A 60,948-nucleotide genomic window follows, 5' to 3' on the forward strand; every position below is an offset into this window, starting at 1 on the left:
GATGTACTCAATGTTTTGCAGACGTCACCTTTCAAAAAGAGGAAAAGTCTATCTCAGTGTGCATATTTTCCTTTTAAAGACTTTATCACTTACCCACAAATGCCCGTGAGGGCCAATCACATTTATTAAGCTAAAAAAAAGTCATTGCTAATGTTAGTTTAAGGCCTGTTAACAGCAGAAGGGTTGAGTTTGTGAAGCTTGGCAGCTTCTGTCCCTTTTACTGAAATCTATCAGATTGGATGGATCACAGAGATCTGTTAAAAGCCAGTCCGCATGAAAATAGTCATGAGCCGTGCAGTAGAATTAAATGGCACAGCCTGGAATAACCATCTGCTCACTTTACAGATTAAGGAGCCCTAGCACCATTACTTGAATGGCATTGCTTTCAAATGTCCTGTCAAAACAACTCGCATACTACAAAATGCCTCTGAGCAAACCACAACAATCATCAGCCAGATTCTTGGATTTATGAGGGCTCCATCTCATTCCCCTGGCACATGATGTCACGGCTATTCTTTTTCCTGTTTTTAAATCTACGTCTCCTAGCTTGTTTGGTGGATACGCCTCTACAAATTGCTAATGTGGTGTCTTACTTTCATCAACAAGCTCTCCTTGAGCATATTTTAAAATAATATATTGTAACAGTTTATAATCTTACAAGAGCTAAGAGCCAAACATTGTATCCCTGATATATATTCAGCAATCCTAAAATTGAAATGAAAAACAGTCAGAGGAGGCTGCACATTTGCATGGAGGAGTGGCAGGAAAATGCTGCTGAATGTTTTCCTCTCCAACCATTTTAATGACCCAAACCCAAAGCTGCTTTTTCAAAGCTGGAGGGCGCATTTTTGAGTGCAGATATGACCAGAGAGGAAAGGGATAAGTAGCTCCTTAAGTTCCTCACTTTATGTGCAGCCCTCCAAGAGATGATTTTATATATATATCTATATATATATATAGATATATATAGATAGATATATAGATATATAGATATATATACACACACACACACACACACTGGGAGACTGTTACATACAATAGTGAATTAGGGCTTAAACAAGATCGGACCAGAGCTCTTTATTTTAAAAAAAATGAGTTCTGAAAATTTTCTACCAATCATTACATTGGGATTTTCAAATACTGTACTACCAAAGATGTTTGAAAATGGTTTTCTGTCTTAATATATTGAAACATGGAATAGGTCTGTTTTTGCTTTTTAATCACACATTCAGGAATGCAAATTGATGAGAGGGGAACATACCAGATAAATGCATGGCTGCTACGTTTAGTAAGGGTGGCAGCTACGGAAGAAAGCAATTGCAAGGAACCCACATCTGCTCAATGTGGGCTTTTGGTGTAGCCTTATGAAAACAGAAAACATACCTCTTTCTTTGGTTGCCTGTGTTTTAATTTGAAGAGCTGTGCTTGACTACATTGTCTTACCTGATCACAGAGTGGCAGAAACTGCTTTGTCAGTGGATCTCTGCTTTTGTGGGGTATCTGTCCGCTACTGCCACTTTTCAGTTCAGGTGTTATTTTACCCGGAAAAATACCCAAGAAACTTGCCTCCACATTGCAAGCAATTTAAGCTCTGGCTATAAATACGTTCAGCGATTTACAGCTGAATCATTGCCATATTGCAGTGAGTCCCCAAGCTCATGCGCACACCTATCAGGGATGCTGGCCGACCAGAAATATGGCGACTGATAATGAAATGGCAGCAACCCACATAGTGCTTGGCTGGTGGTGCAGAGATCATTTGTTAGGGAGAGTGGTTGAAGTACACTGTAGCCTTGAGGTCAGAATATGGCCTGAAAGCATACATGACAAAACTCAGAAGGATATACACATGAGATGGATGCAATGAGAACCCACTGGATGGCAATTGCGGGTGGCGCTGTGGGTTAAACCACAGAGCCTAGGACTTGCTGATTAGAAGGTTGATGGTCCGAATCCCCGCTACAGGGTGAGCTCCCGTTGCTTGGTCCCAGCTCCTGCCCACCTAGCAGTTCGAAAGCACGTCAAAGTGCAAGTAGGTGAATAGGTACCGCTCCGGCGGGAAGGTAAACGGCGTTTCCGTGCGCTGCTCTGGTTCACCAGAAGGGGCTTAGTCATGCTGACCCGGAAGCTGTATGCCGGCTCCCTCAGCCAATAAAGCGAGATGAGCGGCGCAACCCGAGTTGGCCACGACTGGACCTAATGGTCAGGGGTCCCTTTACCTTTACCTTCCACATGAAACACACATGATAAGATAGACACGTGTGCATTTATCACATTGTATGCTGTATATGAAACTACATGGAATTGATATTCGGGATGGGGGGAAATCATGTAAAGTGGCCCTAACTGGGACTATCTTTAGAGATGTATGGTAGGAACATCTGTACTTCAAGTTCTACCTTCTCATCCAATAGCTATGCAAACAGACTTCAACAGGGAATTATGCAAAATAAAAAGTGTACCTATAAATCACCCAGATTCGATCATAATAGCCAGATTATCACACAGAAGAACTGTTCAATTCACCTTAAGGTTTGCAAAACAGACATAACTGATCAGATGATCAGTTTGCCTGAGCAACAAGCAGCTGTAGGCACAAGAAAAGAAGCAGCCATTGAAACATGCCGCTAAGAGTAATGATACTTAACAATGCCTTGGGCTTCTGGAAACAAGAACCTGATGTTGCTTTTTCTCAACTTTCTCCAGCTCCCCATATTAAATGAATGCAGAAGACAGATCAGAATAATGTAATTTGTAACTAATTTAATCATAAAAAATAAATCACTGCTGTGGGTGATTTTTCATTGATAGTTTTAATCCGAATCATAATTCCATAATAGGATTATTTTCCATTTATATAACTCCTTTGCATGTAGCACTCATCTTTCCAGTCCTTGATAAGCTTTAATAAATCCTCACAGCAACCCTGCATTATCCTTATTATATACCAATGAGGAAACTGACAGAATAGATTTGCAAAAGGCCACCAAGGAGGTCAGACCAGCACAGGGAAACGGCAGCAAAGACAAGACAATGCTATTAATAGCAGGCACTGTCGGCTGGCTTTACACCTCAGCAAGTGTAAAGATCAGAAATAAGCCGGGCTCTCATCTTCAAAGTGGTCATAGGAAGAAGAAAAAACCATTTGGGGCAATATTTAAAGCAGCACAGAAACTCTCGAAAGTGGCAAGGAATTTTGTTGTGTTTTTGATAGAGGAAACACAAAAGGAGAACTTAACTGCATATTCTGTTCCTGGCATGGATAATCATGTTGAAGCCCTTTGTTCTGCAACATTCTCACTTGACCTTCTGAACATTCCGGCAAGCATCTTGGCTTGCCATGTGGAACAATCCCTTCTCTCCTACCACACGTAATGCTCTGGGGGTTCTCCTGGACCCCACCTGCCAGTCAACTACAAGAGCAATTGGGGGGGGGGCAATTCCACTGCACAAGCAGAGGGTCTTGCTCAGGGCTACTGTTGATGGGACTCATCTGTTGAATCCTTCCCCACATGCATTCAGAAGTCCTGTTGAATCCAGTTTGCTTGATTCCCAGTTATACAGGGTTAGGGTTGCACTTTTGTGATTATTTGAATTGTTTTGTAGTTATAGGTATTTCAGGAAGCAAAGCATGAGCTAGTAGTATATGGACTGGATCCAAACTACCAGAAATGATGTAATGTGTATGAGAAGTGGAGAAACTACTACAAGAAAAATGATTGACCTCAGGTGATTCCCCATCTTTTCAATATAGGACACATAAAATGCACCAAAATTCCTTGTCAACTATTGTTTTTTTGATTACCAAATGTAGTGAATACCAAATGAATTGCTTACACTTTCAAGGCTTACTGATCAAAAAGGAAGTAAAGGGTTTTTTTAACCAAGATTTCCTTTATAAAGGTCTGCATTTTTACACAACTGCATTTGCTTGCTTTTAGACCAGTTACTATCATGCAAATTTGGTAATAAATATCAATATACAATAAACCTTATTTTATACTGGAGGGATGGGTGGGACAAACTCTTTGAAAAAGGACAGAGAGAATGGCAATCCAAAATGTCAATCATCTGCGATACTGCACAGATTTACAGACAAAGTTAAATTAAACTTTACCACTAGAAAATGCCCAAAAGACTCAGTGGCAGCTCATTTACAAATATACTATTTATAATGATACATTGATACAGAATGACTTGTAAAAAAGCAAGGCAATCTTTTATAGACATAACAATCAACATTACAATAATTCAGAAAGTACAATTTTTGTAGACCGTTTTACACGCTTTCATTTTCAATCACAAATTAGTGTGGTCTTGTATTTAACAGGCAGAATCCTGCACTGTCCTGCTTAAGACCTAAACATTGAAATAATAAACAGAATCTTCAGATCTTTGTAGAATAAAAAAAGCCATCAGATTTTTTTGCAGATATTATCATTAGTAATTGCCCTACATGTGCCTTTTAAAGTTGGTGTGTTGTGCAAATTACTGCCAAGTGTATACCTAATTAAAAGCAAGTTCTGACATGCTGATTAAATATACAATGGAAGTGCAATATTGACTATACAAATGCTCTGCTGCATTCAGGTTCTTGAATAATCAGGAAGGCATTATTCCTTTGATATGTGAAGAATACAAAACCATCCCAATGCCCCCGTTCCAAAAATTGTCCAGGTCAAAGATGCTACTTTAAATTTCGCCTGCCATTTTGACAATAAGTAGCTACAGTTTTCTCTTCTTAGTACTACTATACAAAAACATTTCAATGAGCTAAAATCCCTCCTAAGCTTAAATATTTGCCAAGATAAATTGTGTAAATGAAGTCTGAAACATCAAAAAGCAAACACTGCAAAATTTTAGCAGGAAACACATTAGAAAGCCCCCACCAGGGAAGTTGGGTAAAGATCTTTAAAGCCAAATTATGCAGCCAAATTAATTTACTGCCATTAATGTAACATGAATATTATACTAAGATATATACACTGGTTTCCCAAAGAGTCAATGCCAATTTATTCCTCCTTTGCAATTCAGTGTTGCAACTAAATCCTAAGAAGTAGAGGTTAGATTTTTGTAACTTTCCTAACTGTGGCAGAGCTGTACAAAGTGTACTTTGCAGCCTATCTGAGGGGTTCCTTCAGCAGTGCAGAGGGTGGTTTGTGCTTATGTGCTAAAGCAGCTTTAGCACATGATAACTGCCTCATGTGCTAAAGCAGCACATGAGGCAGTTCCGTCCTGCTTGCCATTAAAATTCTGTTCTAACACAGAGGCACAGGGTTACTCCAACGAAGCACAGCAAGGGCTACACTGACATCCATATGCATCACATCAAAGTCATACAGGTTTTATCCCTTTGCTATACAGCTGCCAGAGAACAACACAAGAGCAGCAGCACTGATGGTGGCACCCGCACTGGAGCCAAGGTGATGACCTCGATGGACATGGCATCTTTTCTTGCACTGGGAAACCCATGTATGTGATTCTATGGGGAACAGTCTAATAAGAATTCTCCAAATATATCTGCTGTTGTTTCCATGATGAACTTGGGAGGATATGCACTGACACCCATCAAAACTGCTTGAGAGACCTGAGAGGATTGTCACTAATTCTGAAGCTTCGCGTAAAAAGGTAGAACTGACTTAGTAGAGATACTAAATGTGTAGTGTTACAAGAGCAAGGGGCACACTTACTAGACATCCCAAAAAGAACTATCTAGAAATATGTATCTTCTCAGTATCACAAATCCTAGAATTTTCCCCAAGTTTCTGATTGGCACAGATTCAGTTTTTAAATTCCAGTTAATACATCCTTGCTAGATTTAGGTGGACATTTCCTAATTGGTTAGAGTACCATCATTTTGCCAAGGAAAGTAAAGATATTCTGGTACACAATAACTTTCTATCATGAGAAATCAAATTCTAAATTTCAGAAGACAATCAACTGCATTATGAAAATATTTTCTGATTTCTTTTTAGCCCAGAATTTATTGCTACCTCTGTCTAAATTTATTCCTTTTGCATCCTGTGCTGATTGTGGAACATAAACTTGGATTTGGGAGTCCTGTAGATTCTGTGCTTAACAGACTATACTTTGACTCCTCTTTACATGTGATACTGAAGTATAATTGATTCACCTTTTTTAAAAAAAGTTCATTTTTTAAATGTTTTAATGAATGAATATAACCAGTTTCCAACATGCAAGTGATCTTTCAGAGAGAGAGAAAAACAGTCACATAATCCTTGGCAAGATGAACAATTGTATTAATATATTTACAGACAAAACTACCAGTTCCATAAATGCAGTTCAACTTCATCTACCCACAACTCCACAAAGTGGCAGAAGAACCCAACCTACTAGAAGCATCCTATCCTACATCAATTCTGAAAAATCTTCCAAAGATACGATTCTCATTTTGCCTGGAATAATTTTCAATACATGGCTAAACTCTTGCTTTAAAAGTAACAGGTATAGACAATTGATTATAGAAAAGATTATCTCCCCCTAAAAGTGCATATGGGCAGCATATAAAGACACAGACTGAGTTACTGGGACAAGTTTACAGCTTCAGCATAAAGTGGACTTTCACCTTTAAACCACCACTTTGTATTTTAACACCTTAATGCTCAGATGGATAGGCTTTCACACAGCTGAAACTATACAATTTTATAAATCTAAACTGACATAGCATTAGATTATTATTTTTCAGAAGACTGTAGTAGATATTCCTTTGTATATCCAGTGACATCTAGACTAGTTTTTGCTACCAGCTTAAGCCCGTTAAAGGTTTTATGTATCTTACCTGCCTTTCTTTCAAAACAATTCTCCCTCGCTAGTGAGAAAACCAATCAATAAAAGCTATAATTCATATCAAAGAAAACAGAGCAAGGCAGTAAGTTATGATGGGCTCAAGCCAAAGGAACTCAGGCACATCCAAATCCCACTACAGCCTCTGACACTTGCAGAGCACTCTTAAGCATCTTTACTCAGAAGTAATTCTTAATTATACTGCCAGGAGTGTGCATCTAACTTATTTACATGGGACAGGCATATGTGATAATCTCTGGATTGTACTGATTAAATGGCTCTTAGTGCCAGAAATAAAAGTTCCAAAACCTTCAATAGATGAACAAGATTCCTCTGGCTTCTGTGGTCCGTACAACTGGTTCAAAAGACACAGCACTCTCTAAATTCCACAATCTCAGAAGCAAACCCAATGTAGTGAACTGACATTGAAAGCAACTGCCCAGAATGCAAGATGGGTGCACAAAAAAACTAGAAATGGCACTGCAAGTGTTAGTGGCAAGTCTCTGTTTCACTGCAGCGTTATTAGCCCTTCATACAGCCACGAAAATGACAGTAAAACTGCATGTGAACCACTTTACTGTTCTTTTTTACAGAGCAAGTTTTAAGTACAAATGAAACTTTTAAAACAGACCGGTCTTTAATACTGAGATTGATAGGATGAAGCTGAGAGAATAAACCATGGTACTGAACTGATTACTTTGAAGCAAGTGTCCCACTTCTGCAGGGAAAAGTGCATTTAGTTCAGCAGCAAAACAGCACAGCATGAAGATATTGTGCTTGGATGCAGATGCTCCGTAACAATGGAAAGATGTACAAGGCAAGGCAAGATATAAAGCCAGAGTAACACTGTCAACCAATCATAAATCTTACATATACTGCAGTGCTTTAAAAGACACATTCATTAATTGTACAAAGACCGGGGGAGCGCTTACACTTGCCTGGTGTAATATATATTCATTCCTCGTCAATGCACTACTACACCTTAACAGAATGTTGCAGGTTTTCAAATATATCTGTCAATTTATGTATCAGAATATGGTGCTTGTGCTAGATGAGGCCAACCGTAAAATAAGTGGATCAAATAAGATATGCTTACGAACGATAAACTGAAAAAGGCCTAAATTCAAGCTTTTGTTGAACTGCATCTTTTCCTACTTACACTTTTGTTTTAATATAAAATCAGACAATAAGAAGCCCTCAGCAGAAGCATATAAATTTTAGATATGAGTATAACAGAGCAAATCCAACAACAATAATAAAAAATAAAAATAATCCAGTGATTTACTCTGACTGTAAACAAATACATCACCATTTGTTTCAAATCTTAAAATAAGTTAAAGAATCTCCCCAACTAGAGGACAAATCACCCGAAAGGATTTTTGACACAGAGAATTTGCACAGAGGGGAATGATAAAAAAAAAAAGTTTGTGTAATCAAGTTGCTTGTTTTTCCCATAGGAAGAGGGCTCCATCTAAAAATGTTTTGTCCCTTAAATTGTTCAGCAATTAGTTGGCCATTGTTTTCAGTGAACTGGTATCTCCAATTACCCAGACATCCATCAAATTCGGCAAAGAAAACTTAGACAAGCACTTTACAAAGAAAAAAAATCTAAATGGCTATGCTTCCTCTATTAGCAGAAACACATAAACATGGTCTTGAATTTGCCTGTTTTATATTATTTATGCTTTATATATAATATAATATACAGCCTATATATTATATTATATATTCACACATACGCAATACCAATAATGCTCTTTGCATTTTGTACAGTGTATGGAACAATCCAACTTTTATCAAACCCTGGCACCGTGTGGCCTAGATAATATTATGTACACAATGATACCCTCAATGCAATTTATATTTTGTACATCATTAGAGCAGATATCCATCAGACCATGGCACGATATGGTCCCTGCATTTTGAGAAACTGGATGATAAAGGAAGGTCCACCTGCAACAATTTGAGCTGGAAGGGTATTGAGTGGGCAGTTCTCAATGCTCATTATAGACAATTTACTGCAGAGGGCCAGTTCAAAAGGAAGGCTGTTCAGATGAGGGTTGTCATTTAGATACAGTTCTTCCAGATTCTCCAGTGTACCTACAAAAGCAAGAATTGCCAATAATTAGCACTTAAAAACACCCTTGGCTGAAACTAATTTAGATCCAACTGGTGTCCTTGCACTTATGGAAAGGGCTTTCCGGCTAAAGGAGAGGACGGGAGCCTGCTGTTGTTAATTCCCTCTCCCCATGGCAGTACCCCATATCACCTTCTATGCTGTTCTGAAGGATTAGACAACTGATTGGAGCAGATTTCTGGAGGGAGGGTGCAGGAGAGAGGATCACTCAATGAAAACTCCCTCCCTTCCTCTTGCATTACGAGACACATCTGCTAGATCAAAAGCCTTCCCGTGAGCGTGAGGGTGCCAACAGAACTCCACACACCACCCAGAAAGAAGCTCTCATTAAGATATTCTCAACACATAAATAGTTTGTTCTTCTGTCAGTTATCACAGTACGGCAACCCGTTTTTCCACAGGATCCAAACAGATGCCTTAAATTGAAGATGCATTTCTCATCTACTGCCATTTTCTATTGTTTGCATGCCAAACGAAAAGCAGTATGAAATTGAGAGATTGCAACTTCCCCTCATCAACTGAAGCCCATTGTAGATAATAAAATTGTCTTATTTCTTCCTTTACTGTCTTCCCAGCTACAAAATCTTGAACTCCTAACTCCTACCTTCAAGAGACTTCATTATGCTAAAGGTCTTCTGATGAGAGATATGCTAGAAGAGACTCCCCAAACTGGCAAAGTTTCTACCTAGTGCTTTCCAAATGTTACAAGAAATATAGTTCTGCCCACATTTTAAGAGAGTGCATAGCATCCCTGGGACAATCCTGTGAGCAGGACACAACTGGAATGTAGCAAATACTGCAGATAATCAACACCAGTAGACTACATCTCCAGCATTTTACTGGTAGCTAAAACAAAACCACATCATTCTATGTATGGGTAAAACAAATATCATACCAATTTCCTCAGGAAGTTGTGTAAGAAAATTCTCTCCCAGTCCAAGATGTGTCAGATTGATGAGGTGGCCAATTCCTCTAGGAAGGGTGCTCAACTGATTATTTGTTAAGATCAACCTCTGGGAAGAAATATGCATATGTAAGCATCAAATTAATGTCATCTTCAATCACCCAGAACAAAGATGGGTAACACTATCCAATCATTAGAATCAGAGCCTTCCCCTCCCCGGCAACCATAGGGATGTAAGAAAAGCCTGCTGGATCAGGCCAATGGCCCACCTTGTCCCACATCCTGTCCTCACAGTGGCCAACCAAATGCCTGTAAGAAACTTGCATACAGGACCCAAGCAGAAGGACACTCTCCCCACCAGTTCCCACTGTGGTTTCCAGCAACTGGTATTCAGAAGCATTACTGTCTCCAACCATGGAGACAGAGCATAGCCATAGTAGCTAGCAGCCATTGATAGCCTTATCCCCATCCAAGTTTGTGGTCATCAATGCCTCCTGTGGGAATGAGTTCCATAGTTTAACTATGTGTTGTGTGGAGAAGTAGAAGCCTAGCATGGAATTTGTCTTGTTCACAATGGCTGCACACCAGGCCAACGTCTTGATCGAGCTATCTACTAGGACCTCAAGGTCTCATAACACATCAGTTACCCCATGCAACATGTCATGACCCAGAATTTAGGTTTTAGCACTCTGCAATGTTATCTACCATACATAGAAACCGGGAGATGTCTATAAAATATCTCCACACAATGACTTCTACAGTTACTTCCAGATTATCCACCCTCCTTACATGGCAATGCCACATACTGGTGAAACATGTGTACAAAGAGACAGTCCGTAATACCAAATCAGGCGAAAAGACCCATTGATAGAGGTTCCGTTTTTATGTGGTACAGATAGGTACCTGAAGTTCCCGAAGGTACGCGATTTCATTGGGCAAGGATTCCAGCTTGTTTTCCTCTAGATCCAATTCTCTTAACTTTCGCAGGTTCCCAATGCCATGGGGAAGGTTTCTTAGAAGGTTGTTCGACAAGACAAGAACCTGAAGAAAGGCGTATGTTGAACTTTGAATAAACCAGCAGGTTATCGGCGAAGTAAACATTCAGTAAACTAAGGGTTCTTCAATTAAAAAGCTGGAGATGGCTTAATTTCGCCTACAAATGCCATATTTCAGGGGTGAGGAAGTGTCCCTTGGCCTATGCCAAACTCCTCACTAGTTCTGCTTAGCATCCTCCCTGAGTGCTTCTGCCTGGTGGGAATGTGTCCTTCAACTGTGATAATGCCTCTAAGATGGATAGAAAGGAGTGTGTAGAAATATCAGAGTTTTGCAGATTGGATCAAACGTCGCCTACTGTAGAATTAACTTTTGTCTCTGGTCCACTCATCGCTAGCATGTGGCTCTGAAAAGGTTGCGCACAAGGGAACATGGCCACTCAAGCTGAAAAAGGTCCCCTACCTCTGCCACACTGACTCCAGCAAATGAAAATCATGAAACAGCTCTCTCTCATCGACAGCTATACTTTCACATTTTTTCCAGCCAATGTTTATTTTAATTAGGACAGTTTAGCAGGTTTTGCAAAAAAAAAAAAAAACCAACCCAACAACACACATATAAAGTAGTTTAATCTTCAGTTCTAAAATTAGTTAGAGGAAAGACTGAATAATTTTAGCAACCATTTAGGAAAAAGAAACAGTACTGAGAATAAAAGCAACCTTTCCCAGGAAATGTTTACAAAATTTCTGTGTAGCTTTTTGTGAGTTCCGAACAAACCTGTATATTATTATATATTATTGTTGTTGTTGTTGTTGTTGTTGTTGTTGTTGTTGTTGTTAGATTTCTATACCACCCTTCATCACACAAGCTCAGGGCACTTCACAAGATCTCAGTGTATTCCACTCACCTCTAGGGAAACAAGTCCAGACACATCCTCAGGAATCTTGTTGAGTTGATTTGTAGCTAAGTTCAGTTCTACCATGCTGGTCCATGTCCCAAAGTCCAAGGGAAGCGACGTCAGCTGATTGTCCTGTAATTTCATATGAAGAAGGTTTAGGAATGTGGTTGAAAAAGTAAAAGACAACTACTTGAAAAGGACATTAATTGGGCACATGAGGAATAAAATCACTTTGATTCTGACTTTAATAAAAGATACCACTGATCTGCTGCTTTAAAACTTTTAAAGCAGGGGCAGTCAACATGTTCCCCTACAAATATTGTGGACTGTAGATATGTCTTCCAATAGCCATGAATTATGGGAGTTGCAGTCCAAAAACATCTGAAAAAGCACCACATTGGCCACATCTGTTTTAAAGCTTTTTAGTTTTGTACAACTGCTCATTAATATTTTTAACAGGTATCTTTACATTACAGATCTCTTTTAACCTACCTTGTCCAATTGTATTTTACTATTTTTAATATAAGCCACTGACTGTTTTCACAGAAAAGTAGGATAGAAATATTAAACTGTCAACATGACAAGGACAAATTCATTACATCACAGGACCTGTGTGCAAAATCAATGCAGCTGTACACATCTAACGACTGTACACATCTATATAAAATTATAAGAAAGGGGATCCGAGATGCAAAGTGCTACTAATTGTATGGATTTACCTTAACCTTCATTTTGCTGAAAACCAGCTAGAGTACAGCCCAAGGAACAGCTTCACACTGTGTATTTACAGAACATACGCAGCCATAGTTTAAGGGGGTAATCAGGTGTGGAACGACTGCTCCATTTACCTAATGCTTGCTGCTACATATCTGGTGTGTAAACACAGCATGAAATCATCCCCAACTAAACAAGGAGATAATATAGAATTTGAATAAGCAATTTGTTTTTAAAGGTAGCCAGGGAAGATGGGGCTACATGGTGCACAGTCCTTCCTTCTCAATTGCTGGACAGAGAGGTTTTGCAAATAGCACATGCTGGCAAAACCCAGTCACCCACAACCAATGTCTCATCTCCCACTGATAAAAGATGTGTGCAATTTACTCCAGCTACTCTCATGGATTTCCTTCCAGATAGTTTCCATTACACCACAGCTGACACCTGACGCAATTCCCCAACACTGGCTGGTAGAAGGATCAATACAGAGTAAGTGCTTGTTCACTGCTTCACATGGTGGCCACATAGAAATTTCATAGAGAGAAATGTGATGCTACTCTCCTAATAATAATAATAATAATAATAATAATAATAATTTATTATTTATACTCTGCACATCTGGCTGAGTTTCCCCAGCCACTCTGGGCGGCTCCCAATCAAGTGTTAAAAACAATACAGTGTTAAATATTAAAAACTTCCCTGAACAGGGCTGCCTTCAAATGTCTTCTGAATGTCAGGTAGTTGTTTATATCTTTGACATCTGATGGGAGAGCGTTCCACAGGGCGGGCGCCACTACCGAGAAGGCCTTCTGTCTGCTTCCCTGTAACCTCACTTCTCGCAATGAGGGAACCACCAGAAGGCCCTCAGCGCTGGATCTCAGTGTCCGGGCTGAACGATGGGGGTGGAGACGCTCCTTCAGGTATACAGGACCGAGGCCGTTTAGGGCTTTAAAGGTCATCACCAACACTTTGAATTGTGCTCAGAAACGTACTGGGAGCCAATGCAGATCCATAACAATGTCCTACCAATATCTTAAATAAAAAATCTTTTGAAGGGTATATACTGTCTTTCTCCAGAATGTGAACACATCCGTTTGCACAAAGTTTGGGTTTTTTACTTAAAAATAAACACACTGATTCCATATACAGCAAGGCTGTTCTCTCAAATATCAAGTTAGAATAATATTGCAACTAAGGAAATCATAGCACTATTGGGAAACCCTAATAAGAAACCAATAACTTATAAAGAAAATAGGATTTCTTTAAAGCATTATAGCTAGGAAGTCATACAAAAGAATAGTCAATATTTATGCAAGGTCTACATTTTCATTAATGTTTAAAGCACTGCTACACTGTGCTTATTATTTGAATTCAAATCAGAACAGTATATTATTTGAAGTATGTATTGTCCTTGCCCAGATGATACACTATTTAAAAAAGCAGGTTGTGGCTAGTATTTGTGTTAACTGGAAGTACAACTTAGATATATATATAAGAGCCAGTTCTCTGCAAATGAAAGACTCACCACCTGCATTACAAGCAGCAGCATTTAATAAAGTTGGCAATACTCAGATCCTCTGTTTTAGACCATTATTAAATGAAAGAAATTATGTGTTGCAACGGAGTTCAGCTAGACTTCAAAGAAACTGACAATAAAATATTTGCTTTTGGCAATTTAATATTCAATTCAAGTATAACCAAAAATGTTTCCTACAATGTGAGCAGTCTACTTATATGGATCTAGGCTTGAAACACCTTAACATCTTGTTCCAAATACCAAAAACCACATTTATAGTATGCAATGATCTGAGTCAACCTATTTCACCACCTCAGCAACAACTTTGAGCAACAATGGAAGCAAGCTCCTCCATTTTTCAGACTGCCAACATTTGAAACAAATTTTTAATTACAAGTAATTTATGGATACTTGTTTGTATCCAGTGGTGCCATTCTGCTTGTGCAACAGGCTCCTGTTTGTACTAAAGAACTTGTCCCTCCTCTCCAGCTCCCCAGGCACTCTCAGAATTCACTCCGGAGGATTGGAAGACAGTCTAGAACAGATTCCAGGGGGCAGGGAGAGGAGATGAGGGGCAAGTGTTGTGTGAGTCAAACTTCACCTGTGCAGCCTTGGGGACAACCCAGTATGTGGCAAGGGCCCATTTCTCTGTTTACCTCCCCGTGCAATTTTTTCACAAGAAAAAGGAGCAAAGACGTAAACATGCTGCCCGCTTGGGCTCGGTCAATTTTAAACTGCTTAACAGTTCTCTGTCTTTTGCAAAAGCTACAAAAGCAGTAGGGGGAAAGGAAGGCTTCTGCCAGCTTCTAAAGAACAGATATTCAAATCTGCATTTTATGCTATTCTCATCAGATACATGAAAAAAGAAGCATCAAATCAACAAAGGTTTTTTTCCAGTTAATATCTAACGAACTCATCCACTACTGCCATGCATACCTGGCTATCTTGCACCTCTTTATTTAACTGCACTTAATGTTTGGCAACAATGGCAAGCCTGGAAGCAAAACAGTTCCTGATAGTCAGCGATGTCTCACCTTCATGTTCAGCTTACTCAACACTTTTGCTCTGGAGAAAATTCCAAAAGGGATTTTATTGATGCGGTTATGCTCCATATTGAGAGCGTAGATGGTAGAGAACTGTGAGGGGCCACCCACTGGATATGACTGGAAACAGTTCCTTGCCAGAGTGAGGCTGGTCAGATTCACAAGACTGGATAAGAGACCCTGGGGAAGCAAAATAGAAGCACACAGGTCTAAATACAAACTTGCATGAACTCTGAACACCAACATACTTGAATTTTTCTTTTCTCTTGCATGCCACCTACGGTAATCTCCATCTTAGTGTGACAACATATGGGTTTCTGTTATTTTTGCAAAAATGTTAACTTCATACTTTTAAAAAAAACAAATACCAGTAGTCTGAACTAAAGCACATGGAAATGTTCACAAGAGCTTCCATGTATACTTCAATACCAGGGAACAGTTTCATGTGCACAGTGGGAGTGTGCATGCAGAACTGTCACCAAACCTGATGGGAAGAGGAAGTATCTACTTGCACAGAACTTGTACATACAGTGCTGTAATTGCTGATTCACATGTGTTTAAAAAAGATAAGCATGTCATTTAAAAAACCCCACTCATTACACCGGTAAATTATTTCCCCAAAGTAATGGCTGAAAATAAACTCTGGGCAACATGAAAAGCTTAGAATTAATTCCAAGTAGTGAGGTAATGTCTACATAGCTCAGCCAATTATAGTACTTTCACACTTTGTAACAAGCTCAGCCTATGGAAAGGGAGAGCCATGTAATTCATGGCTGAGGTTGTGCCAGAGATTTAACTTATAGTCACCTTACCATTTATTGTTGCATCCCCATGTAACAGGCATTATATAACACAGCATTGCTTATCTCATTTTTGTGGAAACCAGTGCTTCCATAAGACCTGTGCTATGGTTTCATTTGATAGGCACAATCAATTCTCCATCCAAATAGCTGTTGCTGCATCCATTGCTGTCTAAAACTAGAGTACTTTTAAGTGGGGTTGCAACTTTTAGTCAAGTAATCTGTTAGACTAATAGATGAAAAACTTTCAGTCAACTAAGAAAGAACCCTTTCCCCAATTGAATTGGCAAGATTTAAGCAAACTGCTTGTACTTTTAATGTAAGAACTTACCACAACTGTGGCAGCAGGCACCATCTTGGAAGTTCTAAGATGGTGTCCACTGTAACATGCGCATACATGAAATAGAAGCATGCATGTTTCTTAGGAATTATTGCTTTATTTAAATGTAAATTTATGCCGAAGCAATAGACTAAACTATCTTTAACTGGGTGACAGCCTTACTTTAAAGATAACAGCTTGGATCCTAAAAAAGGAATTTCACAGGAAGAATGCTTCCTATATCTTCACACCCTGCAGCCATTTGTGCCCAAGGATACCCTGAACAATGTGGAAGGGGGAACAGAGGACAGCTGAGGCACACAGGAATTGCTCCAAATTGAGCTGGATTTAAGGGGAGTTAGCTTAAGCAAGTTCATGAAAACCAAGTTTCCCATCCTCTCCACACACACCCTCCAGGCCACAGTATTCAGGAACCTGCCTGCGTCACCCAAAGAGGACTTTTGGGGGACATCAGCTGTTGCAGGGAGAATGAGGCAACTGTGAATTTTTGTTCCATTAACTTAAGTTCCAGGACACTGTACGCTCAGATAAGGTACGTACTTTTAGGATTAACAAGTCTGGGGCTTTAAACTGCACCCTCAATATTTTTTAAGTTTACGCTTCTGACAAATAACTGTAAGTAATGATTGAAACAAACACAAAACAGATTCAAGCAGATTATATCATTCACCAGGCAAGCTGTTATATATGAAAAAGAAAAGCACCTGAAGACAGGATTGGTTTCCTTTATTTACTAAAATGGTGTCATTTTCCTACTTTGTAATTCAGAAATTACAAAGTAGTAGTATCGAAAAGTAATGTTCCACCAATGAAAGGAAATTACTGGTCATTGACCATAATAAAGAGATTGATTGATGGAAAATATCCATTAATAGATTGGGGAAGGGAGACCATTTTTTGGAAATGCGACACAAGCTCAGCCCGCTGGGCCCAATTTTATGCAGGATGGAAACCCAACGAAACAAAATAGGGAGGCATGGGTGGCTACAAAGGGGTGGGGAGGAAATTGCAGAACATTGCCTCTTCCCCTCTTCCACTAAGGGATGCCTTCCATCAACAGAGTAACACCATGGGATATCACTAAAAGTTTCCTCTTCTGGTTTCTTATGCCAAACTTTCTTTCTGATGCAATTAATATTGCATCATGATGCCTGTAATGATGGAATACTGGTAAACTTGCACCACATTAATCATTTTAAAAATGAGAGCAAGATGCTCTCAAGTACTAGTTATAGGAATTTCCATCAGTGAACTCTCAAAATATCCAGCAGTAACCACCCTCCAGCAGAACATATTTTTACTGGTGCAACAGGACTTCCCCTTCTTCTTCTTTCTCCTGCAGCCCCAAGCCCACCCTCCCAAAATCTGTTCCAGAGTGCTGGGGTACCTCCAGAGCAGACTTGAGGAGAGCACAGCGAGTGAGCAAAAGTCTGCATGTTGCCCTAAACTCATAAGGTATTTCATATTAATCATATTTAAGAGAGTTCTTCATGCCAAAGATTGCAATGGAGCTTTGGCACCACCGACTTTTCAAAGAATATTGATATCTGCAAAAGCTTGATGCTGAAGGCTGTCATAATAAACTCAGCCACATAGATATTACATTTTTTAGCCATTTTCAAACACACTGATTATTATTTTTTTAGGGATCAGAGAAGAGGCTGGCTAATGAATGTACTGCTTTGAAAAGAAACAAAGTACTTACTATTTATGAATACTGTTGGACAGCTGCCTCTCCCAAACTAGTCTTTTAAGATCTAATGTTTATTAGGCATTGCATCATCATGAGCTTGGTATATTTTGCAATTCTGCAGTTTTCTTTACAAATGTTTTCTTTCTTCTGCTGCCAAAGAGACTTGCTTTAATGGATTACCCCACTACACTAACATGCAAGTGGCTCTTTTCAGCAACAATTACAATTTATACACAGACTAGCACTTCTGAATAAAGCATTTTTATTTGTTAAAAGAGTTTTTGGATTGGGAGCCAAACTTATCTTATAATAAAGCAATCTGTTTTGCTGTCAGTCTCCTTTGTATATTTAATTACACTTGAGTAACTTTCATAATGCGCTTGGGAGGGGCAATTCAGCTTTGTTCTTAAAAGCTTCCAGGCAACTTTCTCACAGCAGCAACTTCTTCAAGCAATATCCATTCATTCCCATTCAATTAGTGCTAATGCTAATAGTTTACATCCAATTAGGCAAATTTCAGCAGCCTTCCATTTCCAGAGCATTTGTCTTCAATAAAACTAATGCTGGTTCCAGTGCTTTAGAGCAACATTTAAACAACATTAAGCTGCAATCATACAAAAACTGTAGAATGCCTCACCTCTGGTAAAGCAGAAATCATGTTGTTCTCCAAATTCAGTTCATCAAGTTTACTGCACTGTGCTAGAGACCTGGGTATTGCTGAGAGCCGGTTATACCTCAGCCCGAGGCTTTTCAGACTGGACAGGTTTCCTAAAAACAAAAGAGGGTTAAGAGAGATTTGCTTTAGAAGCTGGGAGAAGGGGACTCCCACTGGTTGCATTTTCTTGGAAAAGAACCAATTCCTAGAGTTTTTATTTTTCAGTAAACACATTCTTTCCACAATAATATCTCTGCATATTTTGAGCAGCAGCATATTTTCAAAGGATTTCCCAAGTATAGATGCAAACACTGATGAAGGATTCAGAATTTCAGCTATGTCCCATTTTGGTGTAATCAATTTACACTACTCAGCTTTGCTTTCATCTCTAGCTGCCCAGCAATTCTCTCAAAGCATACATCTAAGTTTTTCTGTTTGTTTCTTTTTAAACATTACTGGCCACTCATCACTCTAGTACTTTAGACCACTTTACACATTTCAGATTACAAGGGTAAGCATTTCTGCAAGAACAGAGGAAGGGGAAATTAGCAGACGTCAAAAGCAATACAATTAAGGACATAAAAACCTTGCATGTGAGCTGCATGTGCCAGCGGATAATTAATGAAAAACCTGCTGCCATCTCCTAATGCTTTCTGAACTTAACCCATGAGACTATATTGCAAATTGATACATCTTTCTTGGTGCACTGAGCATAAGATCAATATTGCCAGTGCAAGCTATCCATTTCGTCAACAGAAAGCCCCAACACTCGTCAGTCTATAAAACTTCATGAGATGCAAAATTACAGTTAAATGTTTTTTGCTACAAGGTGCTCTTATTAGGTGTGGGAGATAAATTTCTTAGGATTGGCAGTTTAAACAGAATTCACAGGTGAATAATAAAAACTTTGTTACTGCAGAAATATATTTATAGTCATGATTATAAAAAAAATTAATACTGGCTTTTTATGACACCTTTGTCCATATCCATTTTTATTACCAAGCTTAGCTATTTCTCAGACCAATAAGAAGAATGATTGCCACAGAAGCTTAAAGTGTAAATTTGCATGCCACCATCACACTCTGCAGCACCTTTGGGCAGAATGACACCCCTCCCTTTTCCTGGAAACATAAGCTTCACACTCATAAAACATACTAATCACGATTCTAGGGAAGTTTGCAAACAGACATAAGCGAGGTCTGGCTACCTATTTTGCCAATGGAAAACTAGATCACACAAAGCAATCTAATCTTATGTGCTCTGTACTCTGCTATGCATAAAGGAAGACACAGACAATTTTTGGTCTATCAAGTATCACAGTCTTGTAAATAAACTCACAAAAGTTAGTAAAAAGGTAAAGGGACCCCTGACCATTAGGTCCAGTTGTGACTGACTCTGTGGTTGCAGCGCTCATCTCGCTTTATTGGCTGAGGGAGCCAGCATACAGCTTCCGGGTCATGGGGCCAGCATGACTAAGCCGCTTCTGGCAAACCAGAGCAGCGCATGGAAATGCTGTTTACCTTCCCACCGGAGCGGTACCTATTTATCTACTTGTACTTTGACGTACTTTCAAACTGCTGGGTTGGCAGGAGCTGGGACCAAGCAACGGGAGCTCACCCCGCCGCGGGGATTCAAACCGCCAACCTTCTGATCGGCAAGTCCTAGGCTCTGTGGTTTAACCCACAGCGCCACCCGCGTCCCTACAAAAGTTAGTAGCTTTCACATTTTTTGACTAGCTTGCTAAGAGGCTAGTAGCCTAGGTTTACATGCTGCCTGCAGAGGGAAGGAAATCCTTCCCTATTCCAGCCCTGAAATGTAGGATACTAGCGTCTTAGCATGTGAGCTAAAACAACTGCCTTCTGCCAAACAGGCTGGTGGTGAAAAAACAGGACCGATAGACAGATTTCCCTTTTTCTGTAGCCACAATGGAAACAAAGTAGAGAGACATGAGGACGAATGGAGACGCTCTGGCCTTGCTAGCTAGGGGTGATGGGAGTTGTAGTTCAACAACATCTGGGGACCCACAGGTTGATAAAGGCTGGCTTATGGGAACCAGAACCCAAACACAAAGGACCTGAAAGCTTCATACAAATTGATGCTTAGCCACCTAGCACAGCATGAGTAATACAGAAATAGACGAGGTACCAAATTACAGTGATGCTTGTAACCTTTGCCCATAACAACTTTTTGCTCATAGGCATTTAGAAGATGCTTGTACTGAACTTGCCTGGATTTGTTTCCAAAGTACAGGACTTTACATCTGCACTTTCCTTGTTACACAAAGCTTCCCACAGAATTAGCGGCTCAACACTCCTTCTTTTTCTAAGTAAGCTGTTCATAACTTAAATTTTGATTTAATAAAGACCAGAATGATGAAGATTATCACTGCTTGCACCATCAACGAGGTCTAACAAACACACAATGGCAAGATTAAAAAGTTGGACCTACAACTTTAACTCCATTCACCTAAATGACTATTTTAATAGGCAGTTTGGGGGTGACACTTGACCTTTCAAAAATAATGCTGATAGTCAAAGCATTTAGAGAAGTCCTATGAGGATATTAAGTAGCCCAGAACGCAAGAAGAGGCCAGGGTAGAGAGCACAACAGATACATTAAGTCTGTAGCAAAATCTATTTTCCTGTAACCTCAGTGGATCTCAGTAGGAAGAGTAAGCAATTGTTTTCTCAAGCCTCTTTAATATTTGCAAACTGCCAAGATAGCTCCTCTTAGGAATCCCTGCTAGCAATGGATCAAAATGGTGAAGGTTACAGAAAAAGGCCTATGAAAAGCTTTTGAAAATTATTCAAGTTAAAGCATATGTATCCGAATACAGTGGGCCAGATTTCATATTGCAGGGCTTGCGATCCACCTACCATTGAAGTCCTTAACTCTCTGTTCACCCTAGTGAACAGCAGTGATAAGTTCGTATGAGAACTACTTGACTCTCATCTTCATCAAGCAGTCATCCACAATAAGTGCAATAGGGATGATGGAGTCTCGAGCAATAGCAAGGTACCAGGCTATCCTGAAGAGTGTAAGGCTTTTTTGCAAGGAGCAAGTCTACACACAGTACAAGCTATTTAATTATAGGAAACTTTTCCTAGAAGCGTTTCTCTTTTTTAAAAAGATGGGCTACAACCTTTAATTTACGTACCTTTTTGATTAGTTGGAGATATATATAAGAAACCAGGAAGATAATGTTTTCTAAACTTTGCTTTCACACAGGTTATTTACAAGAACTACAGAGGCAGGACTTGGGCAAGTGTCTCTTTTAATGCAGAAGGACTTGCAGCAATAGGCAACCACCTCTCCAGTAAAGATAAGGATTGATGGTTAATTTAAATGAAACAAATTTAGAACAGTATCTGGGTTGGTAATGACTTCGGGGAGAGATCAATTTGGGATTATCTGGATAGGGTATGGGGAACTAAGTAGGGCTTATCAGGATGTAATTTGAGGTTATTAATTATGGAGGGAATGATTTTAAGCAGAATCTGGGAGTGAAATTAACTGAAGGAAAATAAATTGATGAGGAACTGATCTGGGGTAATTTGGGTGAGATATTAATTCAGCAAATAAATTTATATTAAGGGAAATATGGGTGGTAATTGTGATGGTTTTTAAAAGCATGTATACTATTTGGTTAGTTTGTTAGTCACTTTGTAAAGGTTATTTGCTTGGGAATGCAGAACATAAATACTTAGATTTAAAAAATAAAAATATGAGCTAACAAATAAACTGAAGCTCTCCAAACAACTTGTTCACATCCTTAAGACACAGGGATCCTCTAAAGGGAACCACCACCAAAAATGCCCCTTTACAAACAGTAATTCTATATAAGAGCTCAGCTTCTGTCAGCTTGATTTCCACTATGATGATACATTGGGCAAGACCTGAGTCACATGAAAAGAAGTACAGTAGGTTACATCTCCTCCCAAACCTCAGAACAAACTCTGAGAGCTGCCCCAACATAGTGGATGCTCAGGTTGCGAACGTGATCCGTGCGGGGTACACGTTCGCAACCTGCAGCATTCACAACCCATGTCTGCGTGGGTTGCAATTTGGCACTTCTGTGCACGTGCAAAGCATGATTTAGTGCTTCTGCGCATGTGCGACCGCCAAAACCTGGAAGTAACCCGTTCTGGTACTTCCGGGTTTCGGTGATCCGTAACCCGAAAAAACACAACCTGAAGCGGCTGTAACCCGAGGTATGACTGTACACAGGAATCAAAAATAAAGCAGGCTCCATGTAAAGTAGTAATTTGGGAATATCAAGAGCTGCCACATGTTCAGATCTAATTTGAATTTAAAAATAAACAACACCTTTAAAAAAATGAAGAAGTGCTTATTTGAGATTAAGGGCCAAACAATAAACAACATTGGTCACATATTTAAACAAGGGTACTTAGCCAGGCTCCTTTTATTTTGGATTAGAAAACAACCCAATCTGGAACATGCACCTGGGTCCAGTTCCGGGGCCACAACACTTTTGTCCTGAAAATCACACACTTCTGGCTGATTTGACCCCAAAGTGTTGTTTGCTGCAAACAACAACTGGGGTGGGAGACAGCACCCAGATAAGGAGTGACATTCTGCAGAAACCAGTGTGGATCTAAGCCAGGCACATGCTGCAGATGAGGATGCTTTTTCTCCAAAATAAAAAAGAGGCCATGTTAAGCACACTTGTTTAAATATATGACTTGTGTCACTTGTAGTTTGGCCCTAAGATTTGGCTTACAATATACAAAGCTTTGGAAGGCCACTACCAAGGAAGGAAAATCGCTAGTGTTTTTGGTTTTAAATCATTCACTGGTTTTGTGGCATTTATGCATTTGAATTGATTTTTATGTTATTTGCATGTGCCTTTTCTATATTAGTGCCTCATTAATTGTTTTAATAAATGATAACTATGTGATGCTTCATCTCTGAATTTATATTTATTTAGCATTCACCAGCCTCTCCAGGGTTGCAGCAAGTTAGGCCTGGAAAGGTGATAAAATATTTTTCCTGCAGATAGCTGGGCAGGAACATAGAAGCTCTCTTACATGGAACTGAGTGTCACTCCATGTATGGAAGTTTCTTGTGAACTGTGCCTCTGAAGAACAATGAAGAAGAAGAAAAAGAGGGAGGACAGAAATTTAAATCTAAAGACAAAAACCTGTTTCAATAATTAGAAACCTATATTATCTATAGCAAACCATTCCCAAAAGAAGGTACAAAGGGGGAGAAAAAACACAGTCGGTTGAGTTCAGAGATTGGTGTGTAGTTCTTGAAATAACTAAGAGGTGAGTGACTGCTACAATCTGCTTGAAGATGATTACATTTAATCTCTAATTGAAATGAAACAAAAATTCTGCTGAAGACTGAAGTTAAAGACAGACAGACAGACTTTAGGACCACCAGCCCATCTACTCTGTTGTGTTTGTTAATTTCAAGATTTAAGCACTGACTTTCAGGCAAATGTTTCATGCTGCTAACAATTAAATTTTCAAGCATCCAATGCACACCTATGGTCCACTGGAGCCAAGTGCTAGATGTTGCAAGGAAAACTGTTGTCAGTTTTCACACACACACACACACACACACACACACACACACACCCTTTATGATCTTTACAGAAGTCTCTGGGAAGGCATGTTGAACCTTAATGATGGGACATCAATAATACCTGGAATGATGCCTGAACACACATATGATGGTGTCAATATCTAAGTTACGATAATCATCTGAAATGGCAAAACCTATTAGCAATTTCACTATTCAAAATCCTTGTGTGGGCTGCGATCTAAATCTGACAGGCAGAATCTTGCCTGCAAAAGCTAATGCCAAACAAAAGTTCTGTAAAGTTACAAGGGAGTAAGTCGATCACTCCCTTCCTCAACTGATCTGTTTGGATCAGCTGAGTTGGAGGAAGGGAAGCTGTGTGCTTGTACCATGTCCAAACACACATGTGTCTGTGTGTATGTGTTTGTGTATACATGGTGTGTGTTCATGCTTGCAAGAGCCTACATGGATGAGCGTGGAGTGGTCACACCCACCGCTGGCATGTAGCCTCTGGAGAGCTGGTCAAGGGTGAATGTGGCTCTTGAGACAAAACCATGTCAACCACCCCTTACTCTACAAAGTAGATGGAGCAGGGGATGCAAAACCATGTATGTGGGGGAGGTATGTAACAACCTGGGTTGAGCTCATACACACACACACACACACACATATATATATATATATATATATATATATATATATATTCATGTATATTCAGCTGAAGAAGACATCAGCCTCCTGCAGGTTATCCCCTACCTATTTAAAACTCAGATTAAGCAGTCCAAAGCCTTGGCAGAAAAACCAATGTCAAAGATCTCAATATAATTAGAGCTGATGCAAGGCTTCTGGATATGGTCTCTGGAGTTGCTAGGCTTAAGTCTCTTTTCATCAAAATTAGTGCTTGAGGGAGCTCTGAGAAACGGTTAAAAACAGTCCTTCTAGGGCTATGGAAAACCTGGAGATGGATCAGGATTCTAGGACATGGGTTTCTCCCATAAGGCCAAAATACTGTTCATGGGTAATTTTTTGACACCCATTAAGCTTTGGGATTTGTTATTCGTGTTGTCTACATACAAGTTTGAGCAATGAGAAAATGTCCTTTGGGGAAATATAAATTTCCACTCACAGGAAATAATTTGTACTAAATCAATAAATTGCACAAATTAACTAAATAACTGTAATTCACTACACAGGCAAACATGTGGTAACATGGAGTTATTAAAGCAGTTTAGAAAGAATATTCATTCCATTCATGTTGAAGTTTACAAACAGTATTTCCATTTAGGTGGTAGCAAAAGGTTTTTCAGAAATACAGCTAGATTTTTTACAAAAAAATAAACTTTATAAATTTCAAAATGAGTAAATTTTAGCAGTTGCAGAATAAGATAATCACAAATCTTGTCAAATCAAATTTAATTTTTAAAAGTTACATTAAAAGCATGTATTTAAGCAATGATCATTACTGTTGGTCATCTTTAGACTAATTAGCTTCTATATTTACCTGCCTTCAATACTGATTCTCAGCAAATGTCGCTAGAGATTTGGGCACAGAATGGCAAGGCATAAGTCCAAATGCCTGCATTGGATTACCCTGGACTAGTCACACTCCCCAAAACGTGAAGCAAAAAAATAAAGATATTTACATATTTACATACCTATGGTATCTGGAAGGTCCAGGAGCTCGTTGTGCTGTAGGTCAAGTTTGGTGATCTGTGTACAATTTCCAATCTCCTTTGGAAGATGCTCAAGCTGATTGTGTGCTACATCCAGTGTTATGAGGTTAAACAACTCACCTGAAAGTGCACAAAGATACAAGTATTAATAAGTCATTGTTCTGCCCAGGACTAAACAGTGCAGACACAAAAGGCCACCTTTAAGGCATGCATGGCATTGTCAAGTTTCAACCTCTAATCCCAACCCACACAATTTCACAATTTCTCTTCTCAATGTAATGTAGTAAAGTAGGAATAAGAATAGTAATTGTATGGTGCTGGCATTCTTCCCAATAGAAGAATCAGCATTTTAAATTTCTTTTTCTGTTTTGCACCAACGTGGCTGCTCTTATACCTAGTACTTTTCACAGTACTAAAATTATCTTGCTGTCATGGTATTTATAAGGACAGTTTTCCCTAAATTAAAAACCTGGCAAGAACTGATTAATTCTAATTTAAGGCAGGAATTTGAGGCTGGAATTCTTTGCTTACTTACCTGGAAGTAAGTCCCATGAACCTAATTACTTCTGATAAAACAACTAATACGAGTGCTTTTCTTTAAAATGTTATAGAAACAGATGCAGATATGGATTCTGTATAAGTAGAACTCTAGCAGAACTCTAGCAGAAACAGCAAATCTACCATTTCTCACAATGAAGATGAAAAACCTGTCTTATTTATACATTTTCCCTCATTAAAACACACACACTTTCTCCTATATATAGGCTACTTAATACTGTCATGCTTTCATTTAAGGAGGGAGGAATCTCACATATCATTGAGACGCACAGATACGTGGAAAACAGTAATGTTCGTTTTTTTCTTCACTTGAACCGAATCTCCAGTTTAGCTTATATAAAAACAAACTGATTGCTTTTAATTCCCATTTTCCACCTCCTATGAAACCTTTGTGTTTCACCTAAGGATGGAGATGGATCCAAGTAACTGCTCAACTTTATCTTTTCAAAGATAGGGGGATTAATCATCCTATTTTCTTTCCAGCAGCCTTAGATACAACCTGAAACCTGCATATCACCTAGCAGAGCCCCATCTGAAGGTCTGCCACTCCTATGTTCCATCATAAGACTATGACTAAATGGAGACTTTTATAGAGTCAGCCTGTTTCCTGTCCATCCCATTTTGTTTACCATCTAGCCTGATGGAGCATCTTCCAGAACGCAAAAGCTTGCACGCTACTTTGAGACACTTTGGTTGGCCTAGTAAAGGTGTTGCCATGATGCAGATTTTATAATTTTTCTTACAGCCATCATGGCTACCTTCACTTTTTGTGAACTATGTATGTATGTATGTATGTATGTATGTATGTATGTACAGATGTATTCTTCCTGCCACAATTAACTTGGTGGAAAATATTTGAGACTGCAAGGATGATATGCAACTCTCCTGACCGGCTGCACAGTCTAGCTCTCTCCGTAACCAGGTTGAAAATTCTAAAAACCCTTTACGTTGTGATAAATCCTGCAGCAGATGACAAAGGGAATGGATAGAGAGCTTTCCCTGGGCACATAAGGAAAGGGAACTTATGAATATTAGCAATTCTAGATTTTTGCTTCAATTAGCATTTGTCTTCTGACCTCTTCTCTGAAATCATCTCCCCTCCATTTTTCTTAAGTTGTGCTAGCCCACTGAGGAGTATTATGAGACCTGCACACATTATCCAGCATACTGATTGCATTAAACAAAATTTTAGTAACAAACAGATGAGTCAAACTAAGTCAGTACAGAGCAGTCAATGACATACGTGTATGTCTGCTAGCAACAGTGTTTATTAATCCTCTTCTAGACTCTCTACCTACATAAAAAGGTAACCTAAATTATATTGTTATAACTCCTAAGAATTTAAAAACTTGAAGTATTTTTTTAAAATTCTGGCATTGAAAAATATTACTAAGCTTATAGTAAGTACTGTACTGGAATTTCTATTCCCTGGTTGATTTTTAAAGTGCCAGTACAGTATACCAAAAACAATGAACCTTCATTTTTCTTTTCCTGCCAGCTACCCATGTAAGAGCAATTATCTTTTGTATTATGATCAGGAGTCCACTAAGCTCTTAGAAACCCATTCTCATTTCTCTCATTGCTAACATATACAACTGCAAGCTGTCTTACTGGCTCTGGGTTTACCTGTAGCACTGCCCATCAATCATATCTCATATCTACAATTCTATTGCTGTCTTGTGAAAAACTCAGAAGGTAGCACAGGTTACGCTCATCTTATAGAAGAGCGGAAAACAATTTCTTTTAATTAAATTAAATAAGCTTTACATCTCTTGGGCATGGCAACCAACAACTCCCATTACACACCATCCACCCCTTACTTGAAAAACCTGTCCAACAGGGATGTTGAAAATATGTAGGTCAGCCTTTACTGCAATTTCCCCAAACCACCCCAAATTGAAGTATTTTAGAAGCATCAGCTTTCACCTGCTTTGCTACTTACATGTGCATATCTGTGAAAAATCGAGAAACCTGTCACCATTTCAGTCAGTAGTTTTATTAGAGAATGCATGCATTGAATAATAAAGCTATTTTGTGTGAAAATAAAACTAATTGTATGGCGTGCCTCTAGAAATGGACATGTACAACAAACTAGCTATAAAAGAATGCATAAGATAAACCTAGGATTACAAGAATGCATTGGATTCAGTCAGAGACACTCCCATTTGTTTCTTCATATTTCTCATGCTTCTTCTGTGACTCACTATAGTTTTGAATTTTATCCCACTCTTCACCCTTGCTTCAATGGAATGGAGGATTTCCTAGAGAGATATGGAAAATAAGCTAGATCTACCTTAGGCAACAGGGGATCCCCAATGTTTTCTTCAGGAATGCATAATTCGTAGCATTAGCTATTGGCAGGACTTCACATTTTTAATACAGTGCGACACCTCAGACTAAACAGTTCAGAGAAGAGAAAAATAAACCTCCTTTGGTGGTTTCTCTGGAGCCACAGTGGATATACAAAAATACACAAGCACTGTGTAGTCCTTCTCCCAACAGACACAGCAGAGAACAGTATTTCCAATTGCTTTCCTCAAAGGTATCACGCAAGTCAAAAGGGCAGCAGCAATAAGTCTTGTTCCAAAGCAAGACAAATATAAGCAGCTACCAATAAAAGTGGTAAAGATTAGTCTGATATCACTGCGCAAAGGCAGAGATTAGCAGCTAAAGTAAACATGAGCCATTTGTGAGAATCAAGTTGTTGTTTGTTTCTACTGTTCTTTAAATTGTCCACAGATCAGTTCACACACTTTATACAAATTCAACATGACCTAAGCTGAGATATGCTGCTGCCACATCAAACATCCCCTAACACCTAACCATTTTTACTTAATTTTGCACTAGATGTGCACCTTATACCCTTCAGCAGCAAAAAAAAAATTACACTGTATTTACTTAAAGTAGCTGCAGTGGGCAAAGGTTGGCAAAACTAATACTTGTTCCAAAGTTATACTAAACAAGTGAATATATTAAGTTCACTCCAGCCACAAAAATGGAGGCACCCCCCCCCCAAGGTTTCTATGAGTTTTTAGAGTGTAACTTGCCCTAAGGAAGAGTCTACAGCAATAAACAGCCTTCTGGTTACAGGGAACCAGACAGAGGGCCTTCTCGGTAGTGGCACCCACCCTGTGGAACACCCTCCCTTCAGATGTCAAGGAAATAAGCAGCTATCCTATCTTTAAAAGACATCTGAAGGCAGCCCTGTTCAGGGAAGTTTTTATTATTTAACGCTGTACTGTTTTTAACACTTGATTGGGAGCCGCCCAGAGTAGCTGGGGAAACTCAGCCAGATGGGCAGGGTATAAATTATTATTATTATTATTATTATTATTATTATTATTATTATTATTATTATCCCTCCCCAACTGTTTCCAACTACAAGAACTGTATAGAAGCATACACTGCGTGAACAGGCAATTTTTTGAGTGACTTCAATAATAGAAATCCCATAGGAGTGTATCCTGTTTGCATACGCTGCTTTACTTGTCACTGTATCAGGATAGAGTGCATGGATGTATCTTGCCTGTGTGGATTAAAATTAAATTTAAGTGTCATAACATTGTCTTAAATCAGAACCACCAGTTTACTTATTAAAAGAAAAATAGAATGAATAAAAGAATTTTAAGGAAAGAGGCCAGCTGAAAGAAAGCTGAATTTCTTGAACAAAATAAAATAGAAGTATCTTGAAACACTTTAAGACTAACAAATTAATAAACTGCAATCCGAAAGTGGCAGGCACATATACACATCAGCAAGTGGAAAGAAATGGAGGGGAGTAAGGTTAGAGGGAAACAAGAGACAAAAAACCCCAGTGATAAGTAAATAGAAGTGGAATAATTACAGCAACAAAGCAAAGTAGGTGATCACACATATATCCTGGTGCATACATTTGTATATAGTTACGTAGTTATTTAGGAACTGTTTAAGATGTACATAGTTTAAATGTGGAAATTTTTGCTCTGCATGATACTTCTTCAGGTCTTTATGCTATCCCCATATGGTCTTAATTCAAGAGACCAGCCAACATATTCCCTAAACCTCATCCCTCCTAACAGTACTGTCAAATGATCATAGCCTTTTCAGTATTACGGTTTATAGGAAAGGTGTTGGAAAGTTATTGAATTTCTATAGGCAATTCATAATGGAATCTCTTGACCTATTTTAAAAATATTAAATTTACTCAGATTCTTGGTTAAAATACTAGCCATGCCATTTTTGCAACTTAAGCAAGTTTCCACACCTGAAAAAAATGTGAATTCATGATTCAGTGTTACATTTATGAAAAGATTAATTGCAGGCATACTGATCAGTAATTAGATAGCACCAAAACTGCTTTCTCCTAAAGTGTTGTTTGTGCCCCAATTCTTAAGAAGGCATTTCTAACTTTCTCGACTTTACCCCCAAACAATACTACTACTTATGTCTTAGGCAGCACAAATACACAATCCTTAATATCTAACACTGTATCTGGGAGCCAAGAAATGGTTGTATTCCTTCCTCAAGAACTAAGCCTAATTCATGGAGTCCAATATGAAGGAATAAAATTTGTGGGACAGTAGCTGAAAACCAGACAAATATATGAGGTATGGTTCAGTGCTTTAGGAATCTAATGGCCAAATGGCATGCATTAATTTGGTGAAGCCCATCCACATTACTTGCACAGCAGATTGAGCATTAGCGGACACTAGAGAGCAGATTTGGGGGTCCTAGGGAGCAGGAGTTCATTTCTGCAAAGGTGGCTCTTGCCCATGGATAACAATTCAATCCACTGTTACATAGTAAGATTTAGTACAGGGTTTTTAAAATCACTCTTACCAATTTCTTCAGGTAGTTGCTTGATTTTGTTCTCCCGTATGCTGAGCATGATGAGTATCGACAAGTTTTTGATATCCTTTTCCACAGTTGTGATACGATTAAAGCGTAGATAAAGTGTGGTGAGAGACCTTAGCCTGTACACCACTGGAGGAATTTCTCTCAGTTTGTTGTGTCGTAAATCAACCATGCGAAGCTGCTTCAAGTTATCAAGAGAGTCAGGGAGGCTGGTAAGTGAGTTCTCGTTCAGGGCCAGTGTCACCAGATTCACAAGGCAGCCCACCTCAGACGGTAGTGACTGCAGTTTGTTTCCATATAAATAAAGTTCCGTCAACTGCGTTAACTCTTTGACAGATGGTGGGAGTATGTGTATCGACCTCTTGGCCAAGTCCAAGCGTACTGAATTTTCTTCCCGACATTTGTTTAGCTCTTTGATCACCTCGGCATTGCTGGATTTCTTGCGAGCACCTGGAGCTGGATTAGGTCGTTTTATTGTATTGTCCACTGAAAAAGCCACACCCGGCTGTGCACCGCTGGAGTCCTTCTTCCCATCTTTGGCTTCTTTCCCTTTGGTCTTAAGCTCTCTCTCTTTGCTTTCTTTCCCAAATCCACCAGAAGTCTTGGCCTCCTTCTCCCTTTCCTTTGCTGAAGACCCTTTTGGGTCCTTCTCCTTACAATCTTTCCCAAGATTACTACTCATGGTTCCTCAGTTTAACAAAAAACCACGTGAAATCCAATTTCAATTTCTGTCAACGAAACTCATTCACCACCCAAGAAATAAGAATCCCTAGAATGATTCTTTCACTGCTGAACGCACAGGGAAGTCTAGAAGACAAACACCTTGGCCAAAAGCAGCAAATCTGACGGAACAGTGGCTATCTGCTACATGTTGGTTTCAGAAGTACTTTCTCCCAGCTTTGATATCCGAAGTTCCAGCTATTAGAGCTCAGATAATTATAGGATCTTCATTAGAAGCTCTGCAAAACAAAAAGGTAGAAAGGGTAGGTAATATGTTGAGAAATACAAAAAATGAGAGACATGAAATAATACCCCATTACCAACTTTTTCAAACTGGTCTACTGTAAATGAGAGTATGAGTATGTGTACTTCTGCAGTTGCCCTATTGCCTATCTAGCAGGTTTTATTTATTTATGGAGGTGCTTTTATCTTATGCTGATCTATGACCATAATAAAGATTTGGATTGGATTAGTTTGGAAACATTCTAAAGGCAAAGAAGATGTAATATATTTCCCGAAGGTGTAAAATGCAAAGAAAAATACCGAATATCTACAGTTCTTAAGCTGATTTATTAACTAGAATGCCAAGGAGGTTCCCCTGCCTTTTTCTGAGCTGATCTTTCCTACTGTTACAGTGTACCACAGTGCTCTGAGAGTCAGCTTGGTGTACTACCTTTAAAAATGTAAACATCTGAAAAGGCAACTGCAGATATATTTGGGATGCCTAATTTGTTATGCAACTAAAGTTAGATTAAAAAAACAAATAAATACAATTTATTCCCCAAGCAAAAGCTACCTAACCACCTATTTCAAATGTTCTTATAAATTTGTAAATCAAATTACATAAAGGATATGTTGAAGAATACTATTTGTTGATGTTATGGAAGAAAAAGAATGTGGAAAATGTTAAACAGCACTTTGTGCCTCTCAGTATAAACACCAAATTTCATTCTTTTGACAACAGAATTTATCACCACTTTCTTCTGCTATGCCTTATCCCCAATATGCTTATCTACGATGCTTAGGAAACAGGTTTGCTTCCTTAAATACTCCTAAAAACCCTCTGCTACATGCATGCTAAGGGGCAGTGTATCTCCACCCAAGTACCAAACACTAGGAACAAATAATGGAAACCATTTTTTATACTCTTAGTAAAAATTCTAGATACAGGTAGGTAGCCGTGTTGGTCTGCTGTAGTCGAAACAAAATAAAAAAAATCCTTCCAGTGGCACCTTAGAGACCAACTAAGTTTGCATGCACACTTCTTCAGATACACTGCATGCACACGAAAGCTCATACCAATAACAAACTTAGTTGGTCTCTAAGGTGCTACTGGAAGGAATTTTTTTATTTTGTTTCGACTACGGCAGACCAACACGGCTACCTACCTGTAACTAGAACTATGGAAGGCACCACATTGAGCCGCATGAAATGGAAGTCCATCAACCTCACCAAGAAACTTGCACGGGTACAGACAGACATCTTCTTTCTGACTAAATGCAAGAACCTGGACATTATACCTAAGGGTCTTAGAATTAAGAACCCTCTACAATCCACTTATCCTACTGAATATGCAATAGCCCATTCCCACCACCCTTCTGAGTAATACCCCTCCCCACCCTCTCACGATATACAGAAAAAGAGCAAAAGAAGCCATGCATGGAAAGGTAAGAACAAAATATATTTTAATTATCCCATGCTTAAGGGTTTCTGTAAATATCACCTTCACAGACATTCCACATGGCCAACATGTATGTATGTGTATATATCTCCATTGTTCAATTTCAAACCAAACATGTAAATATCTACTACACATACGGAGCAAACATTTCAGACACCAGAGAAAGAAAACCAAACAAATAAATTATATATCTGGGAAAGGAAGGAGAGAACACAAGAAAAACCATGTCCCACTTTGTTGTTGTTGTTTTTACTCACTGCTGTCTGTCTGTCTTTCTGTCTGTTCCTTCCTCCCACCTGCGTATTTCAAGAAATGTTGGAGGGATGGTACATAGAAAGTATTAGTCTGGATAAAACTAAAATCTTGCTCCATTTTAAAAGGATACATAGGCAAATCTAACCAATGATATTTCTGGAGGGTTTTCCTGCCTACTTTTCTACTAAGCCATAATCAGGCCATGTGTATCCTTCCAAATAACGTCTCCATATCATTATGTCCCCAGGATATTAACACACAAAGATGCCTTCTCCTTGAGAGGTCCAGAGGGTGGCAACACAAGAATGGGCCTTCTCTGCAGCGGCTCCCTGTCTGTGGAATGCTCTCCCCAGGGAACTTCACCTGGCGCCTTCATTATTTTAGGCACCAGGCAAAAATGTTCCTTTTTAACCAGGCCTTTGGTTGATTTGATTGACATCCTATGCCCTTTTAAAATGTGGGGTTTGGGGGGGGAGAGGTTATTGGATTGTTGTTTTTCTTTTAATTATATGTTTAGTGTTTTTATATTTTGATTTTGTTCTGTGAAACGTCCTGGGACCTCCAGATATAGGGCGGTATATAAATTCAATTGATGATTATGATGATGATGATGTTACATTTCAGTTTCTGCCTCCAAATTTACAAGTCCCAAGTTATGAGGAACACAAGTAATTTTATCACAGCAGAGACTGCTTAACTGCAGTTGTAAGTGAAAACAGTCAGGATTTATCAGGACATTCACAATAAACTTTGTCAGTATGTCCACTTTAGACTTTAGCAAATACTCTGTGAAGCAGTGTTCAGATAGCAATCCTTTTATTCTGCATTATCTCACCTCTGGTGATTGGAAACAGTTTGTACACCAGCCCATGTGGTTCCTCAGCACGTACATTTTTTAGTTCTTTATCACTGTTGTCATGGCAATTTGTGGTGTATTGCAATTTTGCATAATCTGTAAAATCTTGAAAGCCATAAATTGCTCTGAGTGATGGTCTTAGCTCCATCTGATAACACCCACATTACAAAAATGCTAGCTAGCACTACTGACATGTTTGTTGATAAATGGGAGTATACGCAAATGTTGAATGGCTTTGGAAACTAAGTTACACTAGTTTAAGTTAAATATGTGCTAAAGAGTATGGTGAGCAAAACTAAGAGAAAACTGGCACAATCCAAAGGAGTTTCTCCCTTATCCTGTACACGACCACAAGAAGAATTTTCTACTGGCATTACTCCACAGGATCTCAGCAAGTTTTTGGACCCACTCCCAAACGTTTCATTATTGGAATGTTGATAAGGAGAACATGTGTACCATCACAATACAAAATATATTCTTAGAATAACAGAACAGGAGAATGAGGGTGCTGGGAGGGTGAGAGAATGGGAGGAAAGGAAAACTCAAAAATTACAAAATCCTTAACAGGGCAATAACTTCATTAGTCATTGCTCAGTTGTGGGGGGTTTGCGGTGTTTTTTTCTCCTTATGGACCAGCATGGCTACCCTTGCTTTTTATGTAAACAAAATAGTAAGTATGATGGGTATATTTCTACAGGTAACTGTCAATATTTTGAGCTGCTTCATGGGTAACTAATGGAATCGTAACACAGGGACAAGCGGAAACTCAATTCTAGAAAAAATACAGATCTGTTCATGATAACTTTTTACTTTTTACTTGCTTCCTGTTCCTACAGGGCAAAGCAGACCATCCTGACCCTCCAAATGTTGCTCGACTCCCAATTCCCACCCCCCTCACCCAGCACAGCCAATGCTTGGGAAAGCAAAAGCAATGGCCTCCAGAAACTTATTGCCAATCAGCTGTTATTACAGTTTTTGCGAGTATGCGTCGTGGCGGCTGCTCTTGTAGTTGAGAGCGTTTCACCCACCACCCCTGAAGCTACTGTCACAACAGCATTGCGAATGTAATGTCTTAAGCACAAAAGACAGAAAAAAATGTTTCGTGATATTTTGTCAATTTTGGTACACTCAGGCTTATTAGGGAAGAGCTGCTTAAATACCACAGACTGCATAGAATTAAACAGAATGCTGTTCTTCATCCCCATGGCTTCATAAGGGCACAGAATCACAAAAGTCTACCAGGAAATTAAGTACACTTACTGAGTTAACAACCACTATTCCTCTGCCTTCCCATCTTCTCTGCTACAAATTGTGCCTGCTTTATCCCTTAAATGCTTTTGTGCGTTTATGCTTCTCAGCTCTGGCTTCAGTAGTGTAAGATCTTCACTCTGCATTTTCTGCCTACAGTTAGTAACTCAAAAATCACAGGATTGTATTTCTCAGAAAGAAGAAACTGATTTTATTTCAAAATGAAACAAGGAAGTGCTTTCAGCTCAAGCTTGAACAAGAAAAGAAGGAGGTATCCTTATGTTAATATAAAGCAAAGCAGCTCAGCTGACACTACCAAATAAACACACCTATACAGGGTCAAATGTTAGCAGTTTTTAAAAATAAATAAATAATAGTACTGCTAATATGGGCTTTTCATTTAATTAAGCAATTTTAAAAAATACAGTAGGTGGTATTTTATTACTGACTGATTTTCAGTAGTTGGGGTTTTACTTACATGAATGCAACAGTCAATACTCAGTTCAATGATATTTTCTTTCCACTTTGCACACTGGGAGCACATACATGTTACACAAATGCATCTTCTGTGCAAAACTTCTAACGTCCTTCCTTTTGTGGCTATGTGGAAATCATTTTTGAAAGGCCAAAGCTGAGTTCCATAATCAGAATTGTCACAAATCCCAAGAACGCCATGTCATTTCTAAAGAGGCATTTCACTTGCTACTACAGCCTGGTTTGCTGCACTAAGTACACAGGATGATATCCAACCACGGCATCCCAACTGTTTAAGGGATTTACACTGTCTCTCTTCCACCATGCAGCCGCCTACGTTCCTCAAACTCTGCTCCAGAGGGTTAGCAGACCCTCCAGAGCCAATTGGGAGGGTGTGGGTGTTGCAGGCAGGAAGAGAGCAAGGGAAGTCCTGCTGCAATGTTGAATCTCACTCATGGAACCTTCCATCCAGTGGTTCGATGAGTAGAAGGCAGCTTCTGTGGTTTGGTGACCCTCATTAACAGTGGAACTGTGTTGCACAAGACTGCAATGATAGGGGGAAAGCACCATTGGGTGTGGGGATAATGCTCCAATGGCCACAATATCTATTTTATCCTGTTCTGGGTGGTTTCCCCTTCACATTTCAACCCATACAAAACAGCTGCCACTGTTCAGGAGGGCTCCCCAAACCTCTGAAGTTGGTCTTAGGGGAGGAGAGGAAAAGAAAATTGATTGCATAAGCAGCTTTCCATTTGCACAACCACTGAATACAGCCCACACTGTGAAAGGACTCATGCAGTGGATTGGTGCCAGGGGAACTATGGCAACTTGCAACTCCCGTGTGTGTGTGTGTGTGTCTGTATAGATATATGCATGTCTTCCTTCTTCAGTATGTGTTTACTGCAACAATCAGCAGCACAGCCAGGGCAAACATGACCGCAATGTGAAGAGTGAAACAGCTCTGCAATGGAAGAGCAGCCTACGCTGCAGATCACTTGCCCTTGCAAGGAAAGGGAGGAAATGTTAGAGATGTGAACATGGGTGAGGAAAAGACAAATGGTGAACAACCCCAGGCTACATCTGTGATGAAGAGCTGTAAACATAAGAATGAAAAGGGCTGTAATCCTGTTTTAATTATGCTCAAGCTAACACAGTATAGTAGATTAAGAGTGGAGCAATGTTCCCTAACCCAATTACCAAGTATATTAGAAGGGAGGCTTACCCAAACCCAAATCTGTGGGCAAGGAAGAAACCAACAAAGATGTTTCGGAAATTTTTGTGATACCAGGAACGCTGCATTTCTGGTGCTATCAGCAATTAGCAAGCATAGACTTACATACTGCGCTTTGGCAACTTTGCTGATAAAATAGGCTGTAAATACAAATGTTTGCTCTCACAGAAAAATGTGCATACAATTTAAATAGGAAAATATATTTATAGCAAAAGCAAACTTTTAAAGCTAATGCACAGCAATAATGGTAAACAGCTACACCAATTGCTAATTACGATGGTTTATAAAATCCCAGGGTCACTTCTTAAAAAAATTAATTATGCTGCAACTGACAAGAGTACTGGGACTCTTCCGTAAAGTTAATTACATCACTTTACTAGAGGACACATCAAAGACCACAAAGACGGTCACAGTGTTACACCACAAGGCATGGTCAGCAAAAAAACAACAACCAGGAACTCTTAATCACCAGTTCATAAGGAAACTTCTAAGACAACAATACATATCTTTTAACAGGTTAAAAGTGTTCAACATCTCTGTATTCCAATGCAAGACAGCACAGATCCAGACAGGAAGAGGCAAATCCTAGAATACAGGTAGAAAAGAGTTCTTCCTTAGGCCAAACTAGATGGAACATCATTCATGTACCCCCATGAATAGTTCTCTTATGGTAATAATATGGAGGCTGCCCACAAACTGAGATCTTCCAGCCTCCCTGACTTAACAGCAACTGTCCCTGCTGCCAACTCTGTAGAATATGAGAAGAGAAATGCTGTGTGTGTTTGTGTGGCCAGTTTCATAACAGTGATACTTGCTAATGTCAAGAACCGTCGCTCAGAATGAAATGTAACATATTGAAGGAGAAAAAATCACTGTAACAGCATTCTGAAGTCAAAGGACCTCAGGTGCAATATAAATTGTAACGGAACTGTTTCAGATACATTTGTGCGCTGCCTTCCCACAGTTCAAACCATGCTCAAGGCAGCTTAGAACATGAAAATAAGGGGTGCATCCTCTTCATTTGGCCTTTGGTGCTGCTACCTTCTTTGTGAACAGAGCCTACATTATTATTATTTTTGCTTGGACTGCTGTTTTATCTCCAAGTGTATTTTTATATTCTATTTTGATCTGCTATTTGAGCTGAGGTGTGTCACCTTCAGCCTCAAAAGGTGACATAAAAAATGTTGCACATATTAAAATAAATCATCTCATGAAAAACTGAGCAGCTTCAGAAGATCTTATCCATGCAAGAAGGGAGAAGCGGGGAGGTATTTTCCAAACAGATTCTACAAAGTCTGTTTAAATGATGTATCACGTTTTTAAACACATGTGCTCAATGACATTTCTACTGTGGGGGCTGGGGGCTGGAAATCAGACTCTCACCATATGCTAGTTAGATGCTATAGTCTTCAGAACATTTAAGTTGCAAGAGTGTATAAGTGCTTTATACATGTGAATTACCAAAATTCCCCACAGAAAACAAACTAAGCCAAGATTTAATACCGATCTGTTTTTATATGTCATGAATAAAAGTGCTTTAGATCTCCATATTTTCAAATTAAAAAGGAAGGGAAGCACATATTGACTATTACAAAGCCACAAGCAGTTTATTGTTAAACAGATCAATGCCGTTTGTATTAAACACATATATATACCTATTTGGTCATTAATAGGTATTTTCAATTTTTTTCACTCTCTCATATATGTATATCTGGAATTTATAAATCTTCATGGTGGGATTAAAAAACACTGGCAAAAATACTGCTTTTCTGTCATCTCAACATATTTTCTGGGAAAAGATGAGATAAGACTCATATCTAATCAGAAATGTATTTTGGTCCATGACCAGCACAAAATGCATATTATACCTCAATGCTAAACATTGCTAGCATGATTATTACATCAGATGCTCCAAATCCAGGGAAGTTAAAACTGCATACGTTGAACTTTTCCACTCAGCAATAAGAATTTCCAGAGGGAGTGCAAAGTAACCCTGTAACAACAGGCAGAATCTCTTAAACAAAGTTCTAGCCTTAATGTAATTCAACATTTAGACAGCAGTTTTCAGTATTCAAAAATGCCTTAAGACAAGTTTTCAATAATGCCCACAGCAGACCTGTAAGACAGGTCAGTATAAGAGGACCACAAATATGATCACCAGTAGTGATGTTACATTTAATTCTGGCTATCACATTGCACCATCCACAGCATCAAGAGGCAGAAACAGAGCCCTCAAAGCCTAGCAGAAAGCACTGGGTTGGAGACAGTGAGCAGTATTCTACTGAATAGTTGTGCTAGCACAAGAATTATAACTTGCCACAATGGGATTCTCCTCTCCTGCCCCTGCACATACCCCAAATCTGCTCCAGAGGGTTGGGTAAAACCCCAGGGGATGCAGAGAAGGGAGAAGAGAAGGAGAAAATGTTTGGGCAGGAGAAACATGTGTGCTGATGGAGCAATCTGCCTAATGCTGCATTGAATGCAGCCTATCCTAAATTACTTGAACTTAATTCCTATTGAAATCAACAGGAGGCATGTTTAACCATCTATGGTCTTTTAGACTGTGGTGGGGGGTTATTGCTTTTGTTTGTTATTATGGTATGTATTTATTGTGTTTTTATGCTGTGAACCACCATGTGATCTTCAGAGGAACGGTGGTATAGAAATGTAATAAATAACAATAGCAATAATTGCTCTGTTCATTTCAACTGGAACTAAGTTCAACTTAGTCTGGATCCAACCCTCTCAGTTTATTCTGGGAGCAAGAGGCAGCACAGCCCACCCCTACCCTCACATGCATGCATGCAGAGAACTTGGGGAAAACGCAGGCTCTCATGTCTCACTTTGCATAAGACATGCCAGGAAAGCTAGAAGCACTGAGGAAGACCTGTGCTGTTCCTGGCCTTCTCCAAAACCAGTTAAAATGAGGGCCCAGTGTGAGGGTAGGGGGAAAGAAAGTGTTAGCAGTGATTGTAAATAATGTCTGGCTTCTAAGTCCTGCAAAAGTGTGTGGACTGCTGCTCAGTATTATCCCCATACCACTGACAGGGGGCTAACTCAAATATAATGGCTTTCCTAACATATTTGAACTTAGAACTGAGAATTTCTGACTCCCCTCACCGTGATTATGCAACACAAACTTTCTCCTTGTGCAAAAACATCACAACTGAAGCATATGCCAGGTGGGAACTGCAGCATTCACAACTTCTAAAGCCAAACTCTTGCAAAACAACAACAACAACAACAACAACACACACACACACCTTCTTCTTTCTGCTTCGCATATTATGTTCCTATCACAATTCATGTTTCTCTTTCTAACATTCCCCCAACCCCATCTCTCACACACAAAAATCCTGATTCCACATTTTGCAAATGCAGTCCACAGCACCCGCACCCATGTCTCCCAAGCTCAATTATCCATTAAGAACTCAGAAAACAACTAGCTTAGCACAGACATAGCTACGTCAGCAAGTGAACAGAGATGCTTATCGCCATGGAGACCTTTGCACTCTCTCCTCTGTTCCCACTATAATTTTAGAAGATAAACATTGTGCTAATAGGAATGCTTTTGCTGGTTAAAAGAACAACTTCCAATTCAACCAGAGCAATTCCATTCAAACAAAACCACAGCAGAATTCCCTTGATAGTTTATCCCATACTAAGAACTCCCCTCCACCAGCACCTTCACTGGGATTACATGCTAAAGAAGAACATATTCTAGACTGAGATCATAGAATTGTCGAGTTAGGATCATCTAGACTAACTGACTTTGATGGATCTTGGCCTCTGGGAAACATGTTGGCCATTTTAAATAAATAATCTTATCACATAAAAGGACAGCGTAAATCAGATTTATTAGGATAACAAACAGTTCTAAAACTAAGATGGAACATGCCTCAACTGGAGGCCAAATGAAACATCATTACAAATGTGGGAAAGTAATAACATTATTTTATTATAAGAATACCTGAAACTGATCCTGATGTTTTTAAATGGAAAATTTGGCTGATTCGTGTTTTTTTAATGGACTATTGTTTTCATAAAGTTTCCAGCATCTCATTTAAACATCTCCCAACACACGTGTGAAAACACACATGTGCACACACATGGAATAAGGAGAAATTCTGCTGTGCATGACTTATAGATCAGGCAAAAGAGCCCAGGCAATAAGGTTAATAATGTAAAATCATTTGCAGAATTAATTTTTAACTGCAATATTATATCTTGGTTAAGGTTTTTCTCTTTGAATCTGCAAGTATTTACACTTCAAACAAACATTTACTGTCCAAGCTATGAATTTGAGGCTTACTGTACTCCAAATATACCTTGAAACGTTGTGTTCACTATTAACTTTTTTTAAATTAAAGAATAAACTTTAATTTAGACTTATGTGAGAAAAAGCATTCAGCGCTTGTTTAGACCGATTGTGATAAAGCAAAAGAAAAACCGATAGTGAAATAGTGTATTGCTAGCGTGGGTTGAAAAATACCATCTGCTGCAATTACAATTTGCTTCCCTTACTTTGCAGTAAGAGCTTTTAACTTCTTGGTTCCGGTTTCTGTTTTTGGCTTCATGCTAATAGATTTGTTCAGATCAAGTACACTCACCCAAGGCAGAACTCAATCGCAACTGCAAACATAAAACTGATAACTATTCTTTCCATATTTCTGTATATTATTTCACATATGAGGTAAAGTATCATGCCAATTCCTAACAAACTCACTCTAGAGGGGGCAAAATCAGCTTCTTGCTCCAAGCACTAGAATTGCCAAGAGCAAGTTTAGCCCCCTCCTCAGTGGTGTGCATGCCTTTACAGTGGCACCTCAGGATGCGAATGGGATCCGTTCCGGAGCCCTGTTCTTATCCAGAACGAAACACAAGACGCAACGGCACGTCTGCGCGTGTGCGGGTCACGTTTTGCCGCTTCCGCACATGTGCGTGACGTCATTTTGAGCGTCTGTGCATGCGCGAGCAGCGAAACCCAGAAGTAACACGCTCTGTTACTTCCGGGTTGCCGCGGAGTGCAACTCGAACGCGCTCAACCCAAAGCACATTCAACTCGAGGTATAACTGTACTTTTCCATATAGGAATGGGGAAAAATCCTATTCATTCCTATGAGAGAAAACAAAGAGTTACACCTAGGGATAATATCACACACAACCATAATTAACCCCAACAGTGGCTGGCAATACCAGTACTGGAAAGCAGCCCATGGGAGACAACAGTACCTCCCCTCCTGAAATTATTGGAAATGCAACACAAAGCTAGGGCGATCCCCAACTGCATTCCAGTACAACATTAAGATACAGGAAGGGATACAGAAGCTGATGTGTATATTTAATACACACACAAAATAGACACATATGAATACACGTAGGTAGGTAGGTAGGTAGGTACACACACACACACACACACACACACACACACACACACACACCTTAACGCCAAAATGACTTCTAAGCAGAGGAGCAAGCAGCAATGCCACAGAGAAGTAGGCAGGAGTGCAGGTCTGACTTCATGCTAGAACCAGACAGCCTTACCTCCACTATTTAGCATAAATGATATCTGAGAATATTGTTTATTTCACCAGGCTCCAAAACACCAGAATATGTGTTCTAAAAACTTTTACTGGTTCCTTCAAGATAACCTGAGCTGCAATATGCAGGAGTAAGGAAAGTGTTGGGTGCAGCAGATTGCTACGTACTTAAAGATAATTTTTCACACAAACAATAGCAGACATCCAAAATAATGTTTTGAGGCATGTGGATATCTATTATTTCAGCAAGAGTCATATACTGAGGGACTTGAGCCATTAGACTTGTCAGCTGCCTCATACCAATTCATCTTGCAGCCTGCAAAACTTGATTCACCGCTTTTTCCAGTGTTCATGTAGTGGCAGACCTTCCAGTATACACGTAGCTGCCCTCCAATTTATGCAATGCCATACATTTTGGCTTCTGCTTCCTTGCCACCCACTGTGTCAAGGCACATCAACCTAGTTTGTAAAGTGAACTTCTTGTATTGCTTTAATTATTAATAACTGGGAGAAGCTATGATGTAGTTTCACAAGTCTCCCGAACACCAACACACACAGCCCACCATTACATCACTGGAGCTTTAAGCATTCAATATCAAAGTTATCACTTTTATTGCCTTTTTGGTCATAAGAGCTTCATTCATAGCACACACAAAAAAGGCAATAAAAGTGGTAACTTTGATAGACCCTAAAACTAACCTATGTACCAAGGGTGTAAATTGTATGCAGGGTGTAAGAGTCATTTTAACCATCATGCTAAGGAATCTTTAGTAAACTCTAAAGTATTGAGGAATTGAATCAATGATTGCTTGCAAAAACTTTCCTCTATAGGCACACACATTGGCCACACAATTTACATAGGCAGCAGCCATGTGGTGAATAGCTTTTCTATCCCAGTTTCTAGCACTGCTCTTGGAAGGGAGAATGAGCATCAGTAGTTAGCCACCCATCTTAGAGCCATTTACTGCTATTGGAACCCCAACAGCTGGAGCAAGGAGTTTCTTTAAACAGCTTTGGCCAGTACATCAGCAATGGCTATTCCTAGACACCTTGATGTATGGTCTGGAAGCTGTAGATAATGCAGAATGATAGAACTGCACTGGCTGCTGATTTGCTACCAGACCAGGTATTAACCTACAAAGCCTAAACAACTTTGGGCTGGGCTATTCATGTGAATGCCTTCTGCAATACTGACCAGTCCAGCTACTGTGGTCATCATCAGAGACCCTCCTGGTGTAACCAACTGCATCTGGCAACAGCTGGCAAAAGCCAAGAAGAGGACCACTTCTGTGATGGCAGCCTTACTATGTAATAGCTTCCCCCTGAAATAAAGTATGCCTTGACTTTGTTGAACCATAGTAACATGCTGAAAATGTTCTTTTTTGCATCAGACTCACTACTGCTTGCGTTGTGTTGCTGTTTTTAGTATATTGTATACATGTGCTTGACTGTATTGTACACCACTTGCATGTTTTACATGACAGAAAGCATATAAATATTTTAAGATAAATGCTGGAGCTATATTGCCAGACAAACACCACAGACAGAATATGTAACAATAATGACTGAGACAACTTTGAGGGAAGAGATTTTCAACATGACATGCCTTAGACAGTACTCAGTTTATGAACGGGGGTCTCCAGTTTTTTCCAGAATCATTATGCTTGCATAATATATATCCTCCAAGAGTGTACCATCTAAGGAGATTCTATATACCAAGAATTCAAGCTTTCGTTTAAATGCACGAACCATTCCTAAAAGCACATGTCTTTTGATATTACTACCAGCAGGGCTTTGCAACAAAATGTTGCAATGCAGAACACTTCTGACCAAGGTTGCAGCCACTCATTTCATCTCCCCACCCCACCCCTACCCTCAATCAAGGTAGCATTCTGTGCCCACTGAGCATGCTCAGATTCATGGATCCCTATCAGCGATTCTCACTTCGGTCCCTAGGGACACTTAAAACAGATTCATCATGTTAACTAGAATATATCAAGATAATGAGACGGTTCTCTCTTCCCTTTTTATCTCTATGTGCCTCTTCCTCATACTTCCTTTTCCAGTCGCCCCATTCCATCATCCTCCCACTCCGTTTTCTGTTTTTTCCCAGTCTATGTTAGTCAGCAATGTGTGGCCATATTGGGAGGGGGGGTAGGGGCAGAGGAGAAACCACCATGGGGTATTTCCCTGAAGTTTTTATACTCCTGTTATCCTGAGCCTCCTGATACCTCATTCTTGTGGGTGGTGCATTTCTGTCTACCTTTGCACGAGCATGTGAAGACTTGCATCAGAAATAAAGAGAACACTGATAACCTGTGTCTAAATATGAAAGAAGTTATCTGGAGAAAAAGCTCTCTAAAATTGGCTTTAGCTCTCTCTCTCACCAAATCAGGATGATTTTCATTGCATAAATTTGTTTTTAAGTCGCCTGAATGTATCTTCAAGTACTTTCAGTCTCAAAGTTATTTTTAATTTATCCACAAGCATTCATTGCAAAGGGCATAGCACAACAGACTTGTGTTTAAAACAGCAAGCTGGTACAAGTCCAACTAACATTAATGCTGCATTCTCAAGAGGAGCAATTTCAGTGATTGGCCCAACTTTAAATAGCCATGTAAACAAAAGAAGAAACTTCATGACATGTCATCAGTGACAAATTCTTTGCTTATGAAAGCATGAGTTTCTTCCACTGCTCCCAAACTAAGCTTGTTCAGCATGAATAAATTCTGTGTTTTACAACCATCATAATTTCTGAAAGAAATTGAAAAAACACACCAATTTTTTCACATGATCAGGATTTTTACTAAACCCTAAACAGTCTTAGAAATACTGAATTGCAGAAGCCAGTGACGAACATTCACTTCTAGATCGCAAAATAATTTTGAAATCACTTTGAGCTGTGCCTAATTGCAGTTTGCCTAGTTTCGTCACCTTGCATTTACATCTGAGTACTACATGTTTTCATCTCCTTTTTTATACATACAATTAAGGGGGGAAGGGTTCAGTGGAGGCTACAGATTGCCAGCATGGACAATAGGAGCACAGGCTAACACAAAGAAAATAGTACCTAGTTGGTATTAACCACTCAGTTTAAAGACACATGCATTTGGAAGGAACTGTGCTGATAGAGGAAGAAGGGAATACTGTTTTACACCAAGAATGTTACCTCAATAGAGATATGATTGATCACTGATCAGTATCAGCATGCTAAATGAGGACAAATGAGAGAGAAAGATATACCGGTATATCTCTAAGTATAATTTACAGAATTCTGTATCTTTTCAGTAACACACACCACCACTACCACCACCAATTATTTCAATAATTATTGATCTTTCCAGTCAGTTTGATCTCTCTTAATGTATGAAACAAATTGTATGTTACTGTCTTTTTAGAAAACACAATTAAGGGAGGGCAGGGTTGGTGGAAGCTACTCACACTGATGGCCACTGTGGATAATAATGTTATTAGGGTCATGGACTATCAAAAAAGGTCATTTCATTTAATCCTTCCAGATGGTACCAACCATCCTTTCTAGTCCATAGATTAGGAATATATGGAAGAGAAACTGTACTCCCTAACTGTCAGCAACCTTGCCTATTAGCAGTAACATCCTGCACAATCCTCTTTTAATAAAGCACACTGCCAGCTCTGAGCAAATCTCCATAAACATAATACTGTATATTTTAGCATCAACGGTTAGACAGCAAGCATGAACTCAGCTGTGCAACAAGCAATATTTCGTAAGTCATGAGAGTACAAATGCAGAAGATATTTCAAAATTTACTTGCATCACATAAAAGGCATTGCTCCTTTATAGCAGGAGTGGGAAATCCTTTTTCTGTCAAGCGCTGCATTCCCTCAAAGTAGTCAGGGGTTGCATGCTGGTGTTTGGTGGAGATAGGGACAGCAGTGGGTGTGGCCAGAGCCAAAAGTGGGCAGGGCATCCCCCATTTCTCTTTCTGCCACGCCCTTCTCTTGTGGTCTCTCTTGACATCCACATGAGGTTAGAAAGGAGATGGACTTAGCTGCCTCAGACTGCACAAACTTCCCACATAGAAGCCAGTTCCATTTATGAAAGTGTGCAAGCTGCATGCATATCATCTACCCGACTGAACACGCGTATGCTGGGAAACGGCAACTGGTCATTTGCACAAGCATCAGAAAGGACACACATATTCACAAGGCCATGGACACATTGTCTTCAGAGTTAATGCCAATCTGCAGGGGAAAGCACATTATAAAAAACAACAACACCATGATAATGATAAAAGCAATTACAGTGGTACCTCAGGTTAAGTACTTAATTCGTTCCGGAGGTCCGTTCTTAACCTGAAACTGTTCTTAACCTGAAGCACTACTTTAGCTAATGGGGGCCTGCTGCTGCTGCCGCGCCGCCAGAGCACGGTTTTTGTTCTCATCCAGAAGCAAAGTTCTTAACCCGAAGTAGTATTTCTGGGTTAGCGGAGTCTGTAACCTGAAGCGTATGTAACCTGAGGTACCACTGTATCGTGTTTGGCACTGCCTTCAAAAATAATGTGACTGTTAACTAACATAAGTAAAGGCAACTTCCTTTACAGCCCATCTTGAGTTCCATCTTGGGAGACCAAAGGAAGAAAGGAAAGAATCAGAAATGTACTTAAAATTCGCTCCCTCTTCACAGTGATCTGACACGTAAGTGCCCCCTCCCCACCCCAGATCCAGTCCCTCACATCAGATCTACACAATTAACACAGAACTGCCTAAGATCAGTACAGTTGCTTCATGAGATAATGATTGGAAAAACACATAGCAATGATACTACGCTGAAAAGAATGTTATGCTGGAAAATACTTCTGCTTCAAGCCAGATTGAGTACTTTAGGCGTGTCTAATGGAAACTGAGCTCTAGGCAGTGCAGGTAAATGAAACAATGTTATCAACTCATAGGCACTTACCATATCAACAAAATGGAATTTTAAAACAGAAATAATAATATAGCTATCAGCCACAGCAATTCTAACACAGAGACAAGTGTTTGGGTCCTGACACACTGAACAGGGTTTGTCATTTATTCCTCCATGTCAGCCTTTGCTAACTTGATGCCCTCCCTATGTTCTGGACTATTAGCCCCACCAAAAACATCTCAAGGGCTCCAGGTCGGCAACAATCTACTTCTTCATACAGACAAACTTTTATTCTCCTTTTTCCTCTCCGGTCCCTTATTCTGTTTAAATGGTTGAAGTACCCAGTCCCAGAATCGAGTGGAATCAGTTTCAGCTTATGCAATCAGCTGATGTGGGCAAGGTGCTGGCGGCAATATATCCAATCACATGCCTTCTTGACCCCTGTCCCTCCTGGCTCATTAAATCTAGCAGAGGTGGTCTGACTGGTTGGGTCCAGAGCATGAAAAACACTGCATTGCGTGAGGGTCCCTGCCTTGAAAGAAAACAGTGGTGCAGCACTCCTAGATTTCTTAGACTAGAACTACCAATGAAAAACACACCTTTCGGGGGGGAGGTGGTGATGAGGATTGTGGTGGGGCATGGCACAGGTTATTTAGAACCATTCCAATCTGGGTTCAGGCCTGCCCATGGGTTCCCTGATGGATAACCTTTGCAAAGAGCAGAGCAAGGGAAGTTTGACCTTGCCTCGTGATCTGTCCTCGGCTTTTGATGACACTGGCCATGGTATCCCCCTGGACCTGCTCTGGGGAACAGGAATTGGGGGCACTGTGTTACAGTGATTCCAATCCTACCTCCAGGGCCAAGTCCAGAGAGCTGGATAAGCAGAGTGCTTTGTAGCCCCCGGCAGCTGTGTTATGGGTTGCCACAAGGTACTATTTCCAATGCTATTTAATATCTAGATGAGACCCCAGGAGATCTGGGGCAAGGTCCCATCAGTATTCTGATGACACTCAGCCCTATTACATTCTGATGACACTCAGCCCTATTACATCTGAACCAGGAGATGCTGTGCAGTCCCTGGACCAATGCCTGGATGAATTGAGGAAGAACAAGATCAGCTTGAACCCTGGCAAGGTAGAGACACTATGGGTGGGGGGGTTCCTGTGTCCGAAAAATTAGTCAGTTGGCTATCCTGGATAGCATTGCACCAAAATTCATACTGCACAAAGGCGTTGTATGGCCGTGACAAGAGGAAGAACTTGCACAAGCTTGGCTTGTCATACATTAATCAACAAAGAAGGAAATAAAAGTAGCAGGGAGCAAGTTTTGATGGAGAAAGATACATAAAGGAACAGCAGTGAGCCATCAAAGATATAGGTGAATATAAATGAAAACCTCTATTTGCCATTGCCTTTCATCTGAAAAGAATTATCTGATCAACTTTACCACAAACAGCTTGGGCAAAACCAGCAAATAATATATGAGCTGCCTTGAACCTTTAATCTGTGTCCAATGCTTACACAGCATATTACAGTGTTTACAGTATTCCAAAATCACTTCAAATTCTTCTTGCAAAATTGTCTTCTCATGACAGTATTTTACAAAAGCCTTTATTAATTTTGATCCAATCTAGAATGTTTATCCGTATCTGTCCTTGGACATATTTCTTAGAACTGAAACATGATAATGTATATGAATTTTTGACAGCTGATCCTGTTTCTTTTTGATATTGTTTTATGGAACTGTAATGTTATATATGCTGTAAGCCACCCTTGGTGGACAAGATATTACTGTTTTAATAAAACAAATAAATACCACCGCACATATTGAATTTATTCCCTCACAAAATTAATATCTGTCAAAATGAAACTGTTGCCATGGATGAGCTCACTAGAAGAATCATCAAATGAAACTGAAGGAGTGCACACAGAAAATATGAACACATCCATAAATCAGTATACCCAGAAACTGTTGCAGAAATTATACACTTGTGCAATGAAAATTTGACCATCTCACTCAATTAAAACAAGAACCAGCATGATAGTATACTGTAACTATCAAGATAATATATGTGCAAGCCTCTCCCTGCCCTCTATGACATCTGCAAACACTGGAAAAACTGTAACTAGCAGCAGCTCTACACACAGTGACAGCACTGTTTACAAACCTTACTTCTATCATAATCCATAGCACAGATAAGGAAATCACTTTCTACATCTATAAACTACTGGGAGCATGGGAGCCTGCAGACTTTCATGTAATTCCAGCCATGCTTCTACATTTTAAAGCTACTGCAAGCGGAGCTCCAAGTACAAAGTAGCTCCCCCCCCCCCGAAAACCTGCTGCTTCCCCAAATCATATGTAAATAACCATGGCCTGTTAATTTCATCTACAGAAACTCCAAAGCTCAACAAACCAATTTACATGTGATGATTATCACAAACTAAAATGAATCCAGCTGCCATCTATTGGGAAATCTTACTTGCTAAGAGCTCTTGGGATAAATCACTGAGACAATCTAAATATTTAAACCCATGTCAACAGTAATGGAGTCTGAAAAATCAGCTTATCTAAAATATGACACTAAACAGAATAAATGTATTGATAAGAACTAGGTGGAACTCCAGAGATCAAGAAAGTATTTATGCTTAAAGCATGACTGCATATATTGTGTAACTTCTAAGAATGCCAAGCATGCCTTACAGTGCAATCCTACACAAGTCTACTCAGAAGTACGGTAACTTCACTGGGTTCAATAGGACGCACCCCCATATGATTGCTGATTGTATTTCCCCTTATTTTTTAATCCCATTTTAAACTTAAGGCTACAATCGTTTTTTTTTAAAAAAACCCCTCTGTTGAAAATGACTAAGAATCTGCGTCAATTGTGGGAAATGCTCTTTTAACTTATGTTTGAGCAATTTTATAGTTCCAAAAGGCAGGCTATGATATACAATTAAAACTCAGCCATAATTGCTATTTGCCTGTGAAAACATATTTCTTCATGCGCATATGCAGTTACTAAAAATGAATGATTTTACATACCAGTTTAAGCTACATTTTGAAATGTTGCACTGAAAATGCTGAATTAAAGTTTGTCTTTTAAAAAATGCATTTTAAAATCTTTTAAAATAGTCTTGAAAAAATCAAAACACCCAACATTGAAATCTCATGCTGCATTAAATAAAACTGTATTTATACAGTTAGCAAACACACACACACATTTGTTCAACGTAATAAATGGAAACAGATTTCAAACTACTTTAGTGTTTATCAAATGGCAATCACTAAAATCAAATCCTTTAAATTTGATAGCCAGATGATTAAAGACAGTAGAATCATATACAGAAAACTGAAATATAATCACAATGAAATAGGAAAAGAATTACATACACGTCCTTTAGAAAGGAAAGCAGGGCTTTTCAGAATCAACATCCAGTGTTAAAAATGGAAATACAACAGTGGTGCTGATTACAGTCAAAATCCCTGAAACAACTTTTCCCCTTGATCTTCATGCTTGGTGAAAGACAAGCTGCCCATCTCTGCTTCTGTAATTGACATCACTCCTCCACAGTATATACACACTTTCTCTTGACACCAGACATTTTATCTTAGAGCAAATAATCCAACTCTCACCCATCTGAGGACACTGGCTATACCAGCTGGGAAAGGGCGTCAGTGCTTTGTGCGTTCAGGGCTTCCTGCTTCTTCTCGCGACTACCTTCGGCTGCTGCCGTTTCTCCTTCTGCCTTGTGGCCTCTTAGGCCCAAACCCCTGCCTCCTGTCAGCAGCACAAGCAGCAGCCCTAGACAAGCCTTGGATCAGAAGCTCCTCCACCTACACCCTTGCAGCAGCAGCAGCAGCAGCAGCAGCCAGCAAAGCAGCGGCGCACACGCGCACAGACTCAGGCACACGCGCGCCCTTTCGCCAACCACCTCCCGAGCCCTTTCCCCTGCATACTCCACCCACTGCCCGAGGTCGACCCGGAGGGGTCCCCCTTGCAGCCTCGCCCTTCTCCCTGGGCCACAGCAGCCTTCCCCAACACCACCACCACCGGCTGGGGCTGCCTCCCTAAACAAGGGCTTCCATTGCACAGGTGCAAACAACAACAACAAGCACCCCTGCTTGGGAGGGAGGCAGGAGGGGCCTTGGCTTGCCACTGCGTCCCCTCCGCCTCCTTCTCCCCCCTTGGCACCCATCGCCCCCTTTCTCCACGCACGCCTTGCCTTCGGAACCTCCCCCTTTTCAGCTGCTCTCCTTCCTTCCCCTGCAGCCCAACCTTCCCCTCCCCATCCATTTTCCCCCTTGAAAAGGCGGGTTCGTGTGCGCCCCGCCCCCGATAGACGCGCCCCCTGCCCGATCCGGAGCCCCATTTCCCTCCCTTCCCCTCCGCGCTCACCTTTGCGCAGAGTCCCCTTCGCCTCCCGCCGCCTCCCCTTTCCCAGCTGCCAACGACAGCCCCCCCCCCCGCCTCGGTTGCAGCCCCGCCGACCTCCCGCATTCCTCCGCCTCCCCCACCCCGCTCTCCAGCGAAGGCTCCCGCCTCCCTTCCCAAGCTCCCGATACCCCGCTCGAGCCGCCCGCCTCCCTCCCTCCCCGGCTGCCCTTACCCCTACAAGACGGCCGCCCTTCCCACTTCCCTCCCCTCCCTCCACATTCCAGCTGCAGCCCCCTAGCTGCCCCCTGCCGCCGCCCCATAGCTGCCACCGACGCCACCCCCCGCCCTCAGGCCTTCTTGCCCCCCGAGCTTTCCTTACCGTGGAGGCTCCTCCGCCATCCCCTCCTCACAGCCGCTTCCACCGTCCGCCTCGCCCGCCCGCCTGCCTGCCGCCGTCACCGCGCACCGAGCGGCCCGTCACGGGACTCCCCGCCCACAGACCTCCACGGTAACCATAGAGAGAGGGAAAGTGGCAGGTGGAGCGGCGCGCCGGCTTCAGCGCCCGGACGCCGCCATGTTAACCGGAGGCAGGGAGAGTGAGGTCGGGGGGAGTCTTCGTTGCTATTGGCAACGGGCGAGCACGACTCAATGCATTAATGGCGGAGGGGATACCGGGGCAAACACCGTGATGCGTGTGCATATAAATAAAGTCTTTCGTTAGGACTCCAAAGTCTAACAAACGAAGTTGGTTTTATTAAACGTGACACAGAATAAAGCACCCGCTGCCCTCGCTAGGTAGGCAGCCGCGCTGAGGGTAAAAATGCCGCCCTCTCCTCCCCCTCGTACCAAGAGGCATGGCTGTCCGTTTGCCGCACAAAAGGGCGAGGACGTCGCCGCTGCCGTTCGCCCGGTTGCGCGCTCGCGAGAGACCCCTGGGCGAGGCCGAGCGCGCGGACGGGGCTGAGACCAGCCGGCCTGGCTCCGAATGGCTTTTAATCACGGCGGATAATGGAGAAAACAAATAAGGAAATAAAGCTCCCTTGTGGATTGGATTCCAAGTCAGGATCCCGTCTTCCCGCCGACACCCATTTTAGTGTGTCGTCAACGTCAGGAATTCATTGCCACCCTATGGAATAACCATAGGCCCTGGCTTCCTTGTGCATGTATTTTGTTAATTGGGGGGCAGAGGGGAGAAGCAAAGGAGGCCCATGTTTAAATCAAAGAGAATTGTGCAGTGGTGGCCCTCGATTTAATTCCACAAGCTCCACTCCCGACGTCTCCCTGTTTGGGGCCAAATAAGTCCTCCCTGTGGTCTTCTCAAAATGGGAACGGGTTGTCATGAAAAGTAAGGGAGTGGGGCACTGCCCACTCTGCCTGCCTGAAATGCAAGCACGAAATGTATACAGTATTGTGTAGGGAAAGCAAAAAAGGATTTTTGCAGAGATCTACAGAGGCCCAATTTCAACGTGTTAGGCATACAAAAAGCAAATATATCGGGTATTACGTAGCTGGCATAACCTCTAAACTGAGATGCCTTCCCCTACATGAGCATGCTAGTATGGGGTCCAGCGATCCGATTTAAACATGGCACTGGCCACGTGGAATCCCACACAAGTAAGGGCTTCACCACACACTCAACATTTAAACTGGACTGAGAAATGGCTTTGAATTTCACAGCACCCTTGGCCATCCACAGTGGTAAGAGGCTCATGCTTCCATTTTCAAGGACCAAAGGGGAAGGTAGGAATGAATGGCAAGCAGGATATGAATTCAAATCTTGTGTAGTAGCACCACCACTGGAAACATAGCACACTTAAACATCTTAGTGCTGTAATGTCCAAAGCTACTTAGTTCATTGGGATTTACTTTGCTGGAAGCTTTTTTGGAATTGCAGCCTGGGCTCCTACTCACTAGAGCAGGTGGAGAAGAAGATGGATGAAATGACAGGCATGGGGGGGGGGGCGAGGGAGTAGAAAAACCCAGGGCTACCTCATCATTTTCCCATGCATTCACAGACAGATGGATGGCTCTCCTGCCTCCAAAGGCACTCAGGGCAATGTACAACAAACCATGACATGGTACTTACTTACTTACTTACTTACTTACTTACATTCAGAGGTTTATTTATTTATTTATTTAGTGGAGGAGTCTTCAATCAGATCAGCTCCCATTTGCTGTGTGAAGTGGTGCAGTCCAGACACAGGTTTACCACCACAGCATTAACTACACAGCCAAACTAGATGTTGCATGCAGGCACTTGTGAATTCCCCCAGCTGCTTCTTACAGCCAAGTGGCCTGAAGCTTTAAGCAGAAGAGGGCATGGGACTGCTTAACCCTTTGCCCCACAGCTATTTTTCTGTCCCAACTTTTTTGCGCCATAGTTAGGCCCATAGACGAAGGACAAGGTAGAAATATTTGAGCGGAGAGGGCTTTATGTAACTAAGCAGAAAAAGCAAAACAAATTTTCAAAAAAATTAATGTGGGGTATGATTTTTCACAAGAAGAAGCAGAGATCTGAAACTAAATTCCCATGCAACAATAGTAACAACCATTAGGTTTTGCATAGATTTCATTGAAGCCTTAATAAATTGTTTAACAATGTGACAATTTTAAAAACCAGTAACAAGGAGAATGTTTTATATCTCTTCTATTCTCCATGCCTAACAGTTCAACCCTACACATGTTTACCATGAAATAAGTCCCACTATGTTCAGTGGAAATTACTTCCTAGTACTGTAACTGTGTTTAGAACTGCAGCCTAAAGCACAATTTAAAACTTTTTAAAAAGTAACTGTAGCCTTCCCTGCATAACCACCACAACAACATTGCAGAAATGGACTGTTTCCTTGGGACACCCTGTGATCATGAATGTACCCCAAACTGCCTCCAATAAAGTATTTCTGATCTCACTGTTGCATCTCTGAAGGTACTGCATAGAATTAGCCACCTAAACCTCCCAGTTTAGTGCTTTCCAAGAGGGAAAAAAATGGCTTGAATTAATCATGGAAATGTAAGTCACCACACAGGCAAAAAGAGCTAGGAGATGGGAAGGAGGACAATACTGATGAGACCCAAAAGATTCCAAACATTTAAACAGGAAAAGTCATCCATTTTCTTCATATGACACTAGCTGTTTAGCAATGCAATTTCTTCAGCCAAATGTATACAATGCAGTCATGTGTCTCCTGGCTGCCGAGTGTGGTTTTGTTTTTTTGAAGAGCTCATTTCCTCTTAATAGCCCTGCTCTTGGCAGGCAGAAGTTTACAAGGTGAAGTTTCTCCTATCAATTCATTTCCATGCCAGGAAATGCTTCACCTGCTGGATTTCAGCCCTGAAACAGCAAATGTTGGCAGCCAGACAGCCAAGTTGTTAAGAGTTTCAGGACCACTTACCATATTGCGATTAGAATCACATACTTTGTTTTGTGCTTCCAAACTAGAAGCTGCCCTAGAAGGCCTGTGGCTACCTTGGCTGGACGGAATGCTGCTCCCTTAGGCTACATATGTCCTGCCCACAACTCCAATCCAATTCAGCCATTCTGCTGGCATGTTTCAGGACTCATTCATACTTCCACTTGTCCTGCTGCTTTCCCCCAGGGAAACCACTGAATGGTTTCATTGAATGTCAGTCGGGTTTTCTGCAGATTGACATTTGCTTCGATTCAGTGGTAAATACAGTGGTACCTCGGGTTAAGAACTTAATTCGTTCTGGAGGTCCATTTTTAACCTGAAACTGTTCTTAACCTGAAGCACCACTTTAGCTAATGGGGCCTCCCGCTGCTGCCGTGCCACCGGAGCACGATTTCTGTTCTCATCCTGAATTAAAGTTCTTAACCCGAGGTACTATTTCTGGGTTAGCGGAGTCTGTAACCTGAAGCGTATGTAACCCGAGGTACCACTGTATCTGGTATTTGGCCAGCGAAATATGGATTTCACCAAATCCACTAGCCCCCTCATCTGATTGATTTTAGGTATAGTATTGTATTCTAAATCACACAAGGGTGTCTCTCTCTTCTTGCTTACTCTCTTCCTGTGCAGCCCATCCAAACTGCAAACAACAGATGTTTCCATGCATCACAAAATCTGCTCAATGTGGTTTGTCTCTGGGCTGATTTGTGATGCATGAAAGCTGCTGCTCTTTTACCAACACACGACAGTGGTATGGCTTGTGATTGCCAATGCTCATTCCTACAGTTGTTCCAATTTATCAACAGGCAACGGTTTCCAAACGTTGGAAAACTTGTATGATTCTGCTCAGGAACAGCAGTCATTATATCTGAGACCACAAGAGGGCAGTCTTTCATATATATTGGATTTGACGCATCAATGTCTTTTTGACCATGATTTCCTGGGAAGAGTGTTAGTGAGGTCTACACATTTGAAGTCTTCCAGTCGTTTCAAAATTTAGCCTTGCCCATTTGACCAGAGGTGATTGCATCGTCCTCTGCATGACTAACCTTCTTGAAAGAATGAGCCTAAAGATCTCCCTACACGCTATTAGAAACACAGCTAATTTGCATCTCTTAGCACCTTTCTTCATAAACACATTAATAATTTGCATGAATTACTCAATACTGTATTTGAAAATACATCTTCCTTAACTAACTGGTGTCTCTTCTACCAACTTCCCTTCCCTGTATTTTGGGGGGGGGGTGTTTGCAGGGAATAGTGATTGTTCAAGAGCAAACAACTGTTCTATGTTTTTCAAGGAGGCACAACATTGATCCAGAACTTCTCTGTTTAGCAAGAGAGCAGCTTTCGAAAGGTAGGGCATCTATCAGTGAGTATTAGCCATGATAATCCAAGTGATCCTTTCGCTTCTGAGATTGTATACCAGTTTCTCAGGGTGGGGCTTCATATGGTGCTGTGTGCGCTTCCCAGAAGCATATGGCTGGCTACTGTGGGTAAGCAGGAAGCTGAAATTAAAAAGACTTACAAGTCCAATAGAAAGCAAGACGCAAAGGGCTAGATGAACCTCTGTTGGGAGGCTATTCTATAATTTAGGATGGAGTCACTTCCGAAAAGGGGCCGCTTCCTTGTTCCTAACCTCCATACTTTGTTGGCAAAAGGACAGTGAGGAGGATCTCAGGAACTGAACACAGTTCTTAAGCATGTTCCTATGAAAGGAGAGAGACACTGACCTCAAAACCTTGGCTTAATACAGGGTGATTCATAATGAAGTATAGTTTCCAGATGCTGTAACTAGTTTCCATGAGAGGTGGTTTGATTATTACTTCCTAAGATTAAAGACTTCCTAAAAAGAAAGTCCAACTGCATTCAGTGGGACTCAGTTCTGGGCCGCAAAATGTGGAAGGTTTGTCCAAAGCAGGGGTGGGCAGCCTGTATTCCAAGGGTGCATGAAGCCCTTTGTCCAATTTCTGATGGGAGAGCCCAGAAGGAGAGGTGGGTAGGAAAAGGCCACAATGGATGGAGCAATGGAGCAAAGCTGGTTGGGTTTTAACTTGTTTGCTGTTGACTTAGCAGCTGCCTTGTTGTTCTCAGTTAAAATTTCATTGTACTTCTGGCCAGTGGCGGAGCTTCATGCTCCGACACCAGGGGGCAGAGAGCAGGCGGGGGGGAGGCTTGCGTGCATCCCGGGGGTGTGCCGTGCCACCCACAGGGGCATGGCACCCAGCGCAGGCAGGGGGCAGCCGCGATGGCATCCCACCAGGATCGCGCTGCTGGGGGGCTGCTCTTCCTCTTCCTCTGCCACTGCTTCTGGCCTTGCCCCCCACACCACACCACACCACCTTGCTATTGCATATGAAAGGCAGCATAGATATATTTAGGGCTTTTTTTCAGCCGGAACTCAGTTTCAGCACCTCTCAGGTGGGCTCTATTGCCATTATAAGAAAACAAGGGAGGTGTTCATACTGAGCTCCAGCACATCTTTTTCTATAAAAATAGCACTGGGTATATTTAAATGAATGAATGAAAAAGGTAACATGATACCTAGTAGGAATTAACATGTAACATTCATGTTACATAAGCACTGGTTTCTCTGTGCAATTAACCAGAGTTGTTTATACCCACAAACATGCAAACTTATTCCCGTGAATGAACTTAAATTATGGGCAAATAAGAAGTGGACATTGGATGTGGATGGTGGGAAACATGGATTTCTGTCTAGATGAAACCAGTCATCTATGCTACCACATATGATATGAACAAACCAAAAAGTTATCTTCGACGTGTTCAGAAAATTCCAGCGAAGGGATATTCTTGAGCACCCATGAGAATAAATCGCCCCATGTTATATAGCAGATGCAAAATTTCCTCATGATCTTAATAGGTACAAAAAGGAGGCTTCCAAAAGCCCACATACATTATAAATGCCAGAGGATTTTAAACCTCACAAACTGGCACAGCTCACTCATTTTTCGTCTTCTTGTGAAACTCAACTTAAAACGTCTTTGGCACAAACTGCACAAAGACAGGAAATAAAACACAGCCTCGCCCTTTGCAAGTTACTGACAAGGCTGTCATTCATTTTCTACAGAAAAGTTTTCAAGTAAAAACTGAAACTTTCTGAACTGAATAGTGCAGTGCTTGAAGAGGGTGTGTTAAAAATCTTGCGGCATCCATTAGATAGGTGAGATCACCTGCCTTGGGTAGCAGCTATCAGATCTGAAGTATTATTAAAGAACACAAATGGTCAATTATTTAAATATTTCATATTTTTACCATAGGGTGAGGCAACATCTGATATCAAATATATTACAATTTAATTTAATAAAATCTGTGACATTCTTACGCTGTTATGGAAAAGCTTTTGACTAAGAATGCTTCCAGATGGAAGCTTAATATTTAAACAGGCTGGTGAAATATCATAAATGAGTTATTGGCAACAGGGTTTTTTAAAAAAATTAAAATGTATGGTTTTTTGTTTGTGTGTGTGTGTGTGTGTGTGTGTGTGTGTGTGTGGTATTGGGTTTCCACTGCAAAGGATAAATCTGGATTGAATGTGGGGGGATATGGGCTGGTGTTTTAATGGCACTGTTGTGTGGGTATGGCAAAAAAAACAACAACACTTCCATGCATGGGGAGCACCAGTTCCACAATAAACACCTGTCTGAAGCAGTGTTTGAAACTCCCATTGTTCTAGGAGCATTTTGCGACAAGGCATTTCATTAGCAAAAGCGGTTTCTGAGTTTTTTACAGAATCCCAAATGTACATTGGTAGTTGCCAGGCTGGTAATCAAAAGAAGAATATGTTGCCGAGTTTGTTATACAGATCCAGGTCATCAGTAGACTGACAAGCCCCAACAAAAGTAGGCCCCAACAAAAGATAATACAACTCTCTTAAAGGCTAAAGATAATGAATCCCTTAAGTAATTCCCAGAAGTTTTGAAAATGGAAACCAGCCAATTGCATTTTGAACTATCAAGTCTACACAGAGAGTTATATTTCTCCTCCAAAACACACCCACATCAACAGGCTGCAAAGCAAGTTAACAAAATCTCTATAAAATTTGGGGAGTGAAAGAGCAGGGACACAGAGGCAAAAGTGTGCAGACTAAACTCCACTACTACGGAATTAAGTTCAAAAGTTGATGTCTTTTGTTCTCCTTTTCCCATGTAATCTGACACTGTTAGTTTAAAATCAAGGCAGATTAAATTGCCAGAAGGGACATACTGCTCATTATTAGTTAACATGTCTACTGGAGAGACATTTTGCCATCATGGCAGCCAGAACCAATTAACTCCCTTTGATTCCCACATGTGTGGGAATGAAAGGCGGGAAAACACATGACTATGCCTTGGGACTAATGAGTTGAACTAGGAAAAGATAATAGAAAGTGGGGGGGGGGGAGAGACCTTGAACAAGTCCACAGCTTGTTATGAACTCTGTACATCAGTTCAGAAGAGCCTTTTTCTGAGTTATAAATTTTATGCAGGGCCAGCAAAATAGAAAGCTCCACATTAAGCACTGAAGATGGGAGCTTCCTTGCAACAAGGTGTGCCAGAGGAACCAAAGGTGATCCCACTGCATGGAAGGGCTACACAGTATCTTTTGTGCCAAGCGTACCAGAGTTAAAATATATTGCTTTCGAAAAACTTTATTTTTTGGCACCCACCCCCTTCTTCTTTCCCACCAATTTCTTTCCAACTGTTTTTAACACACACACACAAACACACACACATGTGTGTGTGTGTGTGTGTGTATATATATATATATATATATATATATATATATGCCGCAACCCACTCTGGGACCTTATGGTGAACCACAGGTAAGATACTGAATAAATAATAACAACAATTCAAACACTGCAAAATCATTCAGAAATCATTCAGTAATAACACTTACTGCCAATACATAATGAAGGGTATTTTTATAGCTGTGATTTGTTGCTTCGTAAAGCTGTACGTCGGCTCCCTCGGCCAATAAAGCGAGATGAGTGCCGCAACCCCAGAGTCGTCTGCGACTGGACCTAACAGTCAGAGGTCCCTTTACCTTTACCCTCAAAATACAATGCTGCATTTATTATTTATTTGACCCCACATTTCCACAATAAAGTAAAACTGAAGGTGGCTTGTATATAAAAATATAAACCACAACAAAAATTA

General features: G+C 40.5%; 1 protein-coding gene across 3 annotated transcripts; it reads right to left on the minus strand.

Annotated features, from left to right (window-relative positions):
* Positions 1-4,150: 4,150 nt before the first annotated feature.
* SHOC2 (SHOC2 leucine rich repeat scaffold protein) lies at positions 4,151-52,927 on the minus strand. 3 transcript variants are annotated; one of them, XM_053389219.1, is made up of 9 exons: positions 52,759-52,927; positions 31,094-32,067; positions 25,700-25,837; positions 18,480-18,610; positions 15,001-15,189; positions 11,746-11,868; positions 10,749-10,886; positions 9,837-9,954; positions 4,151-8,904 (listed from the first exon to the last, which is right to left on the minus strand). In XM_053389219.1, the coding sequence occupies exons 2-9, from the start codon at positions 31,788-31,790 to the stop codon at positions 8,696-8,698; spliced, it is 1,743 nt and encodes a 580-aa protein (XP_053245194.1). In that variant the 5' UTR covers positions 31,791-32,067; positions 52,759-52,927; the 3' UTR covers positions 4,151-8,695. The 3 variants fall into 3 exon arrangements, with proteins under 3 accessions (XP_053245194.1, XP_053245195.1, XP_053245196.1); XM_053389220.1 differs by lacking the exon at positions 52,759-52,927 and adding an exon at positions 51,661-52,164; XM_053389221.1 differs by lacking the exon at positions 52,759-52,927 and adding an exon at positions 35,881-36,012.
* Positions 52,928-60,948: the final 8,021 nt, after the last annotated feature.

The sequence above is a fragment of the Podarcis raffonei genome, chromosome 5, assembly GCF_027172205.1.
Source record: "Podarcis raffonei isolate rPodRaf1 chromosome 5, rPodRaf1.pri, whole genome shotgun sequence".
Lineage (NCBI taxonomy): Eukaryota > Metazoa > Chordata > Lepidosauria > Squamata > Lacertidae > Podarcis > Podarcis raffonei.

Excerpts from the sequence above, each read along its gene's own strand:
- SHOC2 (XM_053389219.1), bottom strand. The coding sequence starts at position 31,790 with ATGAGTAGTAATCTTGGGAAAGATTGTAAGGAGAAGGACCCAAAAGGG. Across the intron at positions 18,611-25,699 it reads GGACCTTCCAGATACCATAG|GAAACCTGTCCAGTCTGAAA; the intron begins GTATGTAAATAT and ends TTTTGTTTTTAG. Across the intron at positions 15,190-18,479 it reads TGATTTCTGCTTTACCAGAG|GGTCTCTTATCCAGTCTTGT; the intron begins GTGAGGCATTCT and ends TTGCTTCCCCAG.